Consider the following 72,089-nt stretch of genomic DNA (forward strand, 5'->3'; position numbering starts at 1 on the left):
GGTCTACTTTCATCCCCTATCAACTATGTAGAGGGACCCGACAGGGGTGCCCCTTGTCGCCCTCTTATTTGCAATCGCAATTGCACCACTTGCCATAGCAGTAAGGTCATCCCCTCTTATACAAGGTATAAAAATTGGCACAGAAGAATTAAAAATTGCATGATGATACCCGAATATTTATTTCCAATCCTTCCCACTCCCTCCCGATTTCATTGACTCAATCGGAGAACTATCGGGTTATAAGGTGACTTGGTGACATGGGGATACTGTTGTTAGGAAAGGCGGACCCAATTTCAATCAAATCCCTTAATATGCCCTTCGCTATTACCCCTTCTCATTTTAAATATTTAGGGACTCAAATAAGCGCTAATTTATCCCAGCTATAAGCACTGATTTTCTCTCCTATTATCTCACAGATAATGACTAAGTTAGACTCTTGGAAAGACTTACCAGTCTCACTGTTGGGCAGAATAGCAATTATTCAATATATTATATCCCAAAAAATATTATATTGCATGCAAAGGTTCCCAATAGCCCTTCATAAAACAGATATTAATAAACTGGATTATGTTCTTTTCTAAATTCATATGGCAAAATAAAAGGGCCAGGATAGCTACCACTTAACGTAAGACCGTCAAAGAAGATGGAGGCTTGGGATACCCAGATCTGCAAACGTATTCTTCAGCTGTGTTCTCAAGATACATCAGTGACTGGATCCTAAATAAGTACAGGTTGAGTATCCCGTATCCGAGTATCCGTTATCCGAATTATTCCGAAAACCATACATTCCAGAAAGTGAAAAAAAAATTTTTTTTTGCTAAAAACTCACTGGGGACGTTTGTAACAGCACTACTGGTGACATGATATGTAACTGGCACTATATATGTGCAAGAAAATTATTGCTTGGCATTCAAAATCAATATCTGAGATAGTACACAAATTTTGTTTCATGTTTTGAAACCTTGTTTTTTGAACAAATAAAATATATTTGTGTGTATTTTATGTGGTAATAAAATATATTTGTGTTTATTTTATGTGTTTATACAGCACAAATGCAAGATACTTCAAAATACATAATTGAAATATTAAAATATTCCGAAATACGGAATAATCCGTTATCCAAAATTCTCCTGGTCCCAAGCATTTTGGATACGGGATACTCAACCTGTACATATATACTGACAATTCCTTGGACCAGGCTATTTTCTTCCCATATGCCCCTGGGGCTTCAATTCAGACAAAACCCACAAATATCCCTCTGAAAATTAGACTCCACATATTATTTAAAGACACGTATGACGTTTGGATACAAATAAAAAAAAAACAACCAACAAGAATCCTTATACTTCACAGTTTGTCCCATTATGGGGTAACCCCTCATTTCCCCCGTCCCTGTCAAACCCGATGTTTACTAGATGGAAGGATTAGACTCCTCCAATATGGACTTTGAGGCAGGAGGATTTTTATGATCATTTAATGATTGATCACAGCATTACCCCAATCCCATATTTATATGCATCTACAAATGAGACACTATTTAATCTCGGCTAAAGTAGTGAAGTCCTGAAAAAGGATCACTAACCAATCAACACCTGAGGTGTCTGACAGCAGCAGCTGATTAACCTCTATACTGGTGGCCCTATTTGACTTTTTGTGACCGTGACTTTGCTACAACTCTCCTTGAAAAAGGTCCTCTAAGCAGGATCGAAACGTCGGCGGAGGTAATTCTTTGGACATATTTTTTTGCTATTTTTGTCTTTTTCGAATAAATATAAAAATTCTTTACCACATTGGCGAGTGCTCCTTGCTTCCCCCCACAAGGGGAATTTGGATTGTGTATTTGGCACACTACGGTGTGACCTTGGGGCACCCCATAAATTTGTCTCCTGGTGTGTGCGAGTGCAGGTACCAATATCTTTATATATATATATATACAAGAACATATGGAAATTGCACACTAAACTATAGCAGTAGGTGTGGGTGCCGGTCCAAGGTAGCATAGACAAGGAAACTGTGTAACCACTAGGGCACAAATATGGCAGAACTTCGTTGTAAAGATGAAAAACACTTCTAATTTATTTAGGCTTCAGGCCATCAGCATAGCAGGTAGAAACAGCATTTGAGAATAGTGGGACACTTTGTATTCACCCATCCATATTACGACTGTATGCAGCTGTATGGCAGTTGTGGCAGTCTAACTGCCATACACAACTGCCATACAGCTGCATACAGTCGTAATATGGATGGGTGAATACAAAGTGTCCCACTATTCTCAAATGCTGTTTCTACCTGCTATGCTGATGGCCTGAAGCCTAAATAAATTAGAAGTGTTTTTCATCTTTACAACGGATTGCTGCCATATTTGTGCCCTAGTGGTTACACAGTTTCCTTATATATATATATATATATATATATATATATATATATATATATATATATATATATATATATATATATATATATATATATATAGAAAGAACAGTTTGGTAATTTTAATACAAAATCACATAAAAACAATGATAAAAGATTTTGTTTGGAACTTCAACGATTTCATATGACAGAAGTATCTTCTTTGATTTCAAAAAGACAGAAAACACCCATGACAGAAATATATATATATATATCTTAATGCTTGATGCACCCCTCCCCCCCCCCCCTTTCCACCTCTTTCCCTTCCCCTTCCATTTGTCTATTGTCTTTGTCTACTGTTACATTAATATAGTATCAGTATTGGTCTATATTATTGGTATAGTGATTACCGTCTATGTGATTCATGTTTTATTTGAGCCATCTATTTATAGAGGCTGACATTACCATTACCTGAAGGCTATTGATATATCCTTGTACGTTTTGTACTGATTTTATACTGACTGTATCTAACGGTTTGTATTTTCAAATATATTACTTTAATATAAATGTATTAAAAAAAATACTTCTTATGAGCAGGCAATAATTCAATCTTAGCTATGCACTTTGGAACTGGCTTGACCATTAAATCTCTAATCTCAAACAATGGGAGGGTATTTGAGCTACATATATATCATTTATTGCCAAAATATGACTAGGAGAGCTCTACCATGAAGCCTAATGTTTGACAAAGCTAGCTCTACTGCATTAAGTTTGTCCACTGCTCGTATAATGATCCTTTTCACCTCCTGGTTCCGCAGGCTGTATATTAGTGGGTTCAGCATTGGTGTCACCACTGAATAAAGGACACAGGCCACCTTGTCTAGTTTCTCAAAGTCACTGGAAGGAGAGCGTAGGTAAGTTGCCATAACTGCCCCAAAAAAGATGCAGATGCACATGAGATGTGAGGAGCAGGTGCTGAAAGCTTTCTGGCGGCCCTCAGCAGATTTTATATGTAAAATGGAAGAAACAATAAAAATGTAGGAGACCAGGATAATCATCAAACAACCTATACCACAAATACCAACAAAGTAAACAGTTATCATGCCACAGTAGAATGTGTCAGAGCAGGACAGTCTAAGTAAAGAAGGCGTGTGACAGTAGAAATGGTCAATAAGGTTTGACCTGCAAAACTGGAGACTGAACACACAGCTGGTCTGCACCGATGACTGCAAGAAGCCAATGGAGATTGCAAGTAGAACAAGAGACAGACATTTCTTCTTAGTCATCATGGACACATAGTGGAGCGGGTGGCATATAGCAGCGTATCGGTCATAGGCCATGTTGGAGAGTAGAAGAGCCTCAATAGATGCTAGGGCAGAAAAAAAGTAAAACTGTAGGGCGCAGCCATTGAATGAGATGGTCTTACTTACAGAAATGAGGTCCTGCATCATCTTAGGAGTTATAACTGAAGAGTAGAAAACATCCACCAGAGAGAGGTAGCTCAGGAAGAAGTACATCGGGGTATGGAGGGTTGTGCTGCTTTAGATTATTACCATCATGCCAACATTTGCCAATATGGTCACCATATAAATGTGTAAGAACAGTATGAAGAGGAACTGGGCAAGTTTATCATTGTCAGATAGTCCAGAAAACACAAAGACCTTCACCTGGGTCTTGTTTATGACGTCCATATACATTTAACTCTCTTTCTCTATCTCTCACTAGAGGTGAGAAAAAGTAAAGTATAAGAAACTTCGTAAACTCATCTCAAAATAAAAATAAATGCAACATTAGACCAGTATACAATCATCGTCAAACAGAATTGTAGATAAAAAAGAGCTTTTAGTCAGTTTGAATATGTTTTAGCTCATACCTGAAAGAAACACAATAAGTTAGATTGTATAACTAAACCTTTGCAAATTCATACATAGACTAAGAAGTGTTAATAGCAGTGTTACAAAAAAATATCCTTTACAATATGGCGAAATATTAATATTAAATGACCTGGGATATTTTTCGGAATAATAGTTTACTTAAGCCACCTGGTCCATTATATTTGTTTCAATACAATACCAAATGAAATAATCAATCTAAATAATTATAGCAAAATGATTATTGTGTTTGGAGTCTCTTACCTCTCTCTCTCTGTAAATCCTGTTCCGTTTTTATACTACATTCAATACCCAGGAGTACAATTATCCTCTGTCACAGATCACACATTGCTCATTATTATAGATTAAAAATGAATCAATTAGTAACCTGTTTATTTATATTGTGGACATTAATAACCCTGATATAAGTCATTCATTTTTTAACCTATTACACCAATTTTTTTTTCTAAGAAGATTTATAATAGATAGATTGGCAGTAGATAGATTTAAATCTGATACTCACTCTGATTTTCCTGTGAACCACTGGTGTGACTAAGAAAGTGAAAGCATAGCTCATTGATTATTGTCTAATATGCTGAACATCTTTTCATCAATTTACAATTTTTACATAAAAAAGGAACAATTATTCATATATAAAATATATTTATTAAAAAGTTCCATAAAACAATTAATGATTCCTTTTTCTTGAAGCTGGAGTAATTCATATAGCAGTCATTTTTCTTTCACAGTTTGTAGCAGTTATCCAACGTGTTTCGTTTCAACAAGAAACTTCATCAGGGAAAAAAAAAACAATTGATCTGCAATTTTGAAATACAACAATAAGTGCCATGTCAAAATATCATTATTACAAATTTACAAATAATTTTACCATAATAATAAATATTGATAGAAAAAAGATGAACTGATGGAAGTGGAGAAATTGATGGAAGTAGGGAATATGGGAACCTCATATCTCATTAAAATATATATATATTGAAGAAGTTTATAGATGCAAATTTATTATATGAGAATTTTTTAGATGAGAATTATTTAGATTATTATGTTTTTTATTGTTATTAAAATTATTTTTTAAATTGAAACATTTACGAACCTTATATTTAATAAAAGTAGACAAACATAAAAAAAACTGTTTTCATAAAAGGCTTTTTGTGTGAGTCAGTGCACAAGAACCATAGAGCATGCCATGTAATGCACAGTGTTTGTATAGTGCCTTCCCCCAGCAAGATTTACTTAATCAGCCTCTTCCATTGCATTCTCTGTGAAAAGTCCCTCTAGGAAGGGGGAAGGGAGGCGGGGGTTGGGGTGGGCTGAATACAATACCTTCTACCAGGGGTTAAAGTGAGGGGGAACAGGTTGGAACTGAGTTCCACCACCTCTAATGGTGAGGTGAAACATTTTAACCTCCACATTGTCCCTGAACAGTAATTCTCACAGGAAAGCATTCTAGTTTGCAGGGGGTAGCCAAAAAGCTTACCACTGGCCCTATCTCTGCCTAATGGGGGAGGGGAGGGAGGGTAATTAGCTGGCATAGAGAGATGAGTTCCCCCACCTCTGAATGACCACTTTAAGCCCTGCTTTCAACACTAATCCACAAGGGGAGTGTCTAAAGATGGCCATACATCTACAGATCGATTGTCAGATTGGGCTGGTTGGAACAAAATCATGGTAATGGATGAGAGCAAATGACCGTTGACCATTTGCTTTGAAATGCTGGAAAACTGCCAAAAACTGTCATTCAGATTTTACCAGGTTTTTGTTCCAACCAGCCAGATCTGACAATCCTTCTGTAGATGTATGGCCAGCTTTAGACGCTGTAGCGACTCAAGTTTCTGGAATGGCGCTACGACTGCCTCTGAATGGGAGCACTCTCAACATACACATCACCAAGTGGCATAGTCTAGTGGATAACTGCGCCACTCTACATGCTGGAAACCTGTGTTCGACTACAGTGCCAATTTTTTATTTATTGGAATATTTTTTAAAGTTATATATTATATTATTATATTATATCAATGATCTAAAACAGTGCACTATATAAAAATATTTACAAGATTAGTGCAACCGGAATTCCCTGAATGAACCATATAAACATTAAGAATATAAATAGCAATACTTATGTCTGCAGCAAGTTTGACTGAATCAGCCTCTTCCATTGCATTCTCTGTAAAAAGTCCCTTTAGGAAGGTGGAAGGGAGGCGGGGGTTGGGGTGAGCTGAATACAATACCTTCAACACTAATCCACAATAGGAGTGCCTGAGATGCTCCTGCAACTCATGTTTGACGTGGGAGTGTCTGAATTAACGGGTCCATTCTAGTCAATGTGGAAAAATGTGTCTATTTCGCACCCTCTGTATGTCCTAGAAACTGGATCCTTTGAAAGAGGAGACTCTTGGCTTTCAAAGCAGACTATGTAGTAGTTTATATGACATCAGTAAGGGAAGCGGCAAGCAAACATAGGTAGGGTCATTACTACTGAGTACCCCAAATTGGAAATACTGTATAAAGAGGCTAAACACAGTGTTTTGGCATCCAGGAACTTAGGGAGGAGCTTTTATTTCTCCCCATTATACTTATAAAGATATCACTTATAGCTGTTGTACAAAGGGGGATCTACACAGATAGTGTTGACCCCAATAGTGATTATAAATGAGTGGCCTAATCAATTAGAGCAGCTGCTTAGAAGGGGAGGGTCAGTCCCCACAAAATGGAAGCAAAAAAACACAGAAAAAAAGCAGCGCTCAAAATTAAAAAATGAGTGAATCAATTAATAAAATTATTTATTCTCAACCATATAGATAATGCATATGTAGTCATGCATAAAAAAAAAACTTGTGTAATTCACAAATATAAGCACATAAAAAAAGAAAGAAATAGCACAATAGATTGACAAAAAATATGTATGAAAATATGTTGTTTTAAAAACAATTGGATGACCAGATCTCACGTGTGTGTACGGAGGTCCCCTGATTGGGGGTGAGGGAGCAATACTCCTGCAGCTGTAACTGTTACAGTACAATGCAATAATAGCTGTTTGTGCCTGTGCAGACACACGGAAAGCTTTATAGGGAGGCAGGATTTTTTGTGTATTAAATATACAGTAACCGACCTACTGTAAATTTGTTGGAAGAAAATAAGTTCCCTTTAATAATTAAACTCAGGCCTACTGTACTTTAATGTACAGAGTGGCGCGCTTATCCACTAGCCTACACAAGTGATAAGAGTTGTCTATCTACAGTACTGTAGCTTACTGGACAGTACAGTAGTAGCAACATAGTTACTGCGCTACAGAGCTTTTGGTACTTGTGTACTTTCACGGCTCCCATCGCATGCCATCGCATGCCAAATGTAGTGGCATGCGATTTTTGCAGTTTTAAGCATTTTACCCCCACTATCCACGTCGGCGTGGAGTTGAGAATAGAAAGTGTGGCGAGCGCAGCGAGCCTCCGTGCCCCGCGAGGGGACGCGGACACCTGTGAAGCCCGCGAGGGGACGCGTATACCTGTGAAGGTATCCATGTCCCCTCGCCACGCTTCGGGCTCGGTGGCTCGCTGCGCTCGCCACACTTTCTATTCTCAACTCCACGCCGACGTGGATAGTGGGGGTATGAAAAGGTCTTAGGATGCGTACCGCCGCCGCTCGCCACGCTTCGGGTTCGCGTTGATAGTGGGGGTGGTACAGCCTCAAAAATGACATTTGTGGGCCATTGAACATGTTTGATACTAATTTCAATGCATTTGGATGCATTTCTGTTAAAAATCGTGTGATCGCATGCGATGCGGTCGCATGCGATGCAATGCAATTTTTTACTATACGATGGACATCGTGGGAGCCGTGATTGTACACAAGTACCGAGCTTTTTAATACTGTAGTCACTTCATGCACATGCTGCAGCACACATTTCACGCATGCGCAGTAAAGATTTCAAAAAGTGACATCTGGTGGATGAACGCTGGTATTGCACTCATCCGGCAATGCCACTGCTAATTGCCAAGCTGTTAAAATGTATTGCGATGCCTTGCGCTGTGGGCCGCCATGGAGGGCTGGTGGTAAAACCACATCTGTATTTAAAAAAACAGTGTTTGTGTGTTTAATATTTAAATAGTGCAGGTCCCCATGGGCCTTTAATGCCCCATATGGTGGTACAGTACCTGTTGTTGCCCCAAGTACCAGCATGTGGGACATGCTTCATGGGATCTGTGGTCCCACTGTAAAGGACTATATAACTTTTTTTTAACCTGCTATCAATGCTGCACCCACCAGCCAGGGGTATAAGGGATAGCCCTGGGCTTCAGCCCATGCCTGGGGTGCCCTGGAGAGGGGGGACACCTTTATTTGGTGGGGTCCCCACCTCCTCTAGAACCCTTTGCCTGGGATGCTTAGTTAATGTGGGTAATGTTTTGGCCATGGGACCCCATCAACCATGTCCCCTGGGTATGGCATTACACTCCCTGCTAGTGGAGGCTGGTGCTGGTTCTTAAAATACGGAAGACCCCTACTCATGTTGTACCTCATATTTTAAGAACCAGGGCCAGCTCAAGAGCTCACTGCTGGTTCCTAAAATACGGGCGAACAATACTAATTTTGTCCCCCATATTTTGGGAACCAGGGCCAGCTCAAAAGGGGAGGGGTTGATGCAGGTGCCTCACCAGTAGGGATGCCAATCCCAGGGCATTTTTTCAATGAAAAATGCCCAATCCCGGGTCTCCCGTTATCCCGGGATTGGCATCCCTAATACAAAAACCGCCCGCTCAGATGCTGCCCGGCATTAGAAAAAATGGATGCTGCGTGTCCCTGCCCATCTCTGCTTCAGGGAGACGGGGAGAGTTAGGGGGCGCTCGGGGCGGCGAGGGGTACCTGCGGCGACAGCAGGGGAGGCAGCAGGAACCAGAGACAGACTCCGCTGCCAGGGGGCACACAAGCGTCTTGTGCCCGCCCCCTGGCAGGAATGGCGGGATGGCATGGCTGGCATTAGAAACGCCAGCCCTGCAAAGATGGGCCAAGCCCCATCTGTATCATTGGTCATATCAGCCATAGTCAATGACATATTCAGCCTTTCAATTAATATAATAATCAAGACAATCTGAGTACCCCATTCCAAAAAAATGCAACCCCAAAGTCTCAAATCTAGCCTTCTGCAATTAACATATTTCTCTTCCCAGTCCTATTTAGAGTTATGTATCTCTTCAGAAATACTAGATTGGCTAGTTGCCCACTTTTCATTATCACCAAGGGCCTAATTCAGGTTAACTTGCAAAATCAAAATTTCTCTCTAATGGATAATCCATGCTGCACTGCAGGGGGCGCAGATGGAACATGTGCAGAGAGAGTGAGATTTGGAGGGGTGTGTACTTCAAACTGAACTCTACAGTATATTGCAGTGTAAAAATAAAGCAACCAGTATTTACCCTGCACAGAAACAAAATAATTCATCCAAATCTAACTCTCTGTGCACATCTTACATCTGCTTCACCTGCAGTGCAGCATGTTTTTTGTCGATTAAAGAAAGAGATTGCTTTTGCAATCTGATTCACCCCCCCAAATGCCTTTCGTGATTCTGCTTTGATAGGACGGTCTAAATTCAGACCCATTCTGATGGTGGGGGGGTCTGCCGAGCCGTTCACTCCAGAGGGGGCAGACGGAGGCGGACACTGGGCCAGAGCAGGGGAATGTCCAGCGTTTTATGGGCGTTCCCGTAAAAACACTGGTTGTTCCCCTGGGAATACCCCTGGGAATGCAGGCAGGCCTGCTTGGGGCGGGCTACTGATGACACATGATGTCAGTGCCCGCCCCCTTTTCAGCACTTTATTTCAGAAGGGAAGAGAAATCATTTGATGGTCAGCGATCATCGAATGATTTCTCTTCCCTTCAGCTGCATGCGAGGGGATGTGTTCTCTGACACATCCCCTTGCATGTTACCGAGGGGATGCGGGCGGCGCTGGAGGCAGTGGGGAAGGCATTCAGCAGGGCGGTGTTTACCTACTTCCTAAGCAGCGAAAGAACACAGCTTAATGAGCAGGTCTGAATCAGGCCCAAATGGAAGGTGATAATGCACCAGCCAATTAACTCCTAACTGTCATTTTTCAAACATATTTGATTGGCCGGTACCTTATCACCTTCTACTTTATCTCCACTTTACAGTGGCCATTATTCCTTATGGGCAGCACGGATGGCGTAATGGTTAGCATTACTGCCTCACAGCATTGAGGTCATGGGTTTGATTCCCACCATGGCCCTAACTGTGCAGAGTTTGTATATTCTCCCTGTACTTGCGTGGGTTTCCTCCGGGTACTCCGGTTTCCTCCCTCATTCCAAAAATATACTGGTAGGTTTTTTGGCTCCTAACAAACTTAACCCTAGAATGTCTGTGTGCGTGTACATGTGGTAGGGAATATAGATTGTAAGCTCCACTGGGGCAAGGACTGATGTAAATGTTCAAATATTCTCTGTAAAGCGCTGCGGAATATGTGTGCGCTATATAAGAAACTGTTAATAAATAAAATAAATAAATAAATTCTAGTTGACTCAGGAGGGATGCGTATTTCGGACGGCCAATGAGTGTTCTTAGCCGTACGGATCACTCACACCCACAACGGACCATGAGTGGGTGTTTCATGTGAACACCTCCCCCATCCTCCGATGGTTGCTGACCATCGAATGATGGACCGAGCGGTCAGACAGCTCTGAGTGCTCCAGACAACTCAGACATTTCTCAGTGTGAAAGCAGGGATATGGGCGGGCAGCTGACATCCGGCTATGTCAGCTGTCCGCCCCCCACACGTGAGTCACGGCCGCATTACCATACGTATGCCCAGCGTTTTCATGGGAACGGCCATGAAATGCGGGGCTTACGCATATAGTAATGAGCCCAAACAGCCCTTCACGCCCCTCTCCACCCCCTGCTGGGATTGTTCAGACTGATAGTTTTCTGTACGGAATTCACACCGTATTTGGACGTGCGTGGCATTCACACATGCGCAGAAATGCCTCTGCACATGCGCAAACACAATACATCGGCCGTCCGAACGAATATGTAGCTGTCCAACTCAATCAGAATAATGGCCACTTTATATCTTCACCAGACTTAATACATCTGCCCCATACAGTTAATATGCATATGCAGTAGCTATACATTTTTTGGCCACTTCATACAATTTTTTCTGCATATATAGGAAAGTTTGTTTGTAATTATCCAGTTGTAACATTTAACTTTGCCACTAGGTTGCAGATGATATGCTGTATGTACAGTAGCTACTGTTTTATTCAAAGAAGGTGAAATATCCTTATAAATGCTGGTCCTGTAAAATGTCTGCCTTGGGTCCATAAGTTTTACCATAACTACAGATGAATTCCTGTGTGAGTTTCTTATCAGTAGAGGATTATGTTGTGCTAACCTCAGCATACCCTTTGATGCACCCCGAAAAAGAAATCTTCACATACCACAACCCACGGAAGCATTCTAACCTTTGTGAGCTGAAAGAGATCATTGTGTATGATTTGGAAAAGCCAGGACATAATAAGGCAATTGTGGCCGGAGACCCCGTCCCACATTAACAAAATGGACACCTTGGCACTGAAAGGGTTTAATCCCTGTGCTGCGGCACCATCTTTACATGAAAGTGGGCATTTGACAGGATTAAAAGTAAGTAAGTAAGTATGGAGGAATGCATTCTAAACGTGAATGACTGGAGGAAGGAATCCACCAGTCTCTGTGATAGATTAGATGTTAATTGTTATTTGCTTGCAAGGGATCTGAGACCCTTTTGACGTGGATGAATGCACATCAGGAACAGGATACGGTCATTGGGTATACAGCAAGTTGGTTGACAATCATTAGGTCAACACTGTTACGTCGACATGGGGATAGGTTGACATGGTTCTAGGTCGACATGGGTCAAGGTCGACATGCATCTAGGTCCACATGGGTTTAGTACAAAAAGGATTAAAGTTCAAGGACTAGCGCTGACAATCACAATATGTGCAGCCAGTGGAATACACCAAGTGTTCTGTCAACACGAACACTCAGACAATAGTGACAAGTATACAAAAGACGGTGACACCACTTAGCGCTAATTGTGTGATAAAATTTATATAATAAAATACATATCCTTGTTGAGGAAAACAGCAATCCTGATGTGGTTCAGGGATGATGGATATCTAAAAACAACAAGAAATGATACACCCCTTCTCCCACGTTGGGAATTAGAATAGGGGTATATCAAAGAAGGCGATCATTGTGCAGTATCCAGGGGGTAACAATAATTTTATTTGATACAGGAAACTCACAGATTCGATGATTAAAAATCGCATATAAAACAAGGTCTTTATGTAGAGCTGCTGCAGAGTTTTTCTCCTCCAAAACGGGAACTGGATGTTTCAGGTAAGTGGAAGACTCCGGGCACCGGTATCCCAGTCCTCTATCAGTCCAGGTTGGAGGTTAGCAGTCCAGCATCAAAGTTTCTAAGTATATGCCTCACTTAATGCATTTCGGACAGGGGTTGTCCTTCTTCAGAAGTGTGAGGCATACTGAAGAAAAAGTCCATTTATACCAGTGTTACCTATAATTGGAGGGATCCTATTGGTGGTTCCCTCCCACATGACAGCAGTGCACGTGGAGACGCGGGACAGCGATGGCAGCCGTCGACTTCCGCCGGAAGTGACGCACCCGCGTTGTACACGGCTTCTCCTCTTCATTCACGCTACCTCACTTCCGCCGGAAGTTGTATCCCCGACGGCGTCCATGGCAACAAACACTTAGGACGGAGGTATATGTATCCAGGCGTCACATAGCCATGGATACAGTGGCCATTTTATTGCACATTGAATATCTCGCTTGAATGTTTGTATATCTAAATGAGATCGAGAAAAGCAGCATTAGGTACAAATAAATATATGGTATAAATGCATAAATATTTTAAAAAGGGTAAAAATGATACAACATTAAAATGCAAATAGAAAGAGTAAAAACTGCGCGGAGTGACTTTATTCTAAAAAGCTTTTTAGCTCAAAATCCGTATTTAGACCAGAGGGAATGAGTGTTTTCAATTTAAAAATCCATTCCATCTCTGTTTGTGAGAGTCTTTTTTCTATGTCTCTGGTCCTAGTTTTAGGTAGAATTTGAGCGATGCCTAGGAAATTTTTTATATGGCATTCGTTTTTATTGTGAATGAGTTTGAAGTGGGATGGGACTGAATGGGTGTCTAGTCCTTTACGAATATTGTATATATGTTCGGACATACGGACACGAAGGTTCCTGGAAGTTTTGCCCACATAGAACATATTACATGTGCATTCCAGGAGATAGATTACGTTCCTGGAGTTGCACGTAATAAAATTATTAACTTTATAAATATTGCCATTCACTGTGAAAGTTAAAAATTTGGATGTGTCACTCCGCACAGTCCTGCACATTAAACAAGACCCACACCTGTGGAATCCCCTAGTACGTATACTTTGACGGGGTTCTTCCTCTATGCTACTTTTCACCAATTTGTCTTTTAGACATGGTGCCCTTCGATAAATAAAACTAGGGCATTCTGGAATGTGATTAGCTAGTATGGGATCTTGAAGAAGTAATTTCCAATTTTGATGGAAAATTTTCTCGATGTTTTTAAAAGATGAGCTATATTGGGAGATGAATGACCATTTGAATTTTTCATCAGTATCCTTTTTTGGTTTTTCTGTTAAAAGGTCATTTCTATCTATATTTTGTAATTTTTCTTTTGCCTTGTTAATTTTGGTAATTTCATAGCCCTTATTTACAAATCTATCTGTTAGTTCATTTATTTGCTCTTCACAGACTCCATTCTCAGTGCAGTTCCTTTTTATTCTGGCAAACTGACTGAAGGGTATCCCATCCAGCCAGTTTGCATGGTGTTCACTTGAACGGTCTATGAAGCTATTTGAATCCGTGGGTTTACGGTAGCATTTAGTTAAAATTTGATCATTTTGAATATAAATAAGTAAATCTAAAAAAGATAATTCACTTTGGCTAATGTTAAAAACCAATTTTATGGAGCGGTCATTGGTGTTTAATGTTTGGCAAAAAAAAGTTCCAATTCAGAACCGCTCCAAATAAATAAAACGTCATCTATAAAACGTTGCCAGGATACCAGGTTCGCCCCAAGAACGCCATCACGCCAAATCTGCTCTTCCTCCCAATGTGCCATAAACAGATTTGCATAACTTGGGGCGAACCTGGTACCCATAGCAGTCCCCATAATTTGGAGATAAAAATTCCCGTTAAAAATGAAATAATTATTATCAAGAATAAAATTAATACTTTCTATGATAAAATTTTGTAACGGTAAAGACAGGTCTGATTGATTTAAAAAGAATAAAACCGCATTAAGACCCTTTTCTTTGTTGATGATGGTGTATAAAGTGCTAACATCAGCGCTTATTAAAAACATCCCATCTTTCCAAACAGTACTAGATAATTTTCTTAATACGTCTCCCGTGTCTTTAAGGAAGGCTCTGGTTTTTCGTACCAGTGGCTGTAGATAAAAGTCAATAAAAGCAGATAAGTTGGAGGTAATACTATTACAGCCAGATATTATGGGCCTCCCTGGAGGATGTAGAGGATCCTTGTGTATCTTAGGTAAGACATACATTGTGGGAGTCGAGGGATTTTTAATATTAATAAAATCAAATTCTTTTTTATTAATCACATTATCCTCCAATGCTTTTTGTGTTAGTACAAGTAATGCTTTTTCTATTTTTAGAGTAGGGTCAGATTTTAATTTACGGTATGTATTTCCATCATTGACCTGTCGATATATCTCAGTGATATAATCGCTTTTATTCATCAGGACCACTGAACCGCCTTTGTCGGCCGGTTTTATGACCAAATCAGTGTCTTCTTTTAATGATTTAACGGCCAACATTTCTTTTCTTGTTATATTGCACTTTTTGTTATTTTGATATTTCTTTTTATCTTTATCCATCTCAATCCCCAACAGTTTTTCAACTTCATTACAGACAGTTTTGTTAAAACAGTCAATGCAACTTCCCTTGGCCTGGGTGGGGTAAAAAGTAGAAGGAGTTCTAAAGTGCGTTGTGCCTATTTGAGGTACCATAGTGTCATCGTTTTTACTAAGGAAGAACCTTTTAACTGTCAATTTGCGTACAAACTTTTGTATATCTAAATAGATATCAAACGCTTTAGGGCAATGTGATGGGGCAAATTTTAGTCCTTTCATGAGTATTTTTTCCTCATAAACATTTAGTTCTCTTTTGCTCAAATTAAAGATTTTTACTTCATTATTAGCAGGAGAGCATGTATTAACTGGAGAGGTTTTAGTTTTTTTAGAAAATTTTTTCTTTTTCTTTTTACCCCCTCTTTTGCCTCTTTTTGTTTTCAGTTTCAATTTATATTTCTTGGACCGTAATCTCGCCACTGAGATCTTTTTGGGGTTCTTCGGTCCCAACGAAAAGGGGTTTGATATGAGGTAGATGGAAGTTCCTCATCTATCTGGAGGGTAGAGTACCTATTCTTAAGGGGGGGACCATTGTGCAACGGGGTCATTGCTCCAAAGTTCTTTCCTCCTGGTCTCCACCTTTCCTGATTTTTTGGTTCAAACCTTTTTGAATTTGGTCTATTTTTTTGCCATCTGTTGGAATTTGAGTGATTAGGAATAAATCTATTAGTCGATTGATTATTAATCCTTATTGGGGTTTTTTTTGGATTGGCCTCTCTTCTCAATGCCTCAACTCTTTGAGGAGGTTTATAAATTTTTTCTGTAATTACCGCTACTCCAGTAATCGGTTCTTTAGCAGCTGTTACATCTCTATGATACTTCTTTTGTTTTTTATCTCTCAATAATTTTGTGCTTCTATTCATTTTGTTGAGGAGATCTTTTTCAGCACTCTGAAAATCTTCAGAATCCTTATATGGTTTGATCAGGGTTTGCAAAGAAATAATTTCTTCATTTAGTTTAGTTAAACATTTCCGTCGTTCTTTAACAATTAGTTCAATTAATGAGAAGGAACATTTATCTAAAATTACATTCCACTCTTTGATGAAATTCTCATCTGTAGAATTAAAGGACGGTGGTTTTGTTATTTTTAACCCTTTCGGGATAAGTTGATCGGCTTGATACCTCTCAAGTGTTACCACCTCCCACCACAGGCGGTTCTCTTTCAGCATTGAGTTTTCTAATTTATTAAATAAAGTTCCTAAACTCTCATCACAATTGTTAATCGGGATAGGTTCTTTCCCAAATGTGGAAACAATTAGATCATTCCTATTATCTCTATAGGAGAACATGTCGGCAGCTTATCCTTGTACAATATTGACAAAGGACGTAGTACAAAAAGGATTAAAGTTCAAGGACTAGCGCTGACAATCACAATATGTGCAGCCAGTGGAATACACCAAGTGTTCTGTCAACACGAACACTCAGACAATAGTGACAAGTATACAAAAGACGGTGACACCACTTAGCGCTAATTGTGTGATAAAATTTATATAATAAAATACATATCCTTGTTGAGGAAAACAGCAATCCTGATGTGGTTCAGGGATGATGGATATCTAAAAACAACAAGAAATGATACACCCCTTCTCCCACGTTGGGAATTAGAATAGGGGTATATCAAAGAAGGCGATCATTGTGCAGTATCCAGGGGGTAACAATAATTTTATTTGATACAGGAAACTCACAGATTCGATGATTAAAAATCGCATATAAAACAAGGTCTTTATGTAGAGCTGCTGCAGAGTTTTTCTCCTCCAAAACGGGAACTGGATGTTTCAGGTAAGTGGAAGACTCCGGGCACCGGTATCCCAGTCCTCTATCAGTCCAGGTTGGAGGTTAGCAGTCCAGCATCAAAGTTTCTAAGTATATGCCTCACTTAATGCATTTCGGACAGGGGTTGTCCTTCTTCAGAAGTGTGAGGCATACTGAAGAAAAAGTCCATTTATACCAGTGTTACCTATAATTGGAGGGATCCTATTGGTGGTTCCCTCCCACATGACAGCAGTGCACGTGGAGACGCGGGACAGCGATGGCAGCCGTCGACTTCCGCCGGAAGTGACGCACCCGCGTTGTACACGGCTTCTCCTCTTCATTCACGCTACCTCACTTCCGCCGGAAGTTGTATCCCCGACGGCGTCCATGGCAACAAACACTTAGGACGGAGGTATATGTATCCAGGCGTCACGTAGCCATGGATACAGTGGCCATTTTATTGCACATTGAATATCTCGCTTGAATGTTTGTATATCTAAATGAGATCGAGAAAAGCAGCATTAGGTACAAATAAATATATGGTATAAATGCATAAATATTTTAAAAAGGGTAAAAATGATACAACATTAAAATACAAATAGAAAGAGTAAAAACTGCGCGGAGTGACTTTATTCTAAAAAGCTTTTTAGCTCAAAATCCGTATTTAGACCAGAGGGAATGAGTGTTTTCAATTTAAAAATCCATTCCATCTCTGTTTGTGAGAGTCTTTTTTCTATGTCTCTGGTCCTAGTTTTAGGTAGAATTTGAGCGATGCCTAGGAAATTTTTTATATGGCATTCGTTTTTATTGTGAATGAGTTTGAAGTGGGATGGGACTGAATGGGTGTCTAGTCCTTTACGAATATTGTATATATGTTCGGACATACGGACACGAAGGTTCCTGGAAGTTTTGCCCACATAGAACATATTACATGTGCATTCCAGGAGATAGATTACGTTCCTGGAGTTTTATAGATGACGTTTTATTTATTTGGAGCGGTTCTGAATTGGAACTTGCAAATTTTTGCCAAACATTAAACACCAATGACCGCTCCATAAAATTGGTTTTTAACATTAGCCAAAGTGAATTATCTTTTTTAGATTTACTTATTTATATTCAAAATGATCAAATTTTAACTAAATGCTACCGTAAACCCACGGATTCAAATAGCTTCATAGACCGTTCAAGTGAACACCATGCAAACTGGCTGGATGGGATACCCTTCAGTCAGTTTGCCAGAATAAAAAGGAACTGCACTGAGAATGGAGTCTGTGAAGAGCAAATAAATGAACTAACAGATAGATTTGTAAATAAGGGCTATGAAATTACCAAAATTAACAAGGCAAAAGAAAAATTACAAAATATAGATAGAAATGACCTTTTAACAGAAAAACCAAAAAAGGATACTGATGAAAAATTCAAATGGTCATTCATCTCCCAATATAGCTCATCTTTTAAAAACATCGAGAAAATTTTCCATCAAAATTGGAAATTACTTCTTCAAGATCCCATACTAGCTAATCACATTCCAGAATGCCCTAGTTTTATTTATCGAAGGGCACCATGTCTAAAAGACAAATTGGTGAAAAGTAGCATAGAGGAAGAACCCCGTCAAAGTATACGTACTAGGGGATTCCACAGGTGTGGGTCTTGTTTAATGTGCAGGACTGTGCGGAGTGACACATCCAAATTTTTAACTTTCACAGTGAATGGCAATATTTATAAAATTAATAATTTTATTACGTGCAACTCCAGGAACGTAATCTATCTCCTGGAATGCACATGTAATATGTTCTATGTGGGCAAAACTTCCAGGAACCTTCGTGTCCGTATGTCCGAACATATATACAATATTCGTAAAGGACTAGACACCCATTCAGTCCCATCCCACTTCAAACTCATTCACAATAAAAACGAATGCCATATAAAAAATTTCCTAGGCATCGCTCAAATTCTACCTAAAACTAGGACCAGAGACATAGAAAAAAGACTCTCACAAACAGAGATGGAATGGATTTTTAAATTGAAAACACTCATTCCCTCTGGTCTAAATACGGATTTTGAGCTAAAAAGCTTTTTAGAATAAAGTCACTCCGCGCAGTTTTTACTCTTTCTATTTGTATTTTAATGTTGTATCATTTTTACCCTTTTTAAAATATTTATGCATTTATACCATATATTTATTTGTACCTAATGCTGCTTTTCTCGATCTCATTTAGATATACAAACATTCAAGCGAGATATTCAATGTGCAATAAAATGGCCACTGTATCCATGGCTACGTGACGCCTGGATACATATACCTCCGTCCTAAGTGTTTGTTGCCATGGACGCCGTCGGGGATACAACTTCCGGCGGAAGTGAGGTAGCGTGAATGAAGAGGAGAAGCCGTGTACAACGCGGGTGCGTCACTTCCGGCGGAAGTCGACGGCTGCCATCGCTGTCCCGCGTCTCCACGTGCACTGCTGTCATGTGGGAGGGAACCACCAATAGGATCCCTCCAATTATAGGTAACACTGGTATAAATGGACTTTTTCTTCAGTATGCCTCACACTTCTGAAGAAGGACAACCCCTGTCCGAAATGCATTAAGTGAGGCATATACTTAGAAACTTTGATGCTGGACTGCTAACCTCCAACCTGGACTGATAGAGGACTGGGATACCGGTGCCCGGAGTCTTCCACTTACCTGAAACATCCAGTTCCCGTTTTGGAGGAGAAAAACTCTGCAGCAGCTCTACATAAAGACCTTGTTTTATATGCGATTTTTAATCATCGAATCTGTGAGTTTCCTGTATCAAATAAAATTATTGTTACCCCCTGGATACTGCACAATGATCGCCTTCTTTGATATACCCCTATTCTAATTCCCAACGTGGGAGAAGGGGTGTATCATTTCTTGTTGTTTTTAGATATCCATCATCCCTGAACCACATCAGGATTGCTGTTTTCCTCAACAAGGATATGTATTTTATTATATAAATTTTATCACACAATTAGCGCTAAGTGGTGTCACCGTCTTTTGTATACTTGCCACATGGGTTTAGGTCAACGTGGGTTTAGGTCGACAGGTCAATAGTTCGACACAAGCATTAGGTCTACAGTGTCTAGGTCGACAGTCAAAAGGTCGACATGGTTTTTTTCACTGTTTTTTAAGCAGACATGTGATGACAGGCAGTATTTCATGCCCTACCATCCAGTAGGGCATGGTGGGAGAATAAAATAGTGTGCCCAAAGTATTGCGATCAATGCGAGGGGATGCAGTGCACTGGAAACTGTGTCTATGTCGACTGTGTTGACACAGGTAAAAAACTGTGAAAAACCCCTTGTGGACCTTTTGACTGTTGACCTAGATACTGTCGACCTAATGCTTGTGTCGAACTATTGACCTGTTGACTTAAATCCATGTCGACCTAGACCCATGACAACCTTGTCCCATGTTGACCTAGAACCATGTTGACCTAACGGTGTTGACCTAATGACTTGCTGTAGACCAAATGATCCCAACCCACAGAAACCGGGGTGGGTGCATTGATCAGCATAAGAACCTGTTCCTGTGGACAAGGTGTCAGTAATAGAGACTTCTGGGTTTCTTTATATAAGGTGTCCGGGAGATAATCAAATGATCTCCACTTTTGTTGTTTGATAAAAATTCCAAGGAAATTGGATTCATCCTTATGGCATGTCATTTTGATTTAGTTATGCATGGCAAGTAAGATGGTCTAATTGATATGTACAGTAAACCCCTCTGGTATATGGGGAAGGCCCTGATTTGGTGGAGAGAACAGGGTGGAATAACCCCCTGTGGTATTCTGTGTGGATTTTGGATAAAAAGGCACAAGTTTGCCTGTAATGTTGTACATCTGCCCTTATCTGAATATTGGGTACTCTTTACTTAGAAGGGCGCCCACGATTTTGATCGTGGGCATTGTTAGTAAAAAATCTCGGGCATCTCGGGCATTGAATGCACTAAAAAATCGGGTGCGATCAACCGACGAGATGCCCGAGATTTCCCATAGGGAACAATGTTAAATGTCTCAATTGACCCAATTTTCCTGTTCAATGCCTCAATTGACCCGATTTTTCCATAGGAAACAATGTTAAATGGGCCACAGAGGCCAAATAGGCACCCTGAAGTGTAAAATGGCCACCCGAATTGTTAACGCCACCCCACGATCAACGTCAACTCGATGCGTGGCGAGCGCAGCGAGCCCGCGAGGGGTGGCGGTACGCGTCCTACGACCTTTTCATACCCCCACTATCCACGTCGGCGTGGAGTTGAGAATAGAAAGTGTGGCGAGCGCAGCGAGCCACCGAGCCCGAAGCGTGGCGAGCGTACGCGGACAGCTGTGAAGCCCGCGAGGGGACGCGGATACCTGTGAAGGTATCCGCGTCCCCTCGCGGGGCTCGCTGCGCTCGCCACGCTTCGGGCTCGGTGGCTCGCTGCGCTCGCCACACTTTCTATTCTCAACTCCACGCCGACGTGGATAGTGGGGGTATAAAAAGGTTGTAGGACGCGTACCGCCGCCCCTCGCGGGCTCGCTGTGCTCGCCACGCTTCGGGTTGACGTTGATCGTGGGGTGGCGTTAACAATTCGGGTGGCCATTATTCACTTCAGGGTGCCTATTTGGCCTCTGTGGCCCATTTAACATTGTTTCCTATGGAAAAATTGGGTCAATTGAGGCATTGAACAGGAAAATCGGGTCAATTGAGACATTTAACATTGTTCCCTATGGGAAATCTCGGGCATCTCGTCTGTCGCATCGCACCTGATTTTTTAGTGCATTCAATGCCCGAGATGGGCGCCCTTCTAACGTAAAGAGTACCGAATATTGTAACATATTCTTTGTGCTGATCCCCTAGGAAAGAGTTCTTTTAAGGACTTGCTGTATATTTGAGCAATAAACATCCTTTGCCTCAAGACGACCGTTTTCATCTTGCGACTAACAGGATTACTGACGGTAACATGGAATCCCATATTATCCAGGTCCCATGAGACCAGAAACCACCATCTGTGATCCCGGAGGCCATAGCCAGAGCATAGGAGAGGTGTCCAGTCACAACAGTCACTAATGCAGAGATAGGAGTATTCCAGTAAGTCTGAATAAGTCATATCATGGCCATCGTACATTATGTGTTAGTCCATGGGACATCTGTGCCAATTATAGGAAGAGTGATTTTGTGGTGACGGGCTTACCTTCAGCGTTTTGAAATGAGCATTGTGGGGATGGGGAAAATCCTTGCCGACAATCAGAGATCGGCAAGTAGCACAGCCAATGCACTTGATGCAACCTGCGCATGGTCTCAAAAACTGGCATTGTACAGAGTCGGAACGATCGAGACCAGTAACATCAGTGCGCATTACCCAATCCCTAATGCTCCTGCCAAGGGTATAGCAGGGCATTATATGTGTATCGCTGAGCCCTAGATCGGGGTCACTACTTACAACGGGCCAATGTTGTTTGGCAATCTGTTGTATGCTATTGCTGGCCACGTTGAAGTGATTAACCCATGGGATACACTGTTTTCTGGTCCCCCTTGCTCGTTCTGACTCTGTACAATGCCAGTTTTTGAGACCATACGCAGGTTGCATCAAGTGCATTGACTGTGCTACTTGCTGTGCTACTTGCTGATCTCTGATTGTCGGTAAGGATTTTCCCCATCCCCACACATTAATTAAATAATATCACACCCTAACCAATGTGGTCAATCACCTATACACTATCCAGCCACCTAATCACACCAATTTATGTAGATATAGTAACAATATCCATACAACTATAATATCAAGAATGCCCATATTCATATAATAGGCATGATATCAGTAGCTAGGGAAACATACTAGCCATAATAAATTCCCCAGGAACATGTATTGAACAGATAACAGAACAGTGAAACCTTAATTTCCAACTAAACCTATGATCTGTTAAAAAATCAAATGAAACAAACTTCAGAGAAAAATCATTTTAATAAAACTCACAAGTTGTATCTTTAATCAAACAGACAATTTAATAATCAAATGGAATAATACTGCAATTATTCAGATTTCAGGGCTCTGAATGGAATCAGTGTATTGTAGATGAGGACTCGCAGTGTACATGCTTAGGGATACTGAACCTGCTGCAATACTGAAGCCAAAAGATAATTATCAAGCGAGATTACACTATACCGAAAACACAGTTTTAAAAACATCTTAACAGACATAAAATAGCTACAAATAAGAAGGCTATTTAACAAATACAGAGTCTGGGGCTCCGAAGTACAGCCGGACACTTCTGGGTTGCGGCAGAGAAAAGCCGCGATTGGTCCAAATAGGTCATGTGACCGGCGGAATAAGCTTCAGAGAGAAGGGCATATAGAAATGGACCCAATAGGCTGAAGCAGACCATGTGACCCCAAACAGCCAGATGATTGGCGGATGGGATTCAATAAATATTCCAATGCAAAAGACAATCGGCTTGTGCCTTGATAAAGCATGTTGTGAAACACGTGTTGGCAGGAACAATAGGCCTTTGTTCTAAGTCAATACTGTTACTATAACCCAATGTGTATCATATAAACTGTATTAGCTCATATGTAACAATTTCAAGGGCAATGGTGCACAACTGAGATATACCTTCCCAAGGGAAGTAGAAACCCCTTTATTGGGAGTAGCAATTAATTCTATCTAGACCAATTTGCAAAAGATAGAGACCATGTTATGAAAGGTGGCCACAGGAGGTCAGCAGACTACCATTAATAAAACTATCTTTCTTAATATATATTGGAAGCCAGCATGAAAATTATATGCTGATCTCCCAGACTGTGTTAAGAGTGATCAGAATCAGTGAGATAGCCTGCAGAGACAAAATCAGTACAATTAAGTAAATAACCTGCAGAGCAACAACAGCATAAATCATGTGTAATAAACCTAATTAAAATTTACATGGGATCATTGCTATAATATAAATAACAGCACCCACAGAAATATTTTTTTTTCAATAAAGTGTGACCAAAACGGTGTTTAATACCCTCCCAAGGGAAGGAGAAAACCCCCATTGGGAATAGCTATTAACCCTATCTAGAGGAGAGCAATCAGCCATAACCCATACTCATCATACTTGCATACTCATCTCCATCATTGGTATCTAGCCTCTAGTTGTATGTTGATTGAGTCCTCACTACTTATATTTAAGCTGTAATGTGTATTGATCTGTGGCCCTCTTTATTTGTACTGTATTTTTGTTATTTATTCAATGTTATGCCAAGTTTTGTCTCCCTGTACTGTTCCTTTGTACGGCGCTTGTGGCGCTTTATAAATAAAATTATAATAATAATAATAATAATAATAATAATAATAATAATAATAACCTAGATAGAGTCTAATGCAATAAACAGGTACTATACATATGCCAGCAAACTGTGTTTTTTGACCACAAGAAGTCAGTGGATAATTACTAACACTACATAAGTATTATCTCTCTCAACCTATTGCAAAGTAGCATAAAATCTCTGAGATAACCTGTAGAAACAAAAGACGGTGGTAATAAAGCCAGTGCAATAAACACAGCATAAAAAATATATAAAAACCTAATTAAAACTCAACAACCACACCGTGAGTGATCTCCATAATCAGAGAGACCCTGCATACATATTATTTTTTCTGAATGCCCATAAAAACTGTACACTTTGTAAAAATTGTTACAAAATAAACAGCAATAAGAAATCTAGTGGAAAAGTATCTAAATGTATAAATAACACAATAGATACTTCTGTGAGCTGCATGCCACCTATTAAAAACAGTATATTACTCTAAATCAGGGGTGCTCAAACTCTTTTGCTCTGGGACCCCGTCAGACAATAAAAATGATTACAGGACCCCAGCAAGTTACTACTGAATGGACGCCACATGTGTGGTCAATGGAGTGACAGGGAGGCAGTGGGTAATGGGGGGGTGGGGTGGAAAAGGGTGACTGGGGGATGGTAGAGGGAAGCAGTGGGTGTTTACTTAATGAGTTATACCCTGCTCCCCCTCCACAGACACATTAGCCTGATGATCAGCAACATAGTCGTGACCCCAAGTTGAGGTGGTCGGGACCCACTTTGGGGTCAGGACCCACAGTTTGAGAACCGCTGCTCTAAATCATAGAGAAATAGAGGCAGATTGATACTGTGTGGCAAACAGTGATCTAACTTTTTCTATTCTTGGCACTTCACACTATATGTATGTTTGTCTGATGTGTGTCTCAAAGTCTTAACCTCTTAAACATGTTCACAACCCATAAGGAGGGATAGCATCCGTGAACCTATAGATTAAAAGAACACGGATCCAACTCCCCCTTATCTTTTAAAAGAAATCCTAATAAAGTATTTACTTTTAAATTCACCTCTTTTTTTAGGTGTGCATCCAAAGCGCAAACCTTTTTCTTCTTCTCTATAGATGTAGTGATATGACAATGGTCTAGTACAATTAACAATGCAACACATATAATTGAATTATGGGTGCTTCTTTTAATTGAATACAGTTCTAAACAGCAAAAGTCTTTGGTAAAAGGTATTGCTGGTTGCTAGCGGGAGGTGTTTATAAGGGCGGGCACAGCATTAGGGGGTGCCTCTAACACTCTATGTGCGCCTATGCCAGCGGGTGTACCTGTGGATTGTGAGTGCCGGCTCTTCTACCTATCTATAAATATATATGTGTGCATATATATGTATGTATATATATATATATATATATATAAATGGCAGAATAAACAGCGGCACTCTCGCTCCTTTACAGCTTTTTAATTTACAAATATACTCTTTGAAAAGACCTCTGAGTGCCGCTGTTTATTCTAGCATTTACCATTTCCTGCATGAGGGCACCTGGGCAGCTGAAATCGATGGCAGAGTGCCAGGACGCAACCTCTAAACTATATATATATATATATATATAATTTTTTTAGCCTCCAAATATTTCTCTTTGTGATACAGGTTGAGTATCCTGTATCCGTGTATCCATTATCCGAATTATTCCAAAAACCGTGTTTTTTGGAATCATTCAAATTTTTTACCCCCCTTCTCCAGGGCCTCCAGCAGGAATGCATTGCGCGAGACATCACCGCATTCCTGGGACCGCTGGAGACCCAGAGAAGATTGCGGAGGCCTGCTGTGGACGCCCGGGGACTGCGTGGCCACTGAGCGACCACCGGACACCATCAGGGGACAGGTAAGTAAGCCTAAAAAAATATTCAAAAAACCGAAAAATTCCCCTATCGTGGTCCCGAACATTTCAGATAGGGGATACTCAACCTGTACTTACAGTGATTTTTGCTCATTGATTTCCATTAGTGATCTAATCATGACCAGTAATATGCGCTTGAAATTTAATGTCTGCAATCTCAGAAGGTAGTTGTCTAGCTTCTAGTAACTCCTTTACTAGACCTGCATGTGCATTTGGGTTGCCCGCTACTGTCATAAAGTCTCTATTTCCATCCATGCATTACACCAAAGGCGTATTTACTATCTGTGTATATATTACACATTGGCATGCTATTGGTAGTTCCTTTTGTTTAACTTACTGGGATGATCGCTGTAGCAAAATAGGGGTTACAACTGTTTTTGTGTCCTCTATCACAGCATATACTGATTGTGTTTTCTCAATGTATATCTACCTATGGCAGTGGTTGCCAAACTTTTTTGAACCACCGCACCCTCGAGTGCCAGAATTTTTTACACAGCACCCCTAGGCCAAAAGTTTATTTTTTTAAATTTACAGTAAATTGTGTTTGATTCACTTTTGTTTGTCGATATATTTTATGATAGGAAGCAATAAGCATTGGGTTTGCAGGTTACATTGACAATAAATAACTTGAATTAGTCCAGGACCACCAACCCAGGGCACCCATGCAAGTGTCCCAAGGAACCCCAGGGTACACAGTTTGGGAACCACTGACCTATGGCATTTGCCATCAACATAGTAGACTAAGCCAAGGTTATGCATAAATAAATGTGCATAACCAGGGGCTATATGAGACCCCATTATGGTCCCTTGTGTTTGTAATTAAAAATAATTTTCAAGCATAAGAAGATGATAATAATATCCCGCAGAAGAAATTCAATATGGAAGCCCAAGTAATGAAGACTGGAGGTAATTTGTTATTTGATTATATACAAACCTTTATTGTGACCATATTTGTATATACAGTAGAGGTACTGTAACACAAAATTAGTATGTTTATTCAAAACATGTGTGGAATCCTTCCAGCTACAGGTAGGTATTTTAGGCAAATGTTTACAAGAAAAAAAACACATATGGTGGTCGACTGGCATAATGCCCCCCCTGGAAATTTTTATTATGCACACTAAAGTCTTTATTCAGCCTTCAGACACCATTGGTATCTTTAAAATGTAGCCACTCAGTTTGAAGATAAAAATACATTTATTTATACAATATCTATAAACATGGGATATTACAACTGGCCCATTAGATGAGGTTATAGGGGCTACATACATTATTTGTTTTTACTTACTAAATAGAAGTAGGGGAGTCCTAGCATGAAGCCTAATGTTCGAGAAAGTTATTGCTACAGCAGGAAGATTGCGCATGATTTGTAAAATTATCCGTTTCACCTCTTGGTTCCTCAGGCTCCTCTGTCACCAATATTCATTCTCATTTACATTTTAAAGGAAGAAGAAATAATAGCATTGAAGAAAAGAAATGAAGTCTTGGCATTGTAGTACTCCCTTTCTCCAGGGTGTGGCACTTGTTCAACTTTTATCAATATTTATATTAGATGAGGTTGAATGAGCCATATACTGTACATTATTTGTCTTCATTTACTAAATATGATTTGGCGAACCCTAGAATTTTGCCTAATGTTTGACACTGTTATAGCTACAGCAGGAAGATTGTGTAATGCTTGCATAATGATTAGTTTCACCTCTCGGTTCCTCAGGCTGTATATCAGTGGGTTCACCATTGGTGTCACAACAGAATAAAGGATAGAGGACATCTTGTCTAGTTTCACAAAGGCGCTTGAAGAAGAGCGTAAGTAAGCAGAAAAAATTGCACCAAAGAAGATGCAGACACAGATGAGATGTGAGGAGCAGGTGCTGAATGCTTTCTGCCGGCCCTCAGTAGATTTAATGCCTAAAATTGTATGAATAATAAGAATATATGAGACCAGGATAATGATCACACAACACATGCCAGAAGAAGCTACAATGGAAACAGTTACCATATCGCAGGAGAACGTGTCAGAGCAGGAGAGTTTGTACAGAGAAGGCGTGTGACAATAGAAATGGTCTATAAGGTTTGACCTGCAGAAGCTTAGACTGAACACACAGCTGGTCTGCACCGATGACTGCAGGAAGCCAAAGGAGGTGACAAGAAAAACAAGAGATAGACATTTCTTCTTAGTCATTATGGATACATAGTGGAGCGGGTGCAGATAGCAGCGTACCGGTCATAGGCCATGTTGGAGAGAAGAAGAGCTTCAGTAGATCCTAAAGCAGCAAGGAAATAAAACTGTAGGGCACAGCCATTGAATGAGATGGTCTTACTTACAGAAATTAGGTCATACGTCATTTTAGGAGTTATAACTGATGAGTAGAAAACATCCACCAGAGAGAGGTAGCTCAGGAAGTAGTACATCGGGGTATGGAGGGTTGTGCTGCTATAGATAATTGTCATCATGCCAACATTTGCCAGTATGGTCACCATATAAATGTATAAGAAGAGTATGAAGAGGAATGGAGCAAGGATACCATTATCAGTTAGTCCTGTAAATACAAAGACCTTCACTTGGGTCTTGTTTGTGATGTCCACATACATCTGACTAGAGGGGACAAAATGTAATATATTTAAAGTATATACGACACTTCCATGTACATCTCAGAAAAGGTTTGAAACATAAAACTAGTATTCCATATAAATGCCTCTATCTTTCTATATTCTCTGGAATATCTATCACAGACATAATTCTGCTTTAGTGATTTTTGGTTTATATTCTCCATTTTATTTTGAATGGTCATTGTAGGCAATAGCATTACTGTATACAGACTTGCAGTGCAAAACAAGTAATGAATGATTTAGTCATTGAACAGGCAATCACTGTCATCAAGACTTACAGATGGACATTAACCTCCAGTTACACCTTAAATAGGTTCTGTGCCCATCTCCATCATTGTGCTAGGGCCGGACCAAGCTCCTTGCCAGGTGAAACTCAAAATTGTCTTTTCCTAGTGATGTCATCACTGGGCATTATGGTTGCCATGGCATGTGGACATCCCCACGGCCTGTGCAAAAAAAGCTTCCAGTGTGAATACATATTCCATTGTACAATGATAGTTACATATTTATAGGAGTCCCCGATTGACACCAACTAGTAGAAGTGATGTACGGGCATCATTATATAACTATTAGATCCCCGGATTAAAACAGAATGAAAGTCATTTTATATAGATTAAGTCTGGGGACGGATACATGTGACTCCCACATAAAGTTCCCCAAATGTGTAAGTAGTCCCCTCGGTAACAGAGGAACAATATCCATAGTACATGAACTATATCCAATCACCTCGCTGCCTTTGTATAAGGACCCATCCAGGGAAGTAACTAGATATTCATAGGCCCCATAGCAAAGGTTTGTGAGGGCCCCCTATTTAGCAACTGGTGGTGATAAATGTATGTAAAGCACATTACTTAGACAGTAAATCTGGGCCCCCTTCAGCTCTGGGCCCCATAGCAGCTGCACCCCTTGTACCTATGGTAGATACACCCTTGGACTCATCACCTACACCAGTGGTCCTCAAGACATACCAACAGTCCAGGTTTTATGGCTCTCCAGGCGAAGCCCAGGTGACAATTTGTACCTCCGTCTGCTTGATTATGCCATTTGTGAATAAGCAGGGAAAGCCATAAAACCTGGACTGTTGGTGTGCCGTGAGAACCACTGACCTACAAAAAGTGTTTACACACCTAAAGCCAATAGACAATTCTGGGATACAGGGAAAATATTCAGTATCACTCTACACTCCCATTGTGACTTATTCATGTTGATAAGTTGTAGACATTGATATCACAGCTGAAGACACCCCGACCACAGCCGCACCTACCGTGTACATAGGATAACAGTATACAGTATATAACACCAATGAAAAGGACATTTTTGATGAATAACACAAATAACATATAGGACGCCTGTGTCAGATATTTATTCAGGTATTAATAGTAACTGATCAGCGATATCCTGAAGTGTCTGGTATCAGAGTAACAATGTACTTACGTCAGCTGGTCCCTGACTTGTATTTAAATACAATCTAAAAGAAAATAATAATTAAAAATAATAGTAAAATGATTCCTGATTTTGGAGTCTGACATCTGTGAGATGTAGATCCGGCATTTACAGCACAAAGCTTCTCCTCTATGTGATTCCGGTGCCTTTCTTATACTAAACTCAGTCCCCCAGAAGTATAATTATCCTCTGCCCCAGAGCACATGTACTGTAGCGCATTGTCAATTAGAAACCAATTAATTGGGGACCTGATTATTTTTATTTGTACAAGTTTAACCCTGATGTAAGGAATGAATGTAAATGTTATTATTTTCTCTTTCACATTTTTGTTCTTATTTACTGTATATTAGAGACTAGCTGACCCGCCCGGCTTGCCCGGGAAAACCTTGGGGTTTTTTTATTTCCAAAATTGCTGAAAAATGTCATCTTACAGTATGCTGTGACAAAGACCTAACATTGTAATTTGTTATAGATTCCACCATAATGTTAGAATGTGTTTGCATTGATACTCAATGATGGCAATGAAATCAGGTGTGGTGTTGTTGTTTGAAACACAACGCTCCTGAGTTGATAACTTGCGACCAGCATGATTACTGACGGTAACAGGGAATCCTCTATTATCCAGGTCCCATGAGACCAGAAACCACCATCTGTGATCCCGGAGGCCATAGCCAGAGCATAGGACAGGTGTCCAGTCACAACAGTCACTAATGCAGAGATAGGAGTATTCCAGTAAGTCTGAATAAGTCATATCAGGGCCATCGTACATTATGTGTTAGTCTATGGGACATCTGTGCCAATTATAGGAAGAGTGATTTTGTGGTGACAGGCTTACCTTCAGAGTTTTGAAATGAGCATTGTGGGGATGGGGAAAATCCTTGCCGACAATCAGAGATCGGCAAGTAGCACAGCCAATGCACTTGATGCAACCTGCGCATGGTCTCAAAAACTGGCATTGTACAGAGTCGGAATGATCGAGACGAGTAACATCAGTGTGCACTACCCAATCCCTAATGCTCCTGCCAAGGGTATAGCAGTGCATTATAAGTGTATCGCTGAGCCCTAGATCGGGGTCACTACTAACAACGGGCCAATGTTGTTTGGCAATCTGTTGTATGCTATTGCTGGCCACGTTGAAGTGATTAACCCATGGGATACACTGTTTTCTGGTCCCCCTTGCTCGTTTCGACTCTGTACAATGCCAGTTTTTGAGACCATGCGCAGGTTACATCAAGTGCATTGACTGTGCTACTTGCTGTGCTACTTGCTGATCTCTGATTGTCGGCAAGGATTTTCCCCATTCCCACACATTAATTAAATAATATCACACCCTAACCAATGTGGTCAATCACCTATACACTATCCAGCCACCTAATCACACCAATTTATGTAGATCTAGTAACAATATCCACACTATATAACTATATAATATCAAGAATGCCCAAATTCATATAATAGGCATGATATCAGTAGCTAGGGAAACATACTAGCCATAATAAATTCCCCAGGAACATGTATTGAACAGATAACAGAACAATGAAACCTTAATTTCCAACTAAACCTATGATCTATTAAAAAATCATATGAAACAAACTTCCGAGAAAAATCATTTTAATAAAACTCACAAGTTGTATCTTTAATCAAACAGACAATTTAATAATCGAATGGAATAATACTGCAATTATTCAGATTTCAGGGCTCTGAATGGAATCAGTGTATTGTAGATGAGGACTCGCAGTGTACATGCTTAGGGATACTGAACCTGCTGCAATACTGAAGCCAAAAGATAAATATCAAGAGAGATTACACTATACCGAAAACGCAGTTTTAAAAACATCTTAACAGACATAAAATAGCTACAAATAAGAAGGCTATTTAACAAATACAGAGTCTGGGGCTCCGAAGCACAGCCGGACACTTCCGGGTTGCGGCAGAGAAAAGCCGCGATTGGTCCAAATAGGTCATGTGACCGGCGGAATGAGCTTCAGAGAGTAGGGCATATAGAAATGGACCCAATAGGCTGAAGCGGACCATGTGACCCCAAACAGCCAGATGATTGGCGGATGGGATTCAATAAATATTCCAATGCAAAAGACAATCGGCTTGTGCCTTGATAAAGCATGTTGTGAAACACGTGTTGGCAGGAACAATAGGCCTTTGTTCTAAGTCAATACTGTTACTATAACCCAATGTGTATCATATAAACTGTATTAGCTCATATGTAACAATTTCAAGGGCAATGGTGCACAACTGAGATATACCTTCCCAAGGGAAGTAGAAACCCCTTTATTGGGAGTAGCAATTAATTCTATCTAGACCAATTTGCAAAAGATAGAAACCATGTTATGAAAGGTGGCCACAGGAGGTCAGCAGACTACCATTAATAAAACTATCTTTCTTAATATATATTGGAAGCCAGCATGAAAATTATATGCTGATCTCCCAGACTGTGTTAAGAGTGACCAGAATCAGTGAGATAGCCTGCAGAGACAAAATCAGTACAATTAAGTAAATAACCTGCAGAGCAACAACAGCATAAATTATGTGTAATAAACCTAATTAAAATTTACATGGGACCATTGCTATAATATAAATAACAGCACCCGCAGAATTTTTTTTTTTTAAATAAAGTGTGACCAAAACGGTGTTTAATACCCTCCCAAGTGAAGGAGAAAACCCCCATTGGGAATAGCTATTAACCCTATCTAGAGGAGAGCAATCAGCCATAACCCATACTCATCATACTTGCATACTCATCTCCATCATTGGCCTCAAGCCTCTAGTTGTATGTTGATTGGGTCCTCACTACTTACATTTAAGCTGTAATGTGTATTGAACTGTGGTGCTCTTTATTTGTACTGTATTTTTGTTATTTATTCAATGTTATGCCAAGTTTTGTCTCCCTGTACTGTTCCTTTGTACGGCGCTTCGAAACACTTGTGGCGCCTTATAAATAAAATTATAATAATAATAATAACCCAGGTAGAGTCTAATGCAATAAACGGGTACTATACATATGCCAGCAAACTGTGTTTTTTGACCACAAGAAGTCAGTGGATAATTACTAACACTACATAAGTATTATCTCTCTCAACCTATTGCAAAGTAGCATAAAATCTTTGAGATAACCTGTAGAAACAAAAGACAGTGGTAATAAAGCCAGTGCAATAAACACAGCATAAAAAAATATATAAAAACCTAATTAAAACTCAACAACCACACCGTGAGTGATCTCCATAATCAGAGAGACCCTGCATACATATTATTTTTTCTGAATGCCCATAAAAACTGTACACTTTGTAAAAATTGTTACAAAATAAACAGCAATAAGAAATCTAGTGGAAAAGTATCTAAATGTATAAATAACACAATAGATACTTCTGTGAGCTGCATGCCACCTATTAAAAACAGTATATTACTCTAAATCAGGGGTGCTTAAACTATTTTGCTCTGGGACCCTGTCAGACAATAAAAATGATTACAGGACCCCAGCAAGTTACTACTGAATGGACGCCACATGTGTGGTCAATGAAGTTACAGGGAGGCAGTGGGTAATGGGGTGGTGGGGTGGAAAAGGGTGACTGGGGGATGGTAGAGGTAAGCAGTGGGTGTTTTCTTAATGAGTTATACCCTGCTCCCCCTCCACAGACACCTCCTCCCAAGTTGAGGTGGTCGGGACCCACTTTGGGGTCAGGACCCACAGTTTGAGAACCTCTGCTCTAAATCATAGAGAAATAGAGGCAGATTGATACTGTGTGGCAAACCGTGATCTAACACACTTAGAACCAAAGGCCTATTTTTAATCTAAAACACACTTTTTCTTTTCTTGGCACTTCACACTATATGTATGTTTGTCTGATGTGTGTCTCAAAGTCTTAACCTCTTAAACATGTTCACAACCCATAAGGAGGGATAGCATCCGTGAACCTATAGACTAATAGAACACGGATCCAACTCCCCCTTATCTTTTAAAAGAATTCCTAATAAATTATTTACTTTTAAATTCACCTCTTTTTTTAGGTGTGCATCCAAAGGGCAAACCTTTTTCTTCTCTATAGATGTAGTGATATGACAATGGTCTAGTACAATTAACAATGCAACACATATAATTGAATGATGGGCGCTTCTTTTTATTGAATACAGTTCTAAACAGCAAAAGTCTTTGGTAAAAGGTATTGCTGGTTGCTAGCGGCAGGGAGGTGTTTATAAGGGCGGGCACAGCATTAGGGGGTGCCCCTAACACTCTATGTGCGCCTATGCCAGCGGGTGTACCTGTGGATTGTGAGTGCCGGCTCTTCTACCTATCTATAAATATATATGTGTGTGTGTGTGTATGTATATATATATATATATATATATATATGTATATATATATATATATATATATATATATATATATATATATATGGCAGAATAACCAGCGGCACTCTCGCTCATTTACACGCTTTGATAAAGGAGCGAGAGCTCCGAAACGTCAGCTTTTTCATTTACAAATATACCATTTGAAAAGACCTCTGAGTGCTACTGTTTATTCTGGCATTTACCAATTCCTGCATGAGGGCACCAGGGCAGCTGAAATCGATGGGAGAGTGCCAGGCCGAAACCTCTAAACATATATATATATATATATATATATATATATATATTTTTAGCTTCCAAATATTTTCTCTTTGTGATACAGGTTGAGTATCCGTGCATCCATTATCCGAATTAAAAACCGTGGTTTTTGGAATCAACCCTCTTTTCATACTTACCAAGTCCCAGGGCGTCCACAGCAGGCCTCCGGCATCTTCTCCAGGGCCTCCAGCGGGAATGCATTGCCCGAGTGTGCGCGTGCGCCGCTGAAGTCACCGGTGCGCGCGCACACCCGCGCAATGCATTCCTGGGACAGCTGGAGACCCAGAGAAGATGCCGGAGGCCTGCTGTGGACGCCCGGGGACTGCGTGGATGCTGAGGGACCACAGGAAACAATCGGGGGACAGGTAAGTAAGCCTAAAAAAAATATTCTAAAAAGCAAAAAATTCCCCTATCCGGAATGCTCGTGGTCCCGAGCATTTCGGATAGGGGATACTCAACCTGTACTTACAGTGATTTATGCTCATTGATTTCCATTAGTGATCTAATCATGACCAGTAATATGCGCTTGGAATTTAATGTCTGCAATCTCAGAAGGTAGTTGTCTAGCTTCTAGTAACTCCTTTACTAGACCTGCATGTGCATTTGGGTTGCCCGCTACTGTCATAAAGTCTCTATTTCCATCCATGCATTACACCAAAGGCGTATTTACTATCTGTGTATATATTACACATTGGCATGCTATTGGTAGTTCCTTTTGTTTAACTTACTGGGATGATCGCTGTAGCAAAATAGGGGTTAAAACTGTTTTTGTGTCCTCTATCACAGCATATACTGATTGTGTTTTCTCAATGTATATCTACCTATGGCAGTGGTTGCCAAACTTTTTTGAACCACCGCACCCTCGAGTGCCAGAATTTTTTACACAGCACCCCTAGGCCAAAAGTTTATTTTTTAAAATTTAAAGTAAATTGTGTTTAGATGTCATCCTTATGTTCAATTATGTGGTAAGGGACAGGATTCACTTTTGTTTGTCGACATATTTTATAATTGGAAGCAATAAGCATTGGGTTTGCCTGTTACATTGACAATAAATAACTTGAATTGGTCCAGGACCATCAACCCAGGGCACCCATGCAAGTGTCCCAAGGAACCTCAGGGTACACAGTTTGGGAACCACTGACCTATGGCATTTGCCATCAACATAGTAGACTAAGCCAAGGTTATGCATAAATAAATGTGCATAACCAGGGGCTATATGAGACCCCATTATGGTCCCTTGTGTTTGTAATTAAAAATAATTTTCAAGCATAAGAAAGATGATAATATACCACAGAAGAAATTCAATATGGGAGCCCAAGTAATGAAGACTGGAGGTAATAGGTTATTTGATTATATACAACTCTTCATTGTGACCATATTTGTATATAGAGGTACTGTAACACAAAATTAGTATGTTTATTCAAAACATGTGTCGAATCCTTCCAGCTACAGGTAGGTATTTTAGGCAAATGTTTACTAGAAAAAAAACACATATGGTGGTCGACTGGCTTAATGCCCCCCCCTGGAAATTTTTATTATGCACACTAAAGACGCAAGTCTTTATTCAGCCTTCAGACACCATTGGTATCTTTAAAATGTAGCCACTCAGGTTGAAGATAAAAATACATTTATTTATACAATATCTATAATTATGGGATATTGCGCCATAGAAAAACACAAGGAGATAAGGATACCAGGTAGGAGCTGGTTGGCTGGTTGTTTATCACTCTCCAGTATATCACATTTTGAAGCTTAATACAACTGGCCCATTAGATGAGGTTATAGGGGCTACATACTGTACATTATTTGTTTTTACTTACTAAATAGGAGTAGGGGAGTCCTAGCATAAAGCCTAATGTTCGAGAAAGTTATAGCTACAGCAGGAAGATTGTGCATGGTTTGTAAAATTATCCGTTTCACCTCTTGGTTCCTCAGGCTCCTCTGTTACCAATATTCATTCTCATTTAAATTTTAAAGGAAGAAGAAATAATAGCATTAAAGAAAAGGAATGAAGTCTTGGCATTGTAGGGTGTTGCACTTGTTCAACTTTTATCAATATTTATATTAGATGAGGTTGAATGAGCCATATACTGTACATTATTTGTCTTCATTTACTAAATATGATTTGGCGAACCCTAGAATTTTGCCTAATGTTTGACACTGTTATAGCTACAGCAGGAAGATTGCGCAATGCTCGCATGATGATTAGTTTCACCTCTCGGTTCCTCAGGCTGTATATCAGTGGGTTCATCATTGGTGTCACAACAGAATAAAGGATAGAGGACATCTTGTCTAGTTTCACAAAGGCGCTGGAAGAAGAGCGTAAGTAAGCAGAAAAAATTGCACCAAAGTAGATGCAGACACAGATGAGATGTGAGGAGCAGGTGCTGAAGGCTTTCTGCCGGCCCTCAGAAGATTTAATTCCTAAAATTGTATGAATAATGAGAATATATGAGACCAGGATAATGATCACACAACACATGCCAGAAGAAGCTACAATGGAAACAGTTACCATATCGCAGGAGAACGTGTCAGAGCAGGAGAGTTTGTACAGAGAAGGCGTGTGACAATAGAAATGGTCTATAAGGTTTGACCTGCAGAACCTGAGACTGAACACACAGCTGGTCTGCACCGATGACTGCAGGAAGCCAAAGGAGGTGACAAGAAAAACAAGAGATAGACATTTCTTCTTAGTCATTATAGATACATAGTGGAGCGGGTGGCAGATAGCAGCATACCGGTCATAGGCCATGTTGGAGAGAAGAAGAGCTTCAGTAGATCCTAAAGCAGCAAGGAAATAAAACTGTAGGGCACAGCCATTGAATGAGATGGTCTTACTTACAGAAATTAGGTCATACGTCATTTTAGGAGTTATAACTGATGAGTAGAAAACATCCACCAGAGAGAGGTAGCTCAGGAAGAAGTACATCGGGGTATGGAGGGTTGTGCTGCTATAGATAATTGTCATCATGCCAACATTTGCCAGTATGGTCACCATATAAATGTATAAGAAGAGTATGAAGAGGAATGGAGCAAGGGTACCATTATCAGTTAGTCCTGTAAATACAAAGACCTTCACTTGGGTCTTGTTTGTGATGTCCACATACATTTGACTAGAGGGGACAAAATGTAATATATTTAAAGTATATACGACACTTCCTTGTACATCTCAGAAAACGTTTGAAACATAAAACTAGTATTCCATATAAATGCCTCTATCTTTATATATTCTCTGGAATATCTATCACAGACATAATTCTGCTTTAGTGATTTTTGTTTTATATTCTCCATTTTATTTTAAATGGTCATTGTAGACAATAGCATTACCGTATACAGACTTGCAGTGCAAAACAAGTAATGAATGATTTAGTCATTGAACAGGCAATCACTGTCATCAAGACTTACAGATGGACATAAACCACCAGTCACACCTTAAATAGGTTCTGTGCCCATCTCCATCATTGTGCCAGGGCCAGACCAAGCTCCTTGCCAGGTGAAACTCCAAATTGTCTTTTCCTGGTGATGTCATCACTGGGCATTATGGTTGCCATGGCATGCGGACATCCCCACGGCCTGTGCAAAACAAAGCTTCCAGTGTGAATACATATTCCATTGTACAATGATAGTTACATATTTATAGAAGTCCCCGATTCTCACCAACTAGTAGAAGTGATGTACGGGCATCATTATATAACTATTAGACCCCAATTATTAGATTAACAAACAGAATGAAAGTCATTTTATATAGATTAAGTCTGGGGACGGATACATGTGACTCCCACATAAAGTTCCCCAAATGTGTAAGTAGTCCCCTCGGTAACAGAGGAACAATATCCATAGTACATGAACTATATCCAATCACCTCGCTGCCTTTGTATAAGGACCCATCCAGGGAAGTAACTAGATATTCATAGGCCCCATAGCAAAGGTTTGTGAGGGCCCCCTATTTAGCAACTGGTGGTGATAAATGTATGTAAAGCACATTACTTAGACAGTAAATCTGGGCCCCCTTCAGCTCTGGGCCCCATAGCAGCTGCACCCCTTGTACCTATGGTAGATACAACCTTGGACTCATCACCTACACCAGTGGTCCTAAAGACATACCAACAGTCCAGGTTTTATGGCTCTCCAGGCGAAGCCCAGGTGACAATTTGTACCTCCGTCTGCTTGATTATGCCATTTGTGAATAAGCAGGGAAAGCCATAAAACCTGGACTGTTGGTGTGCCGTGAGAACCACTGACCTACAAAAAGTGTTTACACACCTAAAGCCAATAGACAATTCTGGGATCCAGGGAAAATACTCAGTATCACTCTACACTCCCATTGTGACTTATTCATGTTGATAAGTTGTAGACATTGATATCACAGCTGAAGACACCCCGACCACAGCCGCACCTACCGTGTATATAGGATAACAGTATACAGTATATAACACCAATGAAAAGGACATTTCTGATGAAGAACACAAATAACATATAGGACGCCTCTGTCAGATATTAATTCAGGTATTAATAGTAACTAACCTGAGATATCCTGAAGTGCCTGGTATCAGAGTAACAATGTACTTACGTCAGCTGGTCCCTGACTTGTATTTAAATACAATCTAAAAGAAAATAAAAATTTAAAATAATAGTAAAATGATTCCTGATTTTGGAGTCTGACATCTGTGAGATGTAGATCCGGCATTTACAGCACAAAGCTTCTCCTCTATGTGATTCCGGTGCCTTTCTTATACTAAACTCAGTCCCCCAGAAGTATAATTATCCTCTGCCCCAGAGCACATGTAGCGCATTGTCAATTAGAAACCAATTAATTGGGGACCTGATTATTTTTATTTGTACAAGTTTAACCCTGATGTAAGGAATGAATGTAAATGTTATTATTTTCTCTTTCACATTTTTGTTCTTATTTACTGTATATTAGAGACTAGCTGACCCGCCCGGCTTGCCCGGGAAAACCTTGGGGTTTTTTTATTTCCAAAATTGCTGAAAAATGTCATCTTACAGTATGCTGTGCCAAAGACCTAAGATTGTAATTTGTTATAGATTCCACCATAATGTTAGAATGTGTTTGCATTGATACTCAATGATGGCAATGAAATCAGGTGTGGTGTTGTTGTTTGAAACACAACGCTCCTGAGTTGATAACTTGCGACCAACATGATTACTGACGGTAACAGGGAATCCCCTATTATCCAGGTCCCATGAGACCAGAAACCACCATCTGTGATCCCTGAGGCAATAGCCAGAGCATAGGACAAGTGTCCAGTCACAACAGTCACTAATGCAGAGATAGGAGTATAAGTCATATCAGGGCCATAGTACATTATGTGTTAGTCCATGGGACATCTGTGCCAATTATAGGAAGAGTGATTTTGTGGTGACAGGCTTACCTTCAGAGTTTTGAAATGAGCATTGTGGGGATGGGGAAAATCCTTGCCGACAATCAGAGATCGGCAAGTAGCACAGCCAATGCACTTGATGCAACCTGCGCATGGTCTCAAAAACTGGCATTGTACAGAGTCAGAATGATCGAGACGAGTAACATCAGTGTGCATTACCCAATCCCTAATGCTCCTGCCAAGGGTATAGCAGGGCATTATACGTGTATCGCTGAGCCCTAGATCGGGGTCACTACTTACAACGGGCCAATGTTGTTTGCAATCTGTTGTATGCTATTGCTGGCCATGTTGAAGTGATTAACCCATGGGATACACTGTTTTCTGGTCCCCCTTGCTCGCTTCGACTCTGTACAATGCCAGTTTTTGAGACCATGCGCAGGTTACATCAAGTGCATTGACTGTGCTACTTGCTGTGCTACTTGCTGATCTTTGATTGTCGGCAAGGATTTTCCCCATCCCCACACATTAATTAAATAATATCACACCCTAACCAATGTGGTCAATCACCTATGCACTATCCAGCCACCTAATCACACCAATTTATGTAGATATAGTAACAATATCCATACAACTATAATATCAAGAATGCCCATATTCATATAATAGGCATGATATCAGTAGCTAGGGAAACATACTAGCAATAATAAATTCCCCAGGAACATGTATTAAACAGATAACAGAACAGTGAAACCTTAATTTCCAACTAAACCTATGATCTATTAAAAAATCATATGAAACAAACTTCAGAGAAAAATCATTTTAATAAAACTCACAAGTTGTATCTTTAATCAAACAGACAATTTAACAATCGAATGGAATAATACTGCAATTATTCAGATTTCAGGACTCTGAATGGAATCAGTGTATTGTAGATGAGGACTCGCAGTGTACATGCTTAGGGATACTGAACCTGCTGCAATACTGAAGCCAAAAGATAATTATCAAGCGAGATTACACTATACCGAAAACGCAGTTTTAAAAACATCTTAACAGACATAAAATAGCTACAAATAAGAAGGCTATTTAACAAATACAGAGTCTGGGGCTCCGAAGTACAGCCGGACACTTTTGGGTTGCGGCAGGGAAAAGCCGCGATTGGTCCAAATAGGTCATGTGACCGGTGGAATGAGCTTCAGAGAGTAGGGCATATAGAAATGGACCCAATAGGCTGAAGCGGACCCTGTGACCCCAAACAGCCAGATGATTGGCGGATGGGATTCAATAAATATTCCAATGCAAAAGACAATCGGCTTGTGCCTTGATAAAGCATGTTGTTAAACACGTGTTGGCAGGAACAATAGCCCTTTGTTCTAAGTCAATACTGTTACTATAACCCAATGTGTATCATATAAACTGTATTTGCTCATATGTAACAATTTCGAGGGCAATGGTGCACAACTGAGATATACCTTCCCAAGGGAAGTAGAAACCCCTTTATTGGGAGTAGCAATTAATTCTATCTAGACCAATTTGCAAAAGATAGAGACCATGCTATGAAAGGTGGCCACATAAAACTATCTTTCTTAATATATATTGGAAGCCAGCATGAAAATTATATGCTGATCTCCCAGACTGTGTTAAGAGTGACCAGAATCAGTGAGATAGCCTGCAGAGACTAAATCAGTACAATTAAGTAAATAACCTGCAGAGCAACAACAGCATAAATCATGTGTAATAAACCTAATTAAAATTTACATGGGACCATGGCTATAATATAAATAACAGCACCCACATACATTTTTTTTAATAAAGTGTGACCAAAACGGTGTTTAATAACCTCCCAAGGGAAGGAGAAAACCCCCATTGGGAATAGCTATTAACCCTATCTAGAGGAGAGCAATCAGCCATAACCCATACTCATCATACTTGCATACTCATCTCCATCATTGGCCTCAAGCCTCTAGTTGTATGTTGATTGAGTCCTCACTACTTACTTTTAAGCTGTAATGTGTATTGATCTGTGGCCCTCTTTATTTGTACTGTATTTTTGTTATTTATTCAATGTTATGCCAAGTTTTGTCTCCCTGTACTGTTCCTTTGTACGGCGCTGCGAAACACTTGTGGCTAATAATAACCCAGATAGAGTCTAATGCAATAAACGGGTACTATACATATGCCAGCAAACTGTGTTTTTTGACCACAAGAAGTCAGTGGATAATTACTAACACTACATAAGGATTATATCTCTCAACCTATTGCAAAGTAGCATAAAATCTTTGAGATAACCTGTAGAAACAAAAGACAGTGGTAATAAAGCCAGTGCAATAAACACAGCATAAAAAATATATAAAAACCTAATTAAAACTCAACAACCACACCGTGAGTGATCTCCATAATCAGAGAGACCCTGCATACATATTATTTTTTCTGAATGCCCATAAAAACTGTACACTTTGTAAAAGTTGTTACAAAATAAACAGCAATAAGAAATCTAGTGGAAAAGTATCTAAATGTATAAATAACACAATAGATACTTCTGTGAGCTGCATGCCACCTATTAAAAACAGTATATTACTCTAAATCAAGGGTGCTCAAACTCTTTTGCTCTGGGACCCCGCCAGACAATAAAAATGATTACAGGACCCCAGCAAGTTACTATTGAATGGACGCCACGAGTGGTCAATGAAGTGACAGGGAGGCAGTGGGTAATGGGGGGTGGGGTGGAAAAGGGTGACTGGGGGATAGAAGAGGGAAGCAGTGGGTGTTTACTTAATGAGTTATACCCTCCTCCCCCTCCACAGACACATTAGCCTGATGATCAGCAACATAGTCGTGACCCCAAGTTGAGGTGGTCGGGACCCACTTTGGGGTCAGGACCCACAGTTTGAGAACCGCTGCTCTAAATCATAGAGAAATAGAGGCAGATTGATACTGTGTGGCAAACAGTGATCTAACTTTTTCTATTCTTGGCACTTCACACTATATGTATGTTTGTCTGATGTGTGTCTCAAAGTCTTAACCTCTTAAACATGTTCACAACCCATAAGGAGGGATAGCATCCGTGAACCTATAGATTAAAAGAACACGGATCCAACTCCCCCTTATCTTTTAAAAGAAATCCTAATAAAGTATTTACTTTTAAATTCACCTCTTTTTTTAGGTGTGCATCCAAAGCGCAAACCTTTTTCTTCTTCTCTATAGATGTAGTGATATGACAATGGTCTAGTACAATTGACATTGCGACACATATAATTGAATGATAAGCGCTTCTTTTAATTGAATACAGTTCTAAATAGCAAAAGTCTTTGGTAAAAGGTATTGCTGGTTGCTAGCGGCAGGGAGGTGTTTATAAGGGCGGGCACAGCATTATGTGCGCCTATGCCAGCGGGTGTACCTGTGGATTGTGAGTGCCGGTTCTTCTACCTATCTATAAATATATATGTGTGTGTGTATATATATATATATATATATATATATATATATATATGGCAGAATAAACAGCGGCACTCTCGCTCCTTTACACGCTTTGATAAAGGAGCGAGAGCTCTGAAACGTCAGCGTTTTCATTTACAAATATACCCTTTGAAAAGACCTCTGAGTGTCGCTGTTTATTCTGGCATTTACCAATTCCTGCATGAGGGCACCGGGGCAGCTGAAATCGATGGGAGAGTGCCAGGCCGCAACCTCTAAACTATATATATATATATATATATATATATATTTAGCTTCCAAATATTTTTTCTTTGTGATACAGGTTGAGTAACCTGTATCCGTGCATCCATTATCCAAATTATTCCAAAAACAGTGGTTTTTGGAATCATTCAAAATTTTTTTTTACCCCCCTAACCCTCTTTTCATACTTACCAAGTCCCAGGGCATCTACAGCAGGCCTCCGGCATCTTCTCCAGGGCCTCCAGCGGGAATGCATTGCGCGAGACATCACCGGTGCGCGTGCACACCCGCGCAATGCATTCCTGGGACCGCTGGAGACCCAGAGAAGATGCCGGAGGCCTGCTGTGGATGCCCGGGGACTGCATGGACGCTGAGGGACCACCAGACACCATCGGGGGACAGGTAAGTAAGCCTAAAAAAAAATATTCTAAAAACCAAAAAATTCCCCTATCCGGAATGCTCGTGGTCCCGAGCATTTCGGATAGGGGATACTCAACCAGTACTTACAGTGATTTATGCTCATTGATTTTCATTAGTGATCTAATCATGACTAGTAATATGCGCTTGGAATTTAATGTCTGCAATCTCAGAAGGTAGTTGTCTAGCTTCTAGTAACTCCTTTTCTAGACCTGCATGTGCATTTGGGTTGCCCGCTACGGTCATAAAGTCTCTATTTCCATCCATGCATTACACCAAAGGCGTATTTACTATCTGTGTATATATTACACATTGGCATGCTATTGGTAGTTCCTTTTGTTTAACTTACTGGGATGATCGCTGTAGCAAAATAGGGGTTAAAACTGTTTTTGTGTTTTCTCGATGTATATCTACCTATGGCAGTGGTTGCCAAACTTTTTTTAACCACCGCACCCTCGAGTGCCAGAATTTTGTACACAGCACCCCTAGGCCAAAAGTTTATTTTTTAAAATTTAAAGTAAATTGTGTTTAGATGTCATCCTTATGTTCAATTATGTGGTAAGGGACAGGATTCACTTTTGTTTGTCGACATATTTTATGATTGGAAGCAATAAGCATTGGGTTTGCCTGTTACATTGACAATAAATAACTTGAATTGGTCCAGGACCACCAACCCAGGGCACCCATGCAAGTGTCCCAAGGAACCCCAGGGTACACAGTTTGGGAACCACTGACCTATGGCATTTGCCATCAACATAGTAGACTAAGCCAAGGTTATGCATAAATAAATGTGCATAACCAGGGGCTATATGAGACCCCATTATGGTCCCTTGTGTTTGTAATTAAAAATAATTTTCAAGCATAAGAAAGAGGATAATATACCGCAGAAGAAATTCAATATGGGAGCCCAAGTAATGAAGACTGGAGGTAATAGGTTATTTGATTATATACAACCCTTCATTGTGACCATATTTGTATATAGAGGTACTGTAACACAAAATTAGTATGTTTATTCAAAACATGTGTGGAATCCTTCCAGCTACAGGTAGGTATTTTAGGCAAATGTTTAAAAGAAAAAAAACACATATGGTGGTCGACTGGCATAATGCCCCCCCTGGAAATTTTTATTATGCACACTAAAGACGCAAGTCTTTATTCAGCCTTCAGACACCATTGGTATCTTTAAAATTTAGCCACTCAGGTTGAAGATAAAAATACATTTATTTATACAATATCTATAAACATGGGATATTGCGCCATTGAAAAACACAAGGAGATAAGGATACCAGGTAGGAGCTGGTTGGCTGGTTGTTTATCACTCTCCAGTATATCACATTTTGAAGCTTAATACAACTGGCCCATTAGATGAGGTTATAGGGGCTACATACATTATTTGTTTTTACTTACTAAATAGGAGTAGGGGAGTCCTAGCATGAAGCCTAATGTTCGAGAAAGTTATTGCTACAGCAGGAAGATTGCGCATGATTTGTAAAATTATCCGTTTCACCTCTTGGTTCCTCAGGCTCCTCTGTTACCAATATTCATTCTCATTTAAATTTTAAAGGAAGAAGAAATAATAGCATTAAAGAAAAGGAATGAAGTCTTGGCATTGTAGTACTCCCTTCCTCCAGGGTGTGGCACTTGTTCAACTTTTATCAATATTTATATTAGATGAGGTTGAATGAGCCATATAATGTAAATTTTTTGTCTTCATTTACTAAATATGATTTGGCGAACCCTAGAATTTTGCCTATTGTTTGACACTGTTATAGCTACAGCAGGAAGATTGCGCAATGCTCGCATGATGATTAGTTTCACCTCTCGGTTCCTCAGGCTGTATATCAGTGGGTTCATCATTGGTGTCACAACAGAATAAAGGATAGAGGACATCTTGTCTAGTTTCACAAAGGCGCTGGAAGAAGAGCGTAAGTAAGCAGAAAAAATTGCACCAAAGTAGATGCAGACACAGATGAGATGTGAGGAGCAGGTGCTGAAGGCTTTCTGCCGGCCCTCAGAAGATTTAATTCCTAAAATTGTATGAATAATGAGAATATATGAGACCAGGATAATGATCACACAACACATGCCAGAAGAAGCTACAATGGAAACAGTTACCATATCGCAGGAGAACGTGTCAGAGCAGGAGAGTTTGTACAGAGAAGGCGTGTGACAATAGAAATGGTCTATAAGGTTTGACCTGCAGAACCTGAGACTGAACACACAGCTGGTCTGCACCGATGACTGCAGGAAGCCAAAGGAGGTGACAAGAAAAACAAGAGATAGACATTTCTTCTTAGTCATTATAGATACATAGTGGAGCGGGTGGCAGATAGCAGCATACCGGTCATAGGCCATGTTGGAGAGAAGAAGAGCTTCAGTAGATCCTAAAGCAGCAAGGAAATAAAACTGTAGGGCACAGCCATTGAATGAGATGGTCTTACTTACAGAAATTAGGTCATACGTCATTTTAGGAGTTATAACTGATGAGTAGAAAACATCCACCAGAGAGAGGTAGCTCAGGAAGAAGTACATCGGGGTATGGAGGGTTGTGCTGCTATAGATAATTGTCATCATGCCAACATTTGCCAGTATGGTCACCATATAAATGTATAAGAAGAGTATGAAGAGGAATGGAGCAAGGGTACCATTATCAGTTAGTCCTGTAAATACAAAGACCTTCACTTGGGTCTTGTTTGTGATGTCCACATACATTTGACTAGAGGGGACAAAATGTAATATATTTAAAGTATATACGACACTTCCTTGTACATCTCAGAAAACGTTTGAAACATAAAACTAGTATTCCATATAAATGCCTCTATCTTTATATATTCTCTGGAATATCTATCACAGACATAATTCTGCTTTAGTGATTTTTGTTTTATATTCTCCATTTTATTTTAAATGGTCATTGTAGACAATAGCATTACCGTATACAGACTTGCAGTGCAAAACAAGTAATGAATGATTTAGTCATTGAACAGGCAATCACTGTCATCAAGACTTACAGATGGACATAAACCACCAGTCACACCTTAAATAGGTTCTGTGCCCATCTCCATCATTGTGCCAGGGCCAGACCAAGCTCCTTGCCAGGTGAAACTCCAAATTGTCTTTTCCTGGTGATGTCATCACTGGGCATTATGGTTGCCATGGCATGCGGACATCCCCACGGCCTGTGCAAAACAAAGCTTCCAGTGTGAATACATATTCCATTGTACAATGATAGTTACATATTTATAGAAGTCCCCGATTCTCACCAACTAGTAGAAGTGATGTACGGGCATCATTATATAACTATTAGACCCCAATTATTAGATTAACAAACAGAATGAAAGTCATTTTATATAGATTAAGTCTGGGGACGGATACATGTGACTCCCACATAAAGTTCCCCAAATGTGTAAGTAGTCCCCTCGGTAACAGAGGAACAATATCCATAGTACATGAACTATATCCAATCACCTCGCTGCCTTTGTATAAGGACCCATCCAGGGAAGTAACTAGATATTCATAGGCCCCATAGCAAAGGTTTGTGAGGGCCCCCTATTTAGCAACTGGTGGTGATAAATGTATGTAAAGCACATTACTTAGACAGTAAATCTGGGCCCCCTTCAGCTCTGGGCCCCATAGCAGCTGCACCCCTTGTACCTATGGTAGATACAACCTTGGACTCATCACCTACACCAGTGGTCCTAAAGACATACCAACAGTCCAGGTTTTATGGCTCTCCAGGCGAAGCCCAGGTGACAATTTGTACCTCCGTCTGCTTGATTATGCCATTTGTGAATAAGCAGGGAAAGCCATAAAACCTGGACTGTTGGTGTGCCGTGAGAACCACTGACCTACAAAAAGTGTTTACACACCTAAAGCCAATAGACAATTCTGGGATCCAGGGAAAATACTCAGTATCACTCTACACTCCCATTGTGACTTATTCATGTTGATAAGTTGTAGACATTGATATCACAGCTGAAGACACCCCGACCACAGCCGCACCTACCGTGTATATAGGATAACAGTATACAGTATATAACACCAATGAAAAGGACATTTCTGATGAAGAACACAAATAACATATAGGACGCCTCTGTCAGATATTAATTCAGGTATTAATAGTAACTAACCTGAGATATCCTGAAGTGCCTGGTATCAGAGTAACAATGTACTTACGTCAGCTGGTCCCTGACTTGTATTTAAATACAATCTAAAAGAAAATAAAAATTTAAAATAATAGTAAAATGATTCCTGATTTTGGAGTCTGACATCTGTGAGATGTAGATCCGGCATTTACAGCACAAAGCTTCTCCTCTATGTGATTCCGGTGCCTTTCTTATACTAAACTCAGTCCCCCAGAAGTATAATTATCCTCTGCCCCAGAGCACATGTAGCGCATTGTCAATTAGAAACCAATTAATTGGGGACCTGATTATTTTTATTTGTACAAGTTTAACCCTGATGTAAGGAATGAATGTAAATGTTATTATTTTCTCTTTCACATTTTTGTTCTTATTTACTGTATATTAGAGACTAGCTGACCCGCCCGGCTTGCCCGGGAAAACCTTGGGGTTTTTTTATTTCCAAAATTGCTGAAAAATGTCATCTTACAGTATGCTGTGCCAAAGACCTAAGATTGTAATTTGTTATAGATTCCACCATAATGTTAGAATGTGTTTGCATTGATACTCAATGATGGCAATGAAATCAGGTGTGGTGTTGTTGTTTGAAACACAACGCTCCTGAGTTGATAACTTGCGACCAACATGATTACTGACGGTAACAGGGAATCCCCTATTATCCAGGTCCCATGAGACCAGAAACCACCATCTGTGATCCCTGAGGCAATAGCCAGAGCATAGGACAAGTGTCCAGTCACAACAGTCACTAATGCAGAGATAGGAGTATAAGTCATATCAGGGCCATAGTACATTATGTGTTAGTCCATGGGACATCTGTGCCAATTATAGGAAGAGTGATTTTGTGGTGACAGGCTTACCTTCAGAGTTTTGAAATGAGCATTGTGGGGATGGGGAAAATCCTTGCCGACAATCAGAGATCGGCAAGTAGCACAGCCAATGCACTTGATGCAACCTGCGCATGGTCTCAAAAACTGGCATTGTACAGAGTCAGAATGATCGAGACGAGTAACATCAGTGTGCATTACCCAATCCCTAATGCTCCTGCCAAGGGTATAGCAGGGCATTATACGTGTATCGCTGAGCCCTAGATCGGGGTCACTACTTACAACGGGCCAATGTTGTTTGCAATCTGTTGTATGCTATTGCTGGCCATGTTGAAGTGATTAACCCATGGGATACACTGTTTTCTGGTCCCCCTTGCTCGCTTCGACTCTGTACAATGCCAGTTTTTGAGACCATGCGCAGGTTACATCAAGTGCATTGACTGTGCTACTTGCTGTGCTACTTGCTGATCTTTGATTGTCGGCAAGGATTTTCCCCATCCCCACACATTAATTAAATAATATCACACCCTAACCAATGTGGTCAATCACCTATGCACTATCCAGCCACCTAATCACACCAATTTATGTAGATATAGTAACAATATCCATACAACTATAATATCAAGAATGCCCATATTCATATAATAGGCATGATATCAGTAGCTAGGGAAACATACTAGCAATAATAAATTCCCCAGGAACATGTATTAAACAGATAACAGAACAGTGAAACCTTAATTTCCAACTAAACCTATGATCTATTAAAAAATCATATGAAACAAACTTCAGAGAAAAATCATTTTAATAAAACTCACAAGTTGTATCTTTAATCAAACAGACAATTTAACAATCGAATGGAATAATACTGCAATTATTCAGATTTCAGGACTCTGAATGGAATCAGTGTATTGTAGATGAGGACTCGCAGTGTACATGCTTAGGGATACTGAACCTGCTGCAATACTGAAGCCAAAAGATAATTATCAAGCGAGATTACACTATACCGAAAACGCAGTTTTAAAAACATCTTAACAGACATAAAATAGCTACAAATAAGAAGGCTATTTAACAAATACAGAGTCTGGGGCTCCGAAGTACAGCCGGACACTTTTGGGTTGCGGCAGGGAAAAGCCGCGATTGGTCCAAATAGGTCATGTGACCGGTGGAATGAGCTTCAGAGAGTAGGGCATATAGAAATGGACCCAATAGGCTGAAGCGGACCCTGTGACCCCAAACAGCCAGATGATTGGCGGATGGGATTCAATAAATATTCCAATGCAAAAGACAATCGGCTTGTGCCTTGATAAAGCATGTTGTTAAACACGTGTTGGCAGGAACAATAGCCCTTTGTTCTAAGTCAATACTGTTACTATAACCCAATGTGTATCATATAAACTGTATTTGCTCATATGTAACAATTTCGAGGGCAATGGTGCACAACTGAGATATACCTTCCCAAGGGAAGTAGAAACCCCTTTATTGGGAGTAGCAATTAATTCTATCTAGACCAATTTGCAAAAGATAGAGACCATGCTATGAAAGGTGGCCACATAAAACTATCTTTCTTAATATATATTGGAAGCCAGCATGAAAATTATATGCTGATCTCCCAGACTGTGTTAAGAGTGACCAGAATCAGTGAGATAGCCTGCAGAGACTAAATCAGTACAATTAAGTAAATAACCTGCAGAGCAACAACAGCATAAATCATGTGTAATAAACCTAATTAAAATTTACATGGGACCATGGCTATAATATAAATAACAGCACCCACATACATTTTTTTTAATAAAGTGTGACCAAAACGGTGTTTAATAACCTCCCAAGGGAAGGAGAAAACCCCCATTGGGAATAGCTATTAACCCTATCTAGAGGAGAGCAATCAGCCATAACCCATACTCATCATACTTGCATACTCATCTCCATCATTGGCCTCAAGCCTCTAGTTGTATGTTGATTGAGTCCTCACTACTTACTTTTAAGCTGTAATGTGTATTGATCTGTGGCCCTCTTTATTTGTACTGTATTTTTGTTATTTATTCAATGTTATGCCAAGTTTTGTCTCCCTGTACTGTTCCTTTGTACGGCGCTGCGAAACACTTGTGGCTAATAATAACCCAGATAGAGTCTAATGCAATAAACGGGTACTATACATATGCCAGCAAACTGTGTTTTTTGACCACAAGAAGTCAGTGGATAATTACTAACACTACATAAGGATTATATCTCTCAACCTATTGCAAAGTAGCATAAAATCTTTGAGATAACCTGTAGAAACAAAAGACAGTGGTAATAAAGCCAGTGCAATAAACACAGCATAAAAAATATATAAAAACCTAATTAAAACTCAACAACCACACCGTGAGTGATCTCCATAATCAGAGAGACCCTGCATACATATTATTTTTTCTGAATGCCCATAAAAACTGTACACTTTGTAAAAGTTGTTACAAAATAAACAGCAATAAGAAATCTAGTGGAAAAGTATCTAAATGTATAAATAACACAATAGATACTTCTGTGAGCTGCATGCCACCTATTAAAAACAGTATATTACTCTAAATCAAGGGTGCTCAAACTCTTTTGCTCTGGGACCCCGCCAGACAATAAAAATGATTACAGGACCCCAGCAAGTTACTATTGAATGGACGCCACGAGTGGTCAATGAAGTGACAGGGAGGCAGTGGGTAATGGGGGGTGGGGTGGAAAAGGGTGACTGGGGGATAGAAGAGGGAAGCAGTGGGTGTTTACTTAATGAGTTATACCCTCCTCCCCCTCCACAGACACATTAGCCTGATGATCAGCAACATAGTCGTGACCCCAAGTTGAGGTGGTCGGGACCCACTTTGGGGTCAGGACCCACAGTTTGAGAACCGCTGCTCTAAATCATAGAGAAATAGAGGCAGATTGATACTGTGTGGCAAACAGTGATCTAACTTTTTCTATTCTTGGCACTTCACACTATATGTATGTTTGTCTGATGTGTGTCTCAAAGTCTTAACCTCTTAAACATGTTCACAACCCATAAGGAGGGATAGCATCCGTGAACCTATAGATTAAAAGAACACGGATCCAACTCCCCCTTATCTTTTAAAAGAAATCCTAATAAAGTATTTACTTTTAAATTCACCTCTTTTTTTAGGTGTGCATCCAAAGCGCAAACCTTTTTCTTCTTCTCTATAGATGTAGTGATATGACAATGGTCTAGTACAATTGACATTGCGACACATATAATTGAATGATAAGCGCTTCTTTTAATTGAATACAGTTCTAAATAGCAAAAGTCTTTGGTAAAAGGTATTGCTGGTTGCTAGCGGCAGGGAGGTGTTTATAAGGGCGGGCACAGCATTATGTGCGCCTATGCCAGCGGGTGTACCTGTGGATTGTGAGTGCCGGTTCTTCTACCTATCTATAAATATATATGTGTGTGTGTATATATATATATATATATATATATATATATATATGGCAGAATAAACAGCGGCACTCTCGCTCCTTTACACGCTTTGATAAAGGAGCGAGAGCTCTGAAACGTCAGCGTTTTCATTTACAAATATACCCTTTGAAAAGACCTCTGAGTGTCGCTGTTTATTCTGGCATTTACCAATTCCTGCATGAGGGCACCGGGGCAGCTGAAATCGATGGGAGAGTGCCAGGCCGCAACCTCTAAACTATATATATATATATATATATATATATATTTAGCTTCCAAATATTTTTTCTTTGTGATACAGGTTGAGTAACCTGTATCCGTGCATCCATTATCCAAATTATTCCAAAAACAGTGGTTTTTGGAATCATTCAAAATTTTTTTTTACCCCCCTAACCCTCTTTTCATACTTACCAAGTCCCAGGGCATCTACAGCAGGCCTCCGGCATCTTCTCCAGGGCCTCCAGCGGGAATGCATTGCGCGAGACATCACCGGTGCGCGTGCACACCCGCGCAATGCATTCCTGGGACCGCTGGAGACCCAGAGAAGATGCCGGAGGCCTGCTGTGGATGCCCGGGGACTGCATGGACGCTGAGGGACCACCAGACACCATCGGGGGACAGGTAAGTAAGCCTAAAAAAAAATATTCTAAAAACCAAAAAATTCCCCTATCCGGAATGCTCGTGGTCCCGAGCATTTCGGATAGGGGATACTCAACCAGTACTTACAGTGATTTATGCTCATTGATTTTCATTAGTGATCTAATCATGACTAGTAATATGCGCTTGGAATTTAATGTCTGCAATCTCAGAAGGTAGTTGTCTAGCTTCTAGTAACTCCTTTTCTAGACCTGCATGTGCATTTGGGTTGCCCGCTACGGTCATAAAGTCTCTATTTCCATCCATGCATTACACCAAAGGCGTATTTACTATCTGTGTATATATTACACATTGGCATGCTATTGGTAGTTCCTTTTGTTTAACTTACTGGGATGATCGCTGTAGCAAAATAGGGGTTAAAACTGTTTTTGTGTTTTCTCGATGTATATCTACCTATGGCAGTGGTTGCCAAACTTTTTTTAACCACCGCACCCTCGAGTGCCAGAATTTTGTACACAGCACCCCTAGGCCAAAAGTTTATTTTTTAAAATTTAAAGTAAATTGTGTTTAGATGTCATCCTTATGTTCAATTATGTGGTAAGGGACAGGATTCACTTTTGTTTGTCGACATATTTTATGATTGGAAGCAATAAGCATTGGGTTTGCCTGTTACATTGACAATAAATAACTTGAATTGGTCCAGGACCACCAACCCAGGGCACCCATGCAAGTGTCCCAAGGAACCCCAGGGTACACAGTTTGGGAACCACTGACCTATGGCATTTGCCATCAACATAGTAGACTAAGCCAAGGTTATGCATAAATAAATGTGCATAACCAGGGGCTATATGAGACCCCATTATGGTCCCTTGTGTTTGTAATTAAAAATAATTTTCAAGCATAAGAAAGAGGATAATATACCGCAGAAGAAATTCAATATGGGAGCCCAAGTAATGAAGACTGGAGGTAATAGGTTATTTGATTATATACAACCCTTCATTGTGACCATATTTGTATATAGAGGTACTGTAACACAAAATTAGTATGTTTATTCAAAACATGTGTGGAATCCTTCCAGCTACAGGTAGGTATTTTAGGCAAATGTTTAAAAGAAAAAAAACACATATGGTGGTCGACTGGCATAATGCCCCCCCTGGAAATTTTTATTATGCACACTAAAGACGCAAGTCTTTATTCAGCCTTCAGACACCATTGGTATCTTTAAAATTTAGCCACTCAGGTTGAAGATAAAAATACATTTATTTATACAATATCTATAAACATGGGATATTGCGCCATTGAAAAACACAAGGAGATAAGGATACCAGGTAGGAGCTGGTTGGCTGGTTGTTTATCACTCTCCAGTATATCACATTTTGAAGCTTAATACAACTGGCCCATTAGATGAGGTTATAGGGGCTACATACATTATTTGTTTTTACTTACTAAATAGGAGTAGGGGAGTCCTAGCATGAAGCCTAATGTTCGAGAAAGTTATTGCTACAGCAGGAAGATTGCGCATGATTTGTAAAATTATCCGTTTCACCTCTTGGTTCCTCAGGCTCCTCTGTTACCAATATTCATTCTCATTTAAATTTTAAAGGAAGAAGAAATAATAGCATTAAAGAAAAGGAATGAAGTCTTGGCATTGTAGTACTCCCTTCCTCCAGGGTGTGGCACTTGTTCAACTTTTATCAATATTTATATTAGATGAGGTTGAATGAGCCATATAATGTAAATTTTTTGTCTTCATTTACTAAATATGATTTGGCGAACCCTAGAATTTTGCCTATTGTTTGACACTGTTATAGCTACAGCAGGAAGATTGCGCAATGCTTGCATGATGATTAGTTTCACCTCTCGGTTCCTCAGGCTGTATATCAGTGGGTTTACCATTGGTGTCACAACAGAATAAAGGATAGAGGACATCTTGTCTAGTTTCACAAAGGCGCTGGAAGAAGAGCGTAAGTAAGCAGAAAAAATTGCACCAAAGAAGATGCAGACACAGATGAGATGTGAGGAGCAGGTGCTGAAAGCTTTCTGTCGGCCCTCAGAAGATTTAATGCCTAAAATTGTATGAATAATAAGAATATATGAGACCAGGATAATGATCACACAACACATGCCAGAAGAAGCTACAATGGAAATAGTTACTATATCGCAGGAGAACGTGTCAGAGCAGGAGAGTTTGTACAGAGAAGGCGTGTGACAATAGAAATGGTCTATAAGGTTTGACCTGCAGAAGCTTAGACTGAACACACAGCTGGTCTGCACCGATGACTGCAGGAAGCCAAAGGAGGTGACAAGAAAAACAAGAGATAGACATTTCTTCTTAGTCATTATGGATACATAGTGGAGCGGGTGGCAGATAGCAGCGTACCGGTCATAGGCCATGTTGGAGAGAAGAAGAGCTTCAGTAGATCCTAAAGCAGCAAGGAAATAAAACTGTAGGGCACAGCCATTGAATGAGATGGTCTTACTTACAGAAATGAGGTCATACGTCATTTTAGGAGTTATAACTGATGAGTAGAAAACATCCACCAGAGAGAGGTAGCTCAGGAAGAAGTACATCGGGGTATGGAGGGTTGTGCTGCTATAGATAATTGTCATCATGCCAACATTTGCCAGAAGGGTCACCGTATAAATGTATAAGAAGAGTATGAAGAGGAATGGAGCAAGGATACCATTATCAGTTAGTCCTGTAAATACAAAGACCTTCACTTGGGTCTTGTTTGTGATGTCCACATACATCTGACTAGAGGGGACAAAATTTAATATATTTAAAGTAAATACGACACTTCCATGTACATCTCAGAAAAGGTTTGCAACATAAAACTAGTATTCCATATAAATGCCTCTATCTTTCTATATTCTCTGGAATATCTATCACAGACATAATTCTGCTTTAGTGATTTTTGGTTTATATTCTCCATTTTATTTTAAATGGTCATTGTAGACAATAGCATTACCGTATACAGACTTGCAGTGCAAAACAAGTAATGAATGATTTAGTCATTGAACAGGCAATCACTGTCATCAAGACTTACAGATGGACATAAACCACCAGTCACACCTTAAATAGGTTCTGTGCCCATCTCCATCATTGTGCCAGGGCCAGACCAAGCTCATTGCCAGGTGAAACTCCAAATTGTCTTTTCCTGGTGATGTCATCACTGGGCATTATGGTTGCCATGGCATGCGGACATCCCCACGGCCTGTGCAAAACAAAGCTTCCAGTGTGAATACATATTCCATTGTACAATGATAGTGACATATTTATAGGAGTCCCCGATTGACACCAACTAGTAGAAGTGATGTACGGGCATCATTATATAACTATTAGATCCCGGATTAACAAACAGAATGAAAGTCATTTTATATAGATTAAGTCTGGGGACGGATACATGTGACTCCCACATAAAGTCCCCCAAATGTGTAAGTAGTACCCTCTGTAACAGAGGAACATTATACATAGTACATGAACTATATCCAATCACCCCGCTGCCTTTGTATAAGGACCCATCCAGGGAAGTAACTAGATATTCATAGGCCCCATAGCAAAGGTTTGTAAGGGCCCCCTATTTAGCAACTGGTGGTGATAAATGTATGTAAAGCACATTACTTAGACAGTAAATCTGGGCCCCCTTCAGCTCTGGGCCCCATAGCAGCTGCACCCCTTGTACCTATGGTAGTTACACCCTTGGACTCATCACCTACATCAGTGGTCCTCAAGACATACTGTACCAACAGTCCAGGTTTTATGGCTCTCCAGGCAAAGCCCAGGTGACAATTTGTACCTCAGTTTGCTTGATTATGCCATTTGTGAATAAGCAGGGAAAGCCATAAAACATGGACTGTTGGTGTGCCGTGAGAACCACTGACCTACAAAAAGTGTTTACACACCTAAAGCCAATAGACAATTCTGGGATCCAGGGAAAATACTCAGTATCACTCTACACTCCCATTGTGACTTATTCATATTGATAAGTTGTAGACATTGATATCACAGCTGAAGACACCCCGACCACAGCCGCACCTACCGTGTACATAGGATAACAGTATACAGTATATAACACCAATGAAAAGGACATTTCTGATGAATAACACAAATAACATATAGGACGCCTCTGTCAGATATTAATTCAGGTATTAATAGTAACTGATCAGCGATATCCTGAAGTGTCTGGTATCAGAGTAACAATGTACTTACGTCAGCTGGTCCCTGACTTGTATTTAAATACAATCTAAAAGAAAATAATAATTATAAATAATGGTAAAATGATTTCTGATTTTGGAGTCTGACATCTGTGAGATGTAGATCCGACATTTACAGCACAAAGCTTCTCCTCTATGTGATTCCGGGGCCTTTCTTATACTAAACTCAGTCCCCCAGAAGCATAATTATCCTCTGCCCCAGAGCACATGTAGCGCATTGTCAATTAGAAACCAATTAATTGGGGACCTGATTATATTTATTTGTACAAGTTTAACCCTGATGTAAGGAATGAATGTAAATGTTATTATTTTCTCTTTCACATTTTTGTTCTTATTTACTGTATATTAGAGACTAGCTGACCCGCCCGGCGTTGCCCGGGAAAACCTTGTTGTTTTTTTATTTCCAAAATTGCTGAAAAACGTCATCTTACAGTATGCATTGTAATTTGTTATAGATTCCATCATAATGTTAGAATGTGTTTGCATTGATACTCAATGATGGCAATGAAATCAGGTGTGGTGTTGTTGTTTGAAACACAACGCTCCTGAGTTGATAACTTGTATGTGTAGATGAATTCCACATCCACTCCTGAGATTTAGCACCTATGACATACCCTCCAACATCTGAGGGTCAGAAAGGGACGTGGCCACACCTCCATTTCTATACTCAATGGTACAGTTTCTAGGGTGTGTAATTACAGGCGCTGAGTGCGTGGAGACCGGGGTGGACGTTACTTTCGGCGCCATAATTAATAAAAAATTCACAGCTCCCTGCCACTGCCACTCCCCTCACCGATCCTGCCTGCAGCAGTCTCTGAGGTCTGGGGATCTGTAAAGCACATGCACCGGATGCCTCTACCAAACAGTGGGGCAGCCCCTGAGTGTGGGAGCAGGTCCGCGGGCCTGGCCACATGATGTCATGACGCGACGCACGCTACCCGCACCACTGCAATGCACCACTGGGAACGGGTGCAATGGGCCAAATTCTTCCCTACACCCGCCGGGCCAATCCACCGATCCAGCCATCGCAATCATAAATGGGTGCATTGATAAGGTTTGGAGTGTAAGAAGTTGAAGAATAAGACTGAGATAAAGATTTGCCATGTTACAGTGTACAATTTACGCAATAAATCGTGAAAAAAATGTAAGTGTACATAGAAGTATAATCAAGAAATGAAAGTAGGATTAAAAAATAAGTTCTGATTCAAACTGATAATTCTTTGGATGGGGGTGGGGTGCGAAAAAAATCTATAGGTGGGGGGGTATGGATATTGTGGGCATATTTGGTGTTTGGTACACATACAGGGGGTCTTCAATTGATGGGATGATGAGATGGTCGCTGATGAAAAGGAACCTCTGCCGGGGGAGTCGCAGAGGTAATCAGCTGGTCGCAGGAGCAAGCTCCTGCGACCAGCGATTAGAATGGGGCTGAAAATGGGAGCGCGCACCCAGTGATTTATCATATTTCCATATTTACAGCGATTTCAGCCCCTATCGCCCCCGTGTGTACACAGCTTATGTGTGTGTTTTGTATGTTGTACTGTTTTCTTGTGTGTGTGTATGGTGAATGTGGGTGTGTGTTGTGCTGTTACAGGTATGTTATGGGTGTGTGTTGTGTGATCTGCCCAATGTGTAAGTGTGTAAGGTGTGCTACGTATATATGTGTGTGTGTGTGTAATGTGCTGTGTGTATCTGTTCAATGTTTGTTTGTGTGTGCTGTGTGTTGTACTGTTTTTGGGTGCGTGTTGTAGTGAATGTGGGTGTGTGTTGTACTGTGAGTGGTGTGTTATGTGTGTGTGTTGGGTTATGTGTACAGTATCTGCCGAATGTGAGGTGCGCTACATATATATGTGTGTGTGTAGTGCGCTGTGCGTATCCTGGCAATGTTTAAGTGTGTGTGTTTGTTGTACTGTTTTTGGGTGGTGTTGTAGTGTATATGGGTTTGTGTTGTACTGCATGTGGTGTGTTATGTGTGTTTTGTTGTGTGTATCTGTCCATTGTGTAAGTGTGTGAGGTGCGCTACGTATATATGTGTGTCTTGTGTGCTATGTGTGCATATGTGATGTACTATGTGCGTGTACAATGATGTGTGGTCTATGTATATCCTCAATTATTCCTAATTGTTTAAAGTCTCCACCATAATGTTAGAATGTGTCATTCATACTCAATGACAGCAATGAAATCAGGTGTGGAGTTGTTCCTTCGATAACTGTTTCCCAGATTCTAAGTGAAATTTCCCAAAAACGGCTTCGAGGTGCACACCACCGGGTATAGAGGTACCTTGTTGCCAAATTTGGGGGCTCTGAGTGCCACGGTGTGTCCAGAATGCAACGGACACGCACACACATACGCACACACACTCTTCAACTTATTACATAGATGCATGTGCATATTCGGATTAGACGAATCCCGACACCCACCAGACACCCCCAATCCAAACCCACTCTCTGAGCCTGTTCGGAAATTCCCGGCCAGATTCGGAGCGCGGGTCTCAGGACCTCGCAAGATGCCGTAGTCAGATCTAGGGAGATCTGAACCCTTTAAAGGGGTGGTTGGCTGGAAGCCATCTTCACTCTAGTCTGGGAGAGCATATAGACAGGACATCCTGGCCGCCTGCCCACCTGCCATCCCAACTGCCATTAAGCCCTCCATTCCACCGTTAAAGTCCAGTGATAGTGATGTCTGCGGCTATACTAGTCCAGTGAAAGTGCTGTGTCCAGGGAACAATTATACACTCTACTGGAGAGTATATATGGGGCGCCTGTTATATGAGAAGTTCCTCTAGGCAGCTGCTTGATAACAGGGGTAGTCAATCCCTGTTGAGACTGTCACTGGGACAGGTGATGCAAAAAAGAAAAAAAGAGAAGCAGCGCTAGTACTACAATGAATGATTACACACTCTCAATGAAGTTTAAAAATATACAGGTAATTTTATATAATAAAGAAATATGTTAAAACATTGACATATACAAAGACATTAATAATAAAATGAAAAAGGAAAATAAGGAGGGGTATCTCACTCTCAGGATGGACACTTGGTGTAAAGTCCAATATAGGGTAAGTGCACTTAGCCCAAATTGCTGGTGTTGGGGTCACTGTACCAAGGTGGATGGTGGAATGACATCACAAGTCCTCACTCGAACACGGAGCTGTATCTTTTTTTGCCGTTGGAGGATTCTGTGAAATGCAGATTTCTTGAATGCCCAAATGGTCCTCACTGGTTGAAGCGGGGCCACCAATAGCCGCTGGAGGGTAGATCAGACTGCAAAGTTCCTTGGATGACAAGGTGGGGAAGGGGCGGGGGAAGGAAGGTCCACTGTGGTGATGGAGGGGGATTGGGGGGGGAGCTTTTTCCTCAGTGGGCACTCTGGTTTATGTCCATCGATGGTGTTGGGGTACCGGCGCAAATGGTGGTATGTGAATTGCACCTGGAGCTGCCCACTGGGCCACTGATCTCAGTGGATCTGGTTGCTGCAGTGTTCCTTGTGGGAGATGAGTCGGGTGATGGTTGTCCAAGTGCCACTATTTGCTTGGGCACTATGGAGCCAGATATAAACCCACTCTGTGAGTGGTGGCAATGGGTCCTCTAGAACAGGTGGCTGATGAGGGAAGGCTCACCTGAAGGTCTCCAATTGAATGTCCAAGGTGGTTGGATGTGCAGTGACAAGAAGCAATTCCCCAAATGGGGTTCAGAGGTGATGAAGGTCTGTGGGTGTAGAAATGGCTGGGGGTCCAATCCTGGAGGTCACACCTGACTCGTTTCGCCACTGGCTGTGGCTTTTTCAAAGCCACAGCCAGTCCATCCTGGCAAGCATCCATCCTGAGAGTGTGATACCCCTCCTTATTTTCCTTTTTCATTTTATTATTAATGTCTTTGTATATGTCAATGTTTTTTTTTTTACTTTAAATCTTTATTTAATTTTTTCAAGAAATACAAAACATATACGTACAAACATACAACATGTAATGGTACAGATCGTCATATAAATTTACACGGGTATAGCGGTACAATTCGTAATAAAATTTACTTAAAGTGGGCTGCACTGCTCAGCTGCGCCGGGATAAGCGCGATTTTAGGTAGCTAGGAATAGAGCCGGGCCTAAGACCATAAATTGCAGGGATTAAGTCAGGGAATGGGGAATGGGCTCTGTCCAGAGCGGGGGTTGCCGTTATCCATAGTTGGAGTAGCCCATAATCGTCGGTATATTACCCTATGGCCAGAGTCCAATGCCATTATGGGGGCATAATTTAATAAAGGGCTGCTATTCCTGGGTATAGAGTATATCCTAGGCATTAACAAATTTCCCGATCTATCCCTGGCTATTGCTAATCGCCTACTGGAGTTTACCCATCAATACAATATAGACAGTGTTCACTCGGTGGCGGCGTGTATAGTGCAAGTGAGGTGACAAGTTGTTACCTATAGCTGAGTATGTCTATCTCATCCGCGGCATCATTCCGATTCTAGGATATCTGGTTTGTGATTCTCAGTGTTTGTCTATATTGTGTGACCAAAGAAAGGAGACTATAGATATAAACAATAATAGTGCTAAAATATCGATGTATTTGGCATCATAAAGTTGCCAGTACTACCTTTCGCCCTTTCTATTTTGTATGTGAGGTTTATATATCTATCACAGCATACATATCCGTGCACGGCATCTGAATAATAAAAAAAAAAGGAAAAGAGGAAAAAAAAAAAATTACTAAACGTATCTAACTATAATACAGCAAATTCGTGTAGGGCCGTTTCCTTATTTATCGTGATTTGTGTCCTGAAAAAAGATGGATTTTACCCAATAGTGCTAGGTCAGATCAAATTTAGTCATAGTGTTCCGTCTCATGTATATACATTTTTGTTGACTATATGTGTAATTGACGAGTGACATCCAGCTATTAAGTTCAGGGCCTTTGTTGGACATCCATGTCCTACCAATTATAACTTTCGCCAAGGAACAGAGGTTATTTATATATAATCTATCGTTTCCCTTAATTCTATCTCCGGTTATACCAAGTATACAGCACTTTACTGTGAAAACTTCTATCGAGAAGCCAGTATCGGCAATAGTTTGAATGACTCTAACCCAAAAATCTGCAACTACCCCGCATTCCCAAAGTAAGTGTATAAGGGTGCCCGTGAAAAGACCACACTTTGGACAAATAGTAGAGGCTCTACCGGCAAACTTGGAGAGTGTTGTGGCAGACATGTATGCTCTGTGGAGTATATACAATTGTGTCTGTTGGGTACGAGGGGTATTTGTGGCCTTTGCCACCGATGACTTTGCCACTATCCATTCTTCCTCACTCACGATCCCCACATCAGCCTCCCATTTCTCCCTCAACGTACTCAGTCCATCTTCATATTTCTTTTTGCCCAGGGTGTGATATAGTCTGGAAACAAGTTTTTTTTTATTTTCCGATCTCAGTGTTAATTTAATCGGAGATTTGCCGAATGATGGAAATTGACCGGGAAAGTGCACAGCTAAGATTCTTCTCAGCTGTAAAAAGCGGAAAAAGTGTGTTTGAGGTAGCCCAAACTCCTCCTTCAACTGAGCGAAGGATTTGAGGCCCGTTGAATTGTAAAGGTGGAGTAGGGTGGTCACCGTATAGGGGTACCATACTTCTTTAATCTGGAGCTCTTTAAATTCCCTATTTAACAATAGGGCTTCTACTGGATATTCCCAGTCTATAAAGTCAATTTCCATCATTTGGTTCGCCTCACGCCATATTTTAATGGACTGAACCAGTAGTGGAGGATCTGAGGCCAATTTATTACCCTGTAAAATCCTATTTAATAGGGTTTTACCGGGCGACGAGGAGGTTACTAAAGCTAAGGCCATGTCACTTCCATATACCTCCTGGTCCAGCCAAGAGCTTAACTGTGTTAACTGAGCAGCGATGTAATACCTTCTTATATCGGGTAGGCCCAAGCCACCCTCCCCACTTGGCCGCATTAGATTATTTAGCTGAATTTTAGGTCGGGCTCCGTTCCAAATGAATGAGGAAATGATACTGTTTAATTTCCTGAATATTGATTTCGGGAGGTAAATTGGTGAGTGTTGGATCACGTATAAAAATTTCGGAAGGACCGCCATCTTGACCAGATTTATCCTGCCTGATACTATCAATGGAAGTTTCTTCCAAGATTTTATTTTTTTCCCCAGCCAGTCAAACAGAGGATGAATATTCAGGCGTATATAGTCCTTTGGGACCCGGGACACTACAACCCCTAGATATTTGAAGGATGTCGCCCACTGTAGTGGAAGGGATGTAGATGTTGGATAGTTCGCTGGAACACCTGCCGGAAAGATAATAGATTTTACCCAGTTGATTCGGAATCCGGAAAAGTCTCTGAATTTCTCAATCAGATATAGAACCATCGGTAATGTGGCATTATAGTCCGACAAATATATTAGAAGATCATCGGCGTACAATGAGACCGCGTCCCTCAGTTCGCCGTGCACAAATCCGATGGTCTCAGGGTGTTGCCGTAGTAGGCAGGCAAGAGGCTCAATTGCAAGAGCAAACAAGGCAGGGGATAGCACGCACCCCTGCCTCGTCCCCCTGGCGAGTTGGAACGATGGGGATATCCAGCCATTTACTGCCACTCAAGCTGATGGGTTGAAGTATAACATTTGAATCCACTTTTTGAAGTTGGGTCCCAACCCAAAGGCATGTAATACTGCCCATAGGTAGGGCCACTCAACAGCATCAAACGCTTTTATGGCATCTAAAGAGGCAATGGCTGGTTCAACCTCGTCCCCCTTTAACAGCTGGAGATGGCTGTACAGCCTGTGGAGATTTATGGCCGTGGACTTTCCGGGCATAAAGGCTGACTGGTCCGGGTGGACTAATTTCATTATGTGTCTATTCAATCTCTTCGCGAGAATTTTTGCTAAAATCTTGGCTTCCGAAGAGATCAACGAGATAGGTCTATATGAATCCAACTCTTTTGGGTTTTTATCCTGTTTTAAAATTACGACAATTTTTGCCTCGGTCATTACATCTGGAGCGGCACCCTCCTCAAAGCAGTTACCAAGGGTCTCATGTAAGAGGGGGGCTAAGATTTCTATGTATTTTTTATAGACTTCTGCCGGGATCCCATCTAGTCCGGGAGCTTTACCACTAGGCAGCTCTTTGATGGCATTTTTTACCTCTTCAATATTTATGGGGGCCTCTAGTTCTATAATGGCATCCTGATTTAAACTAGGCAGATCAATTTTTTTAATATAGGCCGAAATTTCCAGAGGATTATGTTTTAACCAAGTTGCATAGAGCTGGGTAAAATTATTTTTAAATGCGTCCCCAATCAATGGGGTGGTGCTTACTAATATCCCCGACACATCCCTGATCATACTGATCGTGTTGGGAGGCTGTTCCGCACAGGCTAAGAGGGCTAAGTATTTTCCTGATTTGTTTGAGTTTTCATAGTTAACTTGCGACCTATGGGTCATGATCTTAATATTCGCTATTTTAACAGCGTCCAGCCAGCTATTCTGCGCCTGCTGCCACGCTTGATAAGAGGCATCAGTTTTGTTTGTGATATATTCTTCTTCCCTGGCAAGTGCCTGAGTCTCTTTCACCTGTATTTCTTGCCTACTTGCTCTTTTTAGTTCTGCTATGCCTTTTCTGAATGTGCCCCGCATATATGCTTTGAAGGCATCCCATAGTACGGGCGCGCTAGTTGAGCCCTGATTCAACATCCAAAACTCCCGCCATTGAGCACCAAAGTCGGTTTTGTTTCCTAGACTTCGTATCCAATTAGGGTTGAGTCTCCAGAAGCTACATCCCCGATCATTCTCTACCGATATTTCCAGGTATACAGGCGAGTGGTCTGATATGCCCCTCGATTTATGTTCAATCTTCTGAACTTGGGGGCTGAGGCTCCTGGAGACCAACATTAGATCCAATCTCGAAAATGTATGAAAGAGGTGGAAAAGCATGTGTACTGAAGGGCCGTTGGATTGTGTTCCCTCCATGGGTTCACCCAACCAATATCCCGTATAAAGTTGGCAAAGCCTGTGTTATTGCCTGTTGTGGCGGGGAAGCTACTCTTCCACCTATCCAACTGTGGGTCTAAGATATTATTGAAGTCCCCCATACATATAATCGGGGTGTTTGGAGACAGGGCAGCAAATTCTATAGCTTTTAACAGAACCTTGTAGGAGAAAGGAGGCGGAATGTAGACCGACAGTACCATGAACTGTCTACCTTCAATAGTGCAGTCTAAGAATACATAGCGCACTCCCACATCTATGCTAACTCTGTTACAGGTAAATTACAACGTTTTTTTAATTAATACAGAAACCCCCCGAGACGAGGATGTGAAGGGTGCATGAAAGACGTGACCAATCCATGGTTTCTTAAGAGCCATCTGTTTGCCCCCAATCAAGTGGGTTTCTGTCAGCGAGATGATGTCTGCCCCATACTTTCTCAGCTGGTTCATGACCAACGAGCGTTTTATTTTTTCATTTATACCCCGGACATTCCAGGTGAGCATTTTAATCATCCCACCCTGTCTAGTAGTCTCTGCCATGCCACCTTCACATCCCTGCCAGGCCAACTACGGCACACATTCTGTTTCCAGTTAAATGAGGACCAACATATGAGACTCCCTTGCCAGTTAACCCGGCGTGGGACAGTACCACATATCACATCTCTAAAATTGCCTGTACCATATACACACATACATTACATATAACATGAATTCCCACCCCCCAACCTTTTTCACTCTTGGATAACATATATCAGTTTATTTACACGTTTATTCATTTTTTTGTTTATGTATATTACAAGTAAAAAAATAACTACTACAAATATTCAACCAAAAGGAACTTCACTGAATTTGAACACACGCACAGCATTTGAGGAAAGACCTCAACATTTGGAAGAAAAAGAGACATATTCTTTTACTTACAAATTGTGGACACTATGGGTGACATTAAATAGGATGCAAAAAAAATAAAGGGGCGTCACTTTTTCCGAAATCACCAAGTTAATATGCGATTCATATACTTTATAATGGGAAAACATCTGGTTGCGAATTCCGGGCTAACTAAAAATCGCCACTTCCGAATATGCGAAATGCGTCAAAAACATAATTTCCCCCCCGCAAATTTGCATATTCGGAAGCGGCGATTTTTAGTTAGGCCGGAATTCGCAACCAGATGTTTTTCCATTATAAAGTAGAGAGATAGAAGTGGGCAGGTAGGCGGGTGGCTGAAAAGAGTGGTGGATGTCCTTTTGCCCAATTCTGTCACTATTGCTGCATTCAGGCTATTTAATAATGGCATAACACAGCAGATGTGAGCAGATTGGTAGTTGCTGGAAACCTGTAAATTAAAAAAAAAAAAAAAGGTACTCCTGTCCTTTTGATCCTAATGGGCCAGCCCCCTAATTAAATGAAGCTTCAATCATACAATCATGCAGCAGATGGATTGTATGATGGATTGTATGACAGATTGTGAGTACAGTACATTGTGTGTCCAAAAACCACCAAGGCCTGCGGGGAGTTGAAGGGAAATTGGACATAATCATGATTGTAAGACCAATCTTTCTGATGTATGGCAGCTTTAGTATTCTTGGGTTGCATTGCGCCTTTAGGAGTCGATATATCCACAATATACAGGGACTGATACAGAGGGGGTGAAAGAGGTCATAGCCCCCCCCCACTAGGGTCCTCCCACCTCATGCTAGCCACTGGTCTTGTCACTCAATATACTGTACCTCCAGCCTGCTGCCTGTTGCTGGACGCTGTGTGAGAGGACAGCCAGGACTGCCACCGGTGCAGGCTGCTTGTGTTCTCCGGGGCTGCAGACAGATGATCAGAGGCTCACAGTCCCGGGGAAGCAGCTCAGGTCTGGCACTTCTCACCTGGCAGTTCTGGCAGCCAGCACACCCCTCCTGCACTGTAAAGTATGATCTTTAACCTTTTGCTTGTGTACACACAGCAGCTGACCTCCGGAGGAGTCCCGTTATTGCCGCTGAAGAGTGCAAACAGACAGGAGGGAGGAGGGGCAGTGAGCGGAGGAAGCTACAAAGCTCTGGCCATTACCTAAAGTCAGCATATATTCCCCCAAATACAGAAGGAAGAGACACAGGATAACGTGGCAGGGTTATCATCACTAGGCTGCCTTCTGAATTATCTGATGGATGCACTGCCCATTACCAGGTGACTGTGGGTATGGGTAAAAACCGGACCAAGATAAGACCCCCAGACAGCCGGCCAGACAGCAAACTCTGCACTTTGGAGGTTGTAGCGTCCGGTCAGGAAGGTGTTCTGTCAGGGAGTGTCCTGTGACAGCTGTCGCCAGAGAGAGGAGGAGGGGGAGAATAAAGCCTCCCTGCATGGTCTGGGAATGTAGCAAAACCGGAACGTGCGGACCACACGGGGAGGCTGTAATCTCCCCTTCCCCATGTCCCTGGTGAAAGCTATCACAGGGACCCCACCGGACAAGACACCCCCCTGGACCAGACACACCGACCGGACACTACAAGCTCTGGACGGCAGATTTTGATGTCTGGTCCGGCGGTCCGGGGTCTAGTCCAGGTCCAGTTTTTACATAGTCCCGGTGACTGCTGTCCCTGGTCTCAGTGCCCCCTCCATGCTGTTTCTTGTGAACACTCATTACATACATGTTTATCTTTGTGCATACATGTACATTTACAGCATATACACTGTGTATATATACCTCCTAGTATCCCCCCTCCTATGTATACCTCAATGCCTTCCCTACATCTCCCCACTGTGTATGTGCCTCCTAGCCCCCTCCTATGTATACACCAATACCTTCCCTGTTACCCACTGTGTATAAACCCATTATTGCCCATCCTATGTATACAGGTTGACTATCTCTTATCCGGATATCTCAAAACAAAGATATTCCAAAAACCATAAGTTTTGAGAATAATTGGGGATTCCCCCCCCCCTTTACCTATTTTTCATACTCACCTCGTCCCCCGGTGTCCATCAGATTCATCTTTAGTGGCATCTCAGGTCCCAAGGATGCATTGCTCAGGTGCACTGGTGACTTGTGCAATGCGTCCTTGGGACAAGGGATGCAGCTGAAGACAAATCCAATGATCGCCATGGACACCGTGGGCGTTGGAGGACCACCAAGGGTGCAGGTGAGTATGCAAAATAAAAAAAAAAACTATTCAAAAGATCCAGAGAAATCCCTTCTCCAAAATGTTTGTGGTCCCAAGGAGTCAGGACTGGGAAGGGGAGGAGTCAGGACTGGGGAGGGGAGGGGTCAGGGGAGGGTCAAGATTATACAGTAAACCATCCACCCTAGAAAAGAAGTCTAGATCCACCCCTGACACCATATTGCTTTTGATATGTGTTTGAATGTCTAATGAAAATGAGAAACGTATGGCGAATGATTGGTTCAATAATTAAAGTTATGGGAAAAATGGAAGAGGATGAAACCTAATAAGGTGACAAAGATACGTTTGCTAATACTGACAGATTCAAATGAGAGCCTTAATATAGTCAGTGAGAAGACTCATTAAGTCGATAATGCAAAATATTTAAGTTCAGTTATAATCACTCATGGAGAAATTGGGGAGGAAATAGGGATTTTACATCTAGACAACCCCTGCATTAAAAATCCCTATGGGGTCCTAGATTGGAGATCCGATTACAGGACAATCAATGCGACTCATCCTTCCTACTATCCTGACCAATCAGTTCAATTGGGTATCAATATAAGTAATAGGACTATATCTACTACCACAATAGAAATGGACAATATGGGGATATATAGAGACTCAACTCTTGTGTAGAGTACTTCTTGATGATCTCCCTGTGAATAGGTATTAAACTTAGTTACAGAAGTAGGGGAATAATCGGTAGATATTGTCAGATCCTCATTCTTTTTGGTATTAGATAACAGAGTATCACTTGTCAGAGTAAGGGCTTCTCCCTTTGCTTTATCCAAAAGTTTTACGGATATCCTAGTTCACGAAATTAAGTGACAAAAAAACAAATACCCTGCACTTATAAAAATAACTATAATAATATAGTATGTATTTACCTGTAGGTAACGTGTACAACACTTTACCTATTACACATACTGTAGTACTAACAGAACTAATACCAATACAGTGGATTAAAGTGACATTTTATATATGCAGATTTTCGTTATGTCTCCTTTTCACTGATCTAAAACAGACAAATGGAGGAGGGCACAGGTCCATTGATTGAAGCATTTTTATAGAAGAGATACACCTTTCAAAATCGATAAATTGAAAGCGTTATGTCATTAAATGTACATGTTTTTGTTTAGTTTATTGATATTTTTATTGTACACTGATGATAATTTTTTCTCATTAGATAAAGATCTATTCTTACATTAAAATTTGTATTTGGTATTTCATTCTTATCAGTCAGCAACCATATCCTTATAGTTATTTTTATAAGCGCAGATTTTTTCTTTTTTTGTAGTCAAAGTTCTCACAAATTGAGCACTGTTTTGGACAGATGCCAATCATTCTGCTGCTAATTAATAAATTAATTTTGTTTTTATCTATCAGCGCCCGATTTTTGGTTTTGTTTTCAAGAAATAAAGTTGAAAGCTTGTCAGCTTGCGTCATAACATCACTGGTATCAGAAAAATTGTGCCTAATTCTAAGATATTGGCTTTTAGGTAAACCCATGGTCAATGGTGACAACTCGATAATTAAGAAAAGTATTACAATCTACTTCCTTACAGTATGTTGATGTATGCATAGTTTTATCTTTTGTGGAAAGAGCAATATCCAGAAAGGATATATTGGATTTGTGAATAGTGCTAGTAAAATTCAAACCAAATGTATTATTGCTTAAAAATAATACAAAATTTTGAGACAACTCAAGAACTCCATCCCAAATGAAAAACATGTAACAAATATAGCGCCCATAGAGCACAAAATTCACCCCATAAAGGCTGCCCCAGATGTATTCCTCCTCCTAGTGGCCCATAAACAAGTTGGCAAAACTAGGGGCAAATTGAATGCCCATGGTGGTCCCAAGGCTCTGAAAATAAAAACACCCATAAAAAAGTAAAGTAATTATGTGATCATATAAAGTGAACAGAAATGACAGTAAAGTCATTTCTGGTGTCACTGAGATCCAAATCCTAATTTAAATAATATTGAAGTTCTTAAATGCCTTTCTCATGGGATATGTTTGTATAGAGCCACTCTACATCGCACGTCATAAAAATAAAATTAGAATCCCATTCTACGTTGTTGACCAAGTCGAGAAATTGTGTGTTATCTTTGATGTAGGATCTCAATGACACCACAGACTTCCCTCCGCCAATGCCCCATCAAGCATCTTCCTAACTTTAGCAGAGCAGATTAAGGTGGGATTATTGGGAAGGACAGTGCAATTTTTTTTGTTGTTGAATTGACTTGAATATACAGCATACAACCTGCACCGCACAACATGTACCTTCTGTTTTCTACCAAAGCAAAACATCTATTAAGGGAAAGTTGTGATGGTAACATACTGTTCAGTGCTGTGAATCCATAGATCCCAGCCAGCCCTGGAATGTACTGTAATTTGTTTTAACACAAGAGTATTATGCTACAACACTATTGGGGTTGTTTACAGGATCCCAGGGCCTATCATGCCTACTGCCACAAGGCTGACAGAAATATGCCGATGGTGATGATTCTGACGCCTAGTAATTAAGCTAACTCTTGCCCCCAACTAAACATATCCATCCCTACCTGAAGCCTAACCCAAATTGATGCCCCAGCAGCCTAACTCTAATAATACTACCTTAGTGATTAACCCTAATGATACCTTCTTAATGCCTAACCCCCCCCCCCTCCACTGCCTAATCCTAGACTCTAGCCTAAACTTACACCGTCCCCAAATACTTACATTTGGGTTTCAGACAGCTGGAATTCCTGTGTCAGCATTTCCGGCACATACTGTAGAGAGTATTAGTTTTATGCTGATAATGTTGCATCATTTCTAGAAACGTAAAGTTTCTTCAAGCTCTACATTAGGTTCTGTGCACCAACGTGTTAAATAAACTACTGTCTGACACCACTTCCCATTAATGGCAAGGAAAAGGCTGAAATATTGTGAGGAACTTTGTTACCACTGGGTGGCAGTCTATACCACAGAGACTATTGTCCATCTATGATACTGTACATGATTTATTAATGTACAAGAACCAACCTTTACCATGCTCAGCGGTAAGTGTAAGTGCTCTGGTAGTTTCTGTTCATTTGTAAATTGAAGAGTCAATTTAAGCGTTCTGGGAACTTTCTATTTCATTGTCTCTCCAATGTGTTATTGAAAGTATCATTTCAGAGTTTTCCTCTCCTTAACCTCTAGGTCCAGAAAATAATAGGTTAAGGGATATTGCTATGGGTAATTGAACTGTGCATGTGTCAGTAAAAGTGCTCCTCTGTCACCAATATTCGTTCTCATTTAAATTTTAAAGGAAGAAGAACTAATAGCATTGAAGAAAAGGAATGAAGTCTTGGCATTGTAGTACTCCCTTCCTCCAGGGTGTTGCACTTGTTCAACTTTTATCAATATTTATATTAGATGAGGTTGAATGAGCCATATACTGTACATTATTTGTCTTCATTTACTAAATATGATTT

At 40.6% G+C, this 72,089-nt stretch overlaps 4 protein-coding genes and 2 pseudogenes across 4 annotated transcripts in view; all 6 read right to left on the bottom strand.

The window, feature by feature from the left end:
• Nucleotides 1–3,044: 3,044 nt before the first annotated feature.
• On the bottom strand, nucleotides 3,045–4,040 carry LOC146073496 (olfactory receptor 5B12-like; annotated as a pseudogene).
• Nucleotides 4,041–27,761: 23,721 nt separating this feature from the next.
• On the bottom strand, nucleotides 27,762–28,762 carry LOC146073497 (olfactory receptor 5B12-like; annotated as a pseudogene).
• Nucleotides 28,763–36,947: 8,185 nt separating this feature from the next.
• LOC146073498 (olfactory receptor 5B12-like) lies at nucleotides 36,948–37,949 on the bottom strand. Its single transcript, XM_083180674.1, has one exon. It carries the CDS (start codon nucleotides 37,947–37,949, stop codon nucleotides 36,948–36,950), a length of 1,002 nt encoding a protein of 333 aa, XP_083036800.1.
• An 8,032-nt stretch (nucleotides 37,950–45,981) lies between these two features.
• On the bottom strand, nucleotides 45,982–46,983 carry LOC146073499 (olfactory receptor 5B12-like). Its single transcript, XM_083180676.1, has one exon. It carries the CDS (start codon nucleotides 46,981–46,983, stop codon nucleotides 45,982–45,984), a length of 1,002 nt encoding a protein of 333 aa, XP_083036802.1.
• Nucleotides 46,984–54,920: 7,937 nt separating this feature from the next.
• Nucleotides 54,921–56,015, bottom strand: LOC146073500 (olfactory receptor 5AP2-like). Its single transcript, XM_083180677.1, has one exon. The coding sequence runs from the start codon at nucleotides 56,013–56,015 to the stop codon at nucleotides 55,014–55,016; it is 1,002 nt and encodes a 333-aa protein (XP_083036803.1). The 3' UTR covers nucleotides 54,921–55,013.
• A 16,054-nt stretch (nucleotides 56,016–72,069) lies between these two features.
• Nucleotides 72,070–72,089, bottom strand: part of LOC146073501 (olfactory receptor 5B12-like) — a 1,002-nt gene continuing 982 nt past the window's right edge. The window contains exon 1 of the mRNA XM_083180678.1: nucleotides 72,070–72,089. This exon is cut by the window's right edge and continues 982 nt beyond it. Within this exon, the coding sequence (XP_083036804.1) occupies nucleotides 72,070–72,089 (20 nt within the window).

Source organism: Crinia signifera, chromosome 4 (genome assembly GCF_055691185.1).
Source record: "Crinia signifera chromosome 4, ASM5569118v1, whole genome shotgun sequence".
NCBI classification, from domain to species: domain Eukaryota; kingdom Metazoa; phylum Chordata; class Amphibia; order Anura; family Myobatrachidae; genus Crinia; species Crinia signifera.

What these genes read in the sequence shown, in the direction of transcription:
- LOC146073498 (XM_083180674.1), bottom strand. Translation starts at nt 37,949, where the DNA reads ATGTATGTGGACATCACAAACAAGACCCAAGTGAAGGTCTTTGTATTT.
- LOC146073499 (XM_083180676.1), bottom strand. Translation starts at nt 46,983, where the DNA reads ATGTATGTGGACATCACAAACAAGACCCAAGTGAAGGTCTTTGTATTT.
- LOC146073500 (XM_083180677.1), bottom strand. Translation starts at nt 56,015, where the DNA reads ATGTATGTGGACATCACAAACAAGACCCAAGTGAAGGTCTTTGTATTT.